Below are 72,089 nucleotides of genomic sequence, written 5' to 3'. Positions count from 1 at the left end.
CTTATGGATTCTTTGTGATATAAAGATAGGAGTATTCGCCAAAGACTTTTACAGCTATGAAAGATTCCCTGTGAAGGGAAGAAAACCAACATAATTGGCATAATACAGTGAAATCAATTCTATTATTTCTTGATCCTGTGGTTTCTTTTTTCTCCTTTTTAATGCATTAAACCATTTTTTGTTTTTTTCTTTTGTCCCTCTCCTCTTTTGACACCTCTGATACATATCTCTCTCGCACATACAAAAATTGTGTGATGCTAATGTGAGTTACAGTAGAAAATAATAATATTTACAGACTGTTAGTTTTATCTATTCCTTTCCTTGTTTCCTCTAACAATCTCTCCATATGCACTACATATATATATATCTCTCTAAGTAAATCAAGTAGCAAAAGCCAACATGACACCCATATGTACGAGTATTAATAATTAGCAGGAACAGTCTGATTGCCATCAGAAGTGGGTAATTTTTCAGCACTAATGGACCATTACAGTGAAGTGGGCATTACAGTCTCAGCACTTCTTTTGCGTAATAATGTCATCCTGAGCTTTTTTTGCTTTTCTTGCTTAAAGTAAAATCTCAGCTAAACCAGGTAATCCACAAGAACCAAATATGCTCACTAAGAAAAAGCAGTTGGGAAAAGGAAGTATTTGGAGTAATGTTAATATTTCAGAAGAATGTTTAAATCATCTAGGGCTTGTATTGTTTTCCACTCTAATCATGCTACTTGTTTTTAAACAAAAGCTTACAGGCATCCATTCAATTCACAGGAGAGCTACTAAACTGTAATGCTTATATTCATTCCTATGAACTGTTTATTGTATTGTTGCAATTCATCTCCCTCTTCAGATATGTGTGTTATACAGTAAACACAACAATCGGAAACATATCTGCAATGCCTATTGCTCAAAATAGATTTCTGGTGGCGGAAAAAAAAAAAAAGTAGATGTTTTGTGTGGAGCTTTATTTGTAAAACGTAGATTCTTGTTTCTTTTCCTCATTCTCTCCTGAGCAGTACGCAGGGACTGGTAGATGCAGCATTGTTATTTATCAATGGGTAAAAAATAACCACCTACTCACTTCTGTCAGCATTTATGCTGTCATTAGGGACTGGGAGACTGAGGTAAGCAGAGAGGGGTTCATGGTCTGCCCCTGGCTTGGCTGTTGTCACGACCCGCCACATGCTGAGCCCCACCCGGCAGCAGCTTCTCCTCCGCCCTCCCAGTGTGGGGCTGGACCCATGCAAGTTATTTTGCAAGGGCTGTGCAAAGTGGCTTCCCATCAGGAATGACTAAACAAATACCCACAAGGTGTGTGTAGGGTTGTTTAAGAAGGGAGAGACTCTTTGATTATATGCTGCAAAGCACATTATACCTGAGGGGGGGGAAAAAAAAAAAAAAGATATTTTTCTCTTTTCTTTTTAGCCTGTCTATGAATCTTAACAAAGTTGGCATGGCGAGAGCATGGAAAGTCTGTTTGGGGAAGGAACATATCAGTTGTCTTGAGATATAAGATGCCAACAGCTATGAGCCTCACTCCTCATTCTACGCCTGCCTTGGGAACAGCACGGCAAAGCGCACCACAGCTGTTGACATGAGAGAGGGCGAAATGCCCGAGCAGAGAGCAGACAGCTGTTCAGAAAGTGAAATGCAGTGAAAATGGGTACGTCTGAATGACTGTGTGATTGCACTGCATTCCTCGCCCAGCCATGGAGGAGCTCTAATGTGGGAAACGTGCGGCCGTGTTTGACGAATTAGCACCAGTGAAGGTTGTCAGAGGCTGCAGCAAGGGGTGGCTGGGCTGGCCGAGGCAGGAGGGATGGGCTTCTCCTCTGCTCACCCAGGAGCAGCTCCTTGTGCCTTCAGCCCAAGTCACTGCAACTGGGCACCCAAATGACTGCGAACTCTACCCCTGAGCCAACCCAGCACGCTAACACAGTGTGTAACAGCTGACATACGGTGTAGGAAACTGCTCATTGCTACCTCTTAGCTAAGTCTAGTTTCTTCATGAACTTCAGGTTATCTTAAATTGGAATGTGTTTGTGCAAATGGTTAGGATATGTAAATCCAGGACCATAGTAAGGGGACAGTATTTGTGATCCGAGCCTCAGCATACTGATAACCATCTGATCTCAGCATCTGTTGTGTGAGATAATTGGTGTGTCTTGGCTTTTTGTCTAGTGTTAGGCTGAGCAGAAAGATTAAGGTTAAACCAAGAACAACATTTCCATGATAGTCGCTGGAACTAAGCATGTCCACAGCATGCATAATCTTGCAATTGTGATGTGTTTCCCCACGAATAGTTTACTCTCTTTCTTCCAGATACTCATAAGTTCTGTGTGGCTTTGTTTCTTTGTGATTTACATGGATAAATATCTGTCGTCACACTATTTGGGTGCTGTTTTTATTTAACATCACTGTCATCTGGGCCATGTGAGGCCACTCCCATTATCACTTGGATGACTGAACTCTTAACATACTTTATTTGATCTGTCTATCTAGAATGTGGCATGAGTAATTTTAACTACGTTGAGTGTGAATAAAGCTATACTCACAATCACAGAGCAGTAGAAGAAACAGCAGGGAAAAAAACAGATGTTAGAGAAAGCAGATAATTGATTGGAAGAAAAGTGAATGGGGCCCACTTTGAATATGAGATTTGGGATTTATAGTGATTTATGATTTAAAACCCATGTGGTTTTGGTGTAACTTACCAGTGAAAAAACTAGTAATTGATATTAAAGACCTCTCTGTGGACTTCGTTTAGGTTGTGCTATGAGTAACAGCAGGAGCATCTCTGTTTATGTGCAAAAGTGATCACAGAAAACATTTTTATAACTGTAAGATTTAATTGTAAGGGATTTTTCTAATATGTCGCTTGCTCTTCTGTGAAGTGTGACTGTCCACGTTGAGACACTTGTGAAGACCAGTCTACTTGGAAAGTAAAGAATAAATTCTCTTTGGGAAAGAGAATTTACCAACATTTTGAAACTGAACATATTGGAGTCTTAGTTAACTTCTTCCTTTTGCCTTGTCACAAGCAGTGAGATAATGGGCATCAATATCTGTGATTTGAACTGAAAATTTTAGCTTCAGATTTCAGCATCTTATAAAAGGAAGAATACCAGCCTTATTGTGATCCTTACAATCGGTAAAGTTGTTCTTGAGACACTTGTGCCTCAGATGCAATTTCTACAGTGGTAACAGAAGTTTTTTGAATTACTTACAAACCTATCTGAAGCTCTTGAACCTTTTTTATTTTCTGCAGTGAGTATTCTCCCTCCTTCCCTCTCTCTTTTTTTTTTAATTTTTATTTTTTTTCCCCTTTACCCTCCAAAGGTATTTTAAAAGGTATTTTAAAGTCAAGTTGTCCCAGCTATGTGTTGAGGAGGATGAATACTAAAATGCTAACTATGAGTAGTTCAAACCTACTCTGCATTTTTAGTGAGGTCACTGCAAAGCCAATATACAACAGAGGAGACTTTGCATCAACTGTAAGAGAATTCAGGTTGAGTAAGTGTAGTATACTTTCCAGCAAAATGCTGTTTCACCCTCCTCCTTTTTTCTCACTCCTAACTCTCTCCATTTATATTGGGTTTTTTAATTTTTTTTGGAAGTCTGAATGCACTTTGTTTCACTTTTTCCCCCATTTTGTTTTCTCCTGAGTGATTCAATCCTAGTAGAGCTGGGGTTCAGGCTGATCTTTTAGAAGCAGAATTTGACGAGGTTACAAATTAACTACAGTAAGTACAGTCATCTCAGATTAAATATTCCCATGTTTAAAGTTAAAATCTTAATTTCACTTTAGAAGATGCTACTAACACTTCTGTAACTTCATTTTTAATAAGAAAACAGAAGAAAAAGACCTAAAAGCTGTTTTTCAGTTGTATAGATCTAAGCAATTTCATACAGTAAAACATACTGCATAATACTACAATTTCACAGTATAAATCTGTAAATTATGAATTATAAATGTAGCCTGTAGCTACGTGACTGCAGTGGTCATATTTTTCTGAGTGTTTCTTGCGATAAGTTGTCTATTAGGCTTTCTCATATTGGTACTACAGATGGTGTTGGCGATGATTTGGTAAAAGGCATTGATCTCTCTGGTTTGATACAACACGGTGCCGCAGTTCGGTGGTCAAAAGCAGAGCTACACAAGTGGGCTGTGCTAGCAGAGGGTGTCTGTGGTGGTCTGTGGCTGATGATAATGGCTTTATCCACTGTCCTGGCAGGATTCGCTTAGTTATTTTATTTTTGCCTTTTACAGGATTTTCAGTTAAAGGATTGCCTATGCCGCTACATAGGAATTGTTAAGTGTTGATCAAGTTAATGAAGTCATGCAACCCCTGTGTGTGGAAGAGCGTGATCTTGGATATCATCAGCAAACAATGTGAGCTTCTCCTCTTTCCAGCCATCAAAATACATGGTTGGTAGTAGAAGAAGGGAACTATAACACAATCACCAAGAATACAGGTGCATTGCAACAAAACCTGAGCAAGCAGACAGGACTCTATTTCAGTTCTGATCCTGATGGCACTCTTAATTTCTCTTCATCTGGCAGAATATACTTGGGACACATCTTTTTAGTTCTAATATTCATCTTTAACCACTTTTAATTAATATTAGATTGGGTCATCACTGATGTAAATAAATCTTCGAGCTCACTGTCCCAGTGAATACAGTGAAGATGCCAAAACTTCTACGAGCTAGAATAAATTCTGGGAGTAGGTGTGCAAATTAATGGTGTAATGGATTAAGATTAACAGCAAGGATTTTTCCTAGTTCATTATGTGTGTATTTTATGAAATCATTAGTTGAAATTATGCTTCCTTTGAAATCAGTAGTTTTGCTTTTAACCTTGGCAGTGGATTTCACCCATTATGTTCTACAGCTTTTGAAATCACAAGGGAAAACAAAGAACACAAATTTGTTCTTAATTTTTATTACAACCGTCCATCAGAAATTGCTAACCAGCATTATATCCTGCATTTATCTCTTGGAAGGATGGTGGATGTATCTGCAGATGCAGGTGCACTGCAGGATTGTGCATCATTTTTAGTGCTCTTTGTGAAAAGTGGTTTCATTTTCCTTTTCTCTGGGGGCTCAACATGCCATTTATTAGACAAGTCTGATCCTTATCTCCTCTTGGCAGGAAACATATTTCTATCACTCATGTAAGACTCTATCTGTAACAACCTCCAGCACGCTCCTGAGACTGTGTCCTCTATTTACAGTTTTTAAAAGAGCTGACTTGAATGCTTTTTTAATTTATTGTTGTGTTGTCAGCAGGTTAATTATCCCATTCTTGTTGTCCATGCCACTGCAGTAATTTATTTTAAACAGCTGAGGTCATTCTGCTAGTTACAAAAAGCTGTTGAAGAAATCACATTACAGTATAAGCAGGGTTTCAGAAGCATTTAATCCTTCCTTTTGCGGTACTTTAGTCTATCTTTTAAATTTTATAATTCACGCCATCGCTTTTGCAAGAGGTTAGTTGCTATTCTAACAGAGTATTTTATTGCACTGTCTTGTCATTGTAAGACTTCATGCTGTCAGAGGCTAATCTTCTTGTCCTGAAAAGCTTCCCACCACCTGCGATATCAACTGCATGTTTTACATCCCAGTTATCTTTACAGTAACTATATGTATTGTTAAAGATCTGGCCAGATGTTTGTCTGGCATCTCTTAAATTCACAGGAAAAATATGCCAAAGGGGAAAGTCTTTCAGTGAGAATGGGTACGTGTTTCTTCTTAAATTGAGTTTTTAGTAATTTGTCTTTATCTGTCTCAGCACATGTAAAACTTCTTCCTAACAGGAAGCCTCCCTAAAGAAGGCTTCCTCACTTTGGTGCAGCCTCAATTCTTGTTCAACACTGGCTGTGACTTCTATATTACACTGCCAAAATGTTCGATAGCAGAAAGGATTTTATTTCAATGTTTTATCTATTTTTGGCAGAAAGCATTCTTCAAGCAGTATCATTTAGCTGTTACAGGAAGCAGTTGTTTCCTCTGTTGCTATCCATGTGAGCTAGTATAATATCAAGTGAACTTGGAATTACCTGAGACAGAAACAGAGGCTGACGTTCGGGGAGAGTTTGCCTGCCAGACATAGGATGCACACTTGGTTGGTGTTGGTTTCATAGCTCCAGTCTCAGAAGACTGAGCAGTCAGTCTCCTGAACTGAAACAAATCATTACAGCACGTTTTACATGACCAGATTTTTTGGATCCTAGACTTCAGTTGTTAATTTCTGTCCCTCTGATTTCCTAGTTAGTGACGAAGATGAAAATCTTAAATTTCTCTCTTAGTCAAGAGACACTCTCCTACATATTATAAATACAGTTAAATTGGGAAATTTCAGTATATACTCAATCAATAACAACCCAATTTTAATCTACTGCGTTGTTTTAATTTGGAGTGCCATGAGTCTCAGGGCTATTTCTTAAGCAAAGACTGAAAGGAATTTAATCTCATTTTGAACTGCGGCTCCACACAATTTAAAACTCTATAGCAGTTCCTCATATTCCTCTCCACAGCCAGAGTTTAATCAGCATTTCATTCTTAAATGAAATTGAAAAAAATTGTGAAATTGGATTTGGAAATACCGTTTATAGGGGTGTATGTAGGCACAGGTGTGTGTATGTATTTCTACATATATTTTATATATATGTATAAAATAATGGTTGGTAGAATGGTCATCTTTGTTTGGAAACCTTTTTTTCCTCTTGCACAAAGTTATTTTCTCTGTATTGATCTTTGGGTTCTTGGAATTTTACTACCATAGACCTAAACACTTTACATAGTTATTATTCCAAGGGCTTTTACTCTTACACTCAACATCTAGACTCACATGGGATTGACTCCTTTTTCTTCTTGATTTGTTAAACAGAATTTTAAACTGCTGATTTTTTAAATGACGATTGATTCCAGAGGAAGATAATAATGTCACAAATACAGAATTACAACTTCATGCCTTAGGCAGTAGAATAAACTGGATTCAAGGGTTTCAAGGGACAGGATGCCACCGGACAAGCTCAAGAAATGGGCCCGTGTTAACCTCATGAGGTTCAACAAGGCCAAGTGCCAGGTACTGCACGTGGGTCAGGGCAACCTCTGGTACCAATACAGGCTGGGGGATGGAGAGATTGAGAGCAGCCCTGCAGAGAAGGACTTTGGGGTACTGACGGATGAAAGATTAGACATGAGCCAGCAATGTGCACTTGCAGCCCAGAAGGCCAGTCACATCTTGGGTTACATCAAAAGGAGTGTGGCCAGGAGGTCGAGGGAAGTGATTCTGCCCCTCTACTCTGCTCTGGTGAGACCCCACCTGGAGTCCCGCATCCAGCTCTGGAGCCCTCAGTACAGGAAAGACATGGGCCTGTTGGAGAGTGTCCAGAGAAGGGCCATCAAGATGATCAGAGGGATGGAACACCTCTGCTGTGAGGACAGACTGAGAAAGTTGGGGTTGTTCAGCCTGAAGAAGGTAAGGCTCCAGGGAGACCTTATTGCGGCCTTTCAGTACTTAAAAGGGGCCTATAAGAAAGATGGGGACAGACTTTTTAGCAGGGCCTGTTACGACAGGACAAGGGTTCATGGTTTTAAACTGAAGGAGAGGACATTCAGGCTAGATATGAGGAAGAAATTTTTTACAATGAGAGTGGTAAAACACTGGCACAGGTTGCCCAGAGAGGTGGTAGATGCCACAACCCTTGAGACATTCAAGGCCAGGCTGAACAGGGCTCTAAGCAACCCGATTTAGTTGAAGATGTCCCTGTTCAGTGCAGGGGAGTTGGACTAGATGAGCTTTGAAGGTCTCTTCCAACCCAAACTATTCTATCATTATATGATTTTATGTGTTTTCATACATGTACAAATATCTAACATTGAACAAAGAAAAAGTGAAGGAGAGAGCTGTCCAAGTTAATTTCTTTTTCTGTAAATGTCATCTTTCCTCTTTGAACCTTGTTGCAGTGAGAATACTCCACTTTAATTATAGTGAGTTATAATATAGTTTCTAATGAGTCTGAAAGGCATAAAGCATCCTAGACACACAGGCTGCCCACAGGAAGCCAAGCAAGTATCAAACTGATGTTCTTCTTTAAGAGTTAAGGAGATTATATGCTGCTATAGAAGCCCACTGTGCAATTATTTCACTCTCATAGTCACAGATTGCTACTGAAATCCTTCTATCTGATAGTATTCGATTAAGCATTTAACATTTTGAATCACAGTGGACTAATACAGTTCAGAATGAATCTTAAATGTTTTAACTGGATGAAATGAATCTGGGAATTTTTTTGTCTCAATATGCCATAGTTTTTCACTTGAAGAAAATCTTGGGCACTTAAAAATATAGTATCAAAAATTCTATATACTGCTAGAGATGCTATAGAATAAATTTTTAAAAATACTTTCCTTGGTGGCTTTGGCTGTTCCTTTCTCGTCATGAAGTATGTATTAGCTCTTCGAGGAAGCCGAGCAGTCCAATTGTCCTGGGCACTGAAAAGCATAAAATCACTGGCAATCACTTTGCCATTGTATATGGGGATTAAAGGACAGGTCCTAAAAAATGAGGCAGGCTTTGAGTCAGAAGATGAGGTAGCATCAGATAATGCAGCTAAACAGTATATCCAGCACAAATTAGCTGTGAATGAATTCTCAGTCAGTCATCCCTTTGTCAACTTGTTTGCCAAGGTAAGGTCTTGATTCGTCTTTCAGATGGTATTGATTTTTATTTTTAATCTTGAGTTATTTTCTGTATTCAGTTTTATTTAAGATTTGCTCTGGTCTTATGTGCTTCCAGGAAAGCATAAAGAGCATACTGTGCACTAGAAAACTCTAGCTGGACACCTACTTTTGTGGTTGTTCTCTTTACTCCCATCCTGCCATCTGAATGATCTGATCCTGGCAGCACATTTTTTTCTTATAAATTTATCAAATTTCTAATGTAAAAAGCAGTGTAAAAGGATTTATGTGAAGGTCTTGAGATGACTCAACTATTGGCTTGCATCTCTGCAGCAGAAGGATGTGGTTTCCATTTCCACCGTCAGGTACTAGGCTCATACCCAATGCTTGGCACTGTATTTCGGTGACAAGGGGTGTTGCGTTGTGGAAGAAGTCATCCTGAAGCTGACATGATGAACTCGGCTGTATTGTTTCTCCATCTGGAAGTGAAAATCCCAAGGAATACTTCAGAAAGAGCAGAAGTTTAGCTTAGGACCTCGCCAAACGTTCCTAAATCCATTGTGCGTATGAGATGCTCAGTACATGACCACCGTGTTTCTGCCTGAAGAGTTTTTGCAGCATCACTGTCTACATTGTTTTCATCAGTGCATTGCATCTGTTGTGCTATTTGTAAAACACACAGATTTCTATTAGCAGAGCAGAAATTTTTCTTCTGTGCGAGTGACAACAATTGTAACAAGTCAGCTTTGCTGCTGCCTCCTCTTCCTACCTCTGGAGAGGTGTATTTTTGCTGTTGCTTCAGCTGCAAGGTGAAAGGGAGTTGTAGAAGTCAGTGTGTGGCATCACTGGAGTATTTAAATGCATCTGCCAAGGGAAATGCTCTTGCTGATTGCATATTTTTCAGTGATATGGAGACAGAAATTCTTTAATTATGGTGCATGCTGGAGGTGGTCACAAGGGGCCAATATTGACAGTATAGAAATGTCTTTTAGTAAAGAAGCTTGATGTATCTAGGCAAAATAGAAGATTTTTAGTTCATTGGGATATTTTGCTTTTAATCTGCACTTTAAAACAATTCTTTTTCTTCCTGAAACCTACATAGTAGGTGTCATTTGTGCCTGTCCATCTAACTCCCTGTTACCTCAGCTTTTCTGTCCCTCTCTGTAATCTTATTACAGATGTCTGCTCTTGTTTCCTTCCTACTTTCTTCAGAGAAGGAAAGAAAGAAGGAAAGAAATCAATCTTTCAAGTCCTTCCTTCTTGTTTCCTGCTTTTTCATTTTGTTTGAGAAACATGGAAGGTGCTTGACCCTACCTATGAAAAATGATAGCCAAGGGCCAGAGTTCAGCCCTTTGTTTTCATGCTCTATGAGAGGGAATACACTGATGAATCTGTACAGATCTAGTCATAGCCCATTAATGAGCTCATTCTCACCCCGTGAACTGATAGTAGATTTCAGATGGATTTGGGCTTAGGTATGCACAAAGAAAATACTTGTTTGTTCTGTTCTCTTTAGGCTGGGTGATTGATATTATACTGTACAATATTTAGTGCAGTACGGTTTCAAGCATTGAGGTCCTTAATCCTGAAATTATTATGTGATCATTCCAAGATAATCTTTTGCCAATGGCTTTCTATATACTTTCTGATAGTCTAAATGCTATTAAGATACCTTATTGCAAAATTTTTCCTTAGATGGCTGTCAGACCTAAAAAAGAAAAAAAAAAAAAATCAAGTTTGGGATTTCTTGCAAGTTGTAAAAGAACAAAAAGAACAAAGCCATTTATGTTTTGATCAGTTTAGGGGCTTGGGGTTGGTTAGCTTATTTTCTTTTTTTAGTTTCCTTTAGAAGTCTCCTTAGGAGCCAAGCCACCAAAGCCCCAAACTCAAATCCATAAAGCCCACAGAGGCAAAAGGATTCTCAGTTTTAAGTAATCTAAGGTAGTGTGGCTTCTCTTCAAAAGTGATTTAAGCACTGAACATGTAAGAACAACTTTAAGTCCAAATTTTTCTTTTCTAAGACACAATTGAGCGTGTTACCTAAAAACAATAGGGCCCTTTATAATTCTTCCGTTGGTGCTTTCTCAGACTGCTTTTATCCTGTAAGTCTTCTTACTAGACTGTTTCTACTTTTAATTTATGTCTAACGGGTAATAACGAACACTTGTCTGTGGATGTGCATAGGTTTTATGTGAACAGCACTAAAATTTCCTTCAATGAGTTCCTACAATCTAGTCTTTCTTGTAAGTTTTTTAATACCTTGGCCTTCGGTGACTATGGAAATAACTAACAAGCAACTATTTTTCTGGTGGTATGACAGATTTTTCTATTAACATTTGAAAGTATATGGGCACAGAAACTCGGAAAATGCTACAAGGAAAATGGGATATCAGGAAGCTCTCAGGTTAAAGCACTGGTTGTCGTCTGGCATGATGAGTAACTAGAGTCATAACTCAAAAGTGTATTGATTTCTGTTACATATATCCAACTATATTTCAAAATATAGAGTTTGACAGTGTTTTGTCATGTTCTGACTGTTCAGCGTTATAGGGTCAGAATTATTACAGGCAGAATTAATTATTACAGGCAGCACAAAGTATTAATAAATAGACAGTCTTATTCCAGCATGTTTAGAAATGTAAGAAAATAACCAGAAATCATGACCAAGAATACTGGGACAGACTTGAGTTTAAATAGCTTAAACAGCTTTGCCAGTGTACAGTTTATGATCCCATTGGACCGAGGCACTAGAGAATGCTGTCTGACCCTTCTTGCAACTGCAGTTTTGCTGCTCTTGCAAGTCGAATATGATCATTGATCCTGTTCAGAAAAATATGTAGGGGTGACATTGGCATTGCATAATGAGAATGGTTTTGAGTGCAAGTGTCAGGCTGTCAGATACTGTCATGGATTTATACCATAGCAAACGCAAATATTCTCAGCAAAGCATTGCATACTTCTAGTATCTACCTAGACAAAACCACAGAGGTGTAATGCTTTCCTGGGACTTAGTCCACAGCTGACCAGTGTGCCAAACTTCTTCAGTTACTCTCTAGGTCTCATAAAACCTCAATTAAAAACTATTTTCTTGGTAAATTAGATGTTAGGCAAAGTTACAGTCAGTAGTGTCACCTCATTATACTACAAATATTCTGTGCAGGTGTTTTTTTGGACCATGGCACCTTTGCTTGTTACAGTGAGTGTTGCCAGTGACCAGGACTAGGGGTGGCACACCGTGAAGTACCAGCCTTGCTGATATCAGTGGAAAACTTGGCTGCTTCACCACAAATCTAATTTTAAAGAGCAATTAAAATGCACTTTAAAGGTGTATTCTGATGGCCTATTATCCCTAGGCTGAGGCTACCAGGATCATACCAAGGATAGCCTCATGTTCTAAACCCCTAGTATTCACAAACTCTTGGTAGTCACTTTGCAGACCTGAATCTCTCCCTGTGTTTGAGCTCAGAAATAATTCTTGATGGAAGTTTGTGGAAAATTAATTGTAATAAGTGCTGGCAAGCCAGAAAAAAATATGCTTACTATCATGTAGAACATCTTTCATCTTTACAGGTAGTATAAATGTTCAAGCAATACCATTTTTGTCCCTGCAATTCTCATTACGCAAAACTCAGTAGAAAACTCTAAATTATCTTACAGTCCACAGAAATAAGAGTATGGGCATCTTCAAAAGAGTCACATGTGTGAGCAAAGTTGCATATAAAATTGGCTTCTGTTAGGGAATTTAAGTAGTTTTCTTCTTTAAGAAAAATATAGCAGATACTCTGCCAAATATTTAGTGGGTTAAAACACAAAGATCTCTACAGAGATCTGGAAAGAAGCCACTTTGGAACATGATTTTCATCAACAGGGATTAGAAGGAATGATCAAAACAATTAGGAGTTTTAATAAATAAACAAGTTTCCATCTTCATTGCCCACATTACTCTTTCCCTCTGTTATGCGGGTATTACTATGTTTCAGGTAGCAGGTGGGATTCTTGTTCTTCATTAGACTTTAATATCACTTCATATATATTTAAAATTTATAACAGGTCTCATGAATTCAAATGAGATGTTACAGTCCACAGATACAACTGCAATAACAGTTATACAGCTTTTAGAAAATAGACAACCGCAGGTGTTGACTCATGAATATTTATACACATCAGTCATCATGGAAACAAAATACAATTTGGACCTGATCCTATTCCCAAGGAAATGGATTTAAAAAATCCCAACACTAGAAATTATCTTTTAAAAGACCTCTGAAAAAAATAACAATTTTTCCCCATCCCCATGTGTTTCCCCAGAAACTGGGATGGGGGAGACGGATCAGAAAATGAAAATATGACATGATATTTTTTTGTTATTGAGAGAATACATGTTTTTCCTAAATTTGGAATATATTCTTATCTTAAGAGAAGTAAACAAACTCTTGTTTACACACAAAATTTTTAAACTTTGTCACGATGTTTGAATGTAAGCAAATATTCTTTACATGCTAAATTTCATGAACTGAAGTAATTTTTAATGACGTCTGTGGAAGTAAAAGAATACAGATTTTTTTTTTAAGTCAGTAAAGATTTTGTTATGGTTTTATATAACTGGAATGCAGTCAAATGGAATTATTTTCATTTAAAAAAACATTCATTCACACTTGGAAAGTTTTGATTCCAAAATACAATTTTTGGAATGTTCTAAAGGGGGGGGGGGGGGGGGGGGGGGGGCGTGGGGGGAGGTCTATAACTGAAATGAGATAAAAATAAATACCTGGTAAAGCATGAACTGTAGGCCACATTATGATCTTATTTATCCCCTTGTAGATACTAGGATATTTCCATAGAGTAGGTAGCATTGTTAGAGATTTATCTTGTGTCACTGAGATCAGTATCATGCACATGATTGCCTGACAGTGCAGAGATGAGATGTAAGAATTTTTATCCATTGAGAAAGCCAGGCGGTTTGACAAATCAGGAAAACAGGACTGAAACCAGACTTTATATGAAACTTACATTTTCACTCTTTCCTCATCTCTACGTTTTATTCCTGAAAACAAAACTCCATGAACCAAGGAGACAGTAGAAAGGGTAGGAGAAAATGCTTGTGGCAATAAAAATGCATGAAACTACGTAAAAATAAATGGGGTACATTTTATATAAATTTAGGATGTAAATTAAAGCTTGAGAAACATGATTAATTGTATAGAAAAATCCATATATGTTTTTTTTTTCTAGTGACCATGGATGATGGGGGAAGTCATGCAGAACTGGTGACTCCGTTCTACTCCTTTTCCCAGTTGTCTGTCATTTTCCTGCATTGGCAGGTAAGATATTAAAGACCTAATTATTAGCTCAGTCGGGGAAGTCTTATCTGTCTCTCTTCAGAGTTAAAGAACCATACTGCGTTACAGAAGACAGTATGCAAGTGCAGTAGCCAGTAAAATCAGAAATGATCTCTTCAATATGATGGTTCTTGAGCAATAGAGAAGAAAAGAGTGGATTTCATGAGGTGATATCCCTATTATTTAGAGGACCAGGATTTCGTATGTGTTCAGTTGTCTTTCGATTTTCTATCTTCTGTCAGCTTTCAAAAGTAACAACAGTTTCAAGAGCATTACTTGAGTAAAACACATAAATGTAGGAAAACCTCTGCTAATATGGCAAAAGTGGTATTTTAGTTCATTGTGACTTGTGTCGAGCATCTATAATTTGAGAGTTTTTGAATAGCCATTATGTATTTGTGATAAAGACTTTGGATCCCTGAAGATTTACAGAAAGCACTTAAGGATGTTATTTCATTATTCTTCCATTTAAACCATTTCACACTTCATTAAGTAACAGAAACAATATCTGACTTTGGTGTTTAAATTTTAAGCTGGATATAGTCAGAGAGAAAAACTAATACTTTGATGGAAGAAGAATTAGCTTGGGATTTCTTTGTAATGTGCAGTAGAGCCAAGAAAGAATTGTTGAAGTTCTGCTTTAAAAGAAATGCAAGAAGACATAAATTAAAATTCTTTCCTATGCATGATCAGAGAAAAACATTAAATGGACTGCTCATCTGGCTATGATATAGGCAATTTCGCATTTTCTCTCATTTGTTTCTGTTAAATATATTTTTAATAAAATATACAGACCTTTTGGAGGAGCATGGTGCTGCATAGGTAGAGGACAATGTCCAGGTGACACGTGGCATTGTCATTACTTTATTCATTGCAAATGTATAAGGAAGGGCAACCAGTTTTCCTCATGCAGTCTTGGGACTGATAATCAGTTACAGGCAAGTTGGGATTGTTTCCACATCTAAGAAGGGATTTATCTCCATGGGAATAAGTGGCATAGAGGAGTGAAAAGGCTGTTTGCAGCCTAAAATCATGACAGAGCCTCATCTGTCTTTGGATATCAAGGTAAAAGTGTAGGTGGTGGCAAAAACAGTGGAGTGTCTTTATATCACCAGGGAATACGTTTTGTATTTACTTTGTAATGACTAACAGAAGTCTGCAATATCTAGAGAAACAGCTTAGTGCCTATTGATTTCTTGGAATTTTTCAAAACAAAGCATAAAGTACATTCAGTTTTCTGTGGACTCAAATAATTAAGGCAAATTTAAATAGGCTAAAAATATTTGTCTGTACTTATGCAGAAAAGGGAGTAGGACTTAGATGTAATAACATAACCTTGATCAACTGTATGTGAGGCAAAGTTTGAAGCTCTGTGCTGCACAGTGATTAGAATTCATACAGAAGTATTGCATAGAGATGAAAGATATTTTAATTTATATATTCTAATTAATTATCAACCAAATATGACATAAAGACACCATAAGAGAAAGAAAGCGTAGGAGACACTAGTTGCTCTGGCGCTTACTTTTTTGCTATAAGGAACATCTTCTTTAGTTACAGTTTCATGACTCTGCATTGCTGGAGTTGATAATTAATAGCACACAAGAGGAATAGGATTGTGTGGAACCTAGTGAAATTTGGATTTTAAAAAGAACTGGGGTAACTGAATGTGTGCCATGTTCAGATTAGCAATTCAGATGTAGGATAGTCCTCCAGAGAGACTGTAATATTCTGTGAGAAAATCTAATTGAAACATACCAGCAGTACATTTCATCAAAACAGCGGTGCTGGAGACTGATGTGTTCTCTAGCCACGGAGCAGAGCTATGCAAATGAAGAAAAGCTTTGCCCTGTCCCCAGCAATGTGCTTTAACTCTGATGCAAAAAGGCCACAAGTGGATCTGGAAAAAAAATGCTTGCAGCAGCAGCATTTGAGGAAACATCAGTGTAGGCAGGATGGCAGTGTGCTTCATTACTTTAGTCTGTATTGTCAAGGCTGGAAATCACTGCATCGTTTGGAGCTGAGAAATCAAAGTATTAGCAAGCTGAGGGAGTGTCCTGGTTTTGCTAAAAATAAGACCAGTTCTCTTTTAGTGAATTTTCCTTTCAGCTAAGTTCTTCTAAGTAACTGCACTTTCCTGAAGTTAGCTGCGCATTTTTCAAGATGCTGTTCACTCTGGGACTGATAAGATGACCAATGGAATGCAGAAGAAGCGCATGTTTAGATTTATTGCTATAACAACCAAGAAGACTGATAAGATTTCACACATTCCATCGTGAGAGGGGCGTATTTGCAAGAAGGGGTGGATAGGACAGGTGACTAAAACTGACCTACTGAGCATTCCATCCCATACACGTCATACACCCTATAAAAGAGGGCAATCACGAGGGTCTCGCTCTCTTCGACCATGGCCGGCATCTGACGAGGACCCTGCCACCCGTGCCTGTGATCCAAGGCCTGAGACCCCGCATCCCTGAATCCGGCTCCCGTTTGCTGTAATGTCCTGCCAAGGACTTTGGGGTCCCTGCCCTGCAGCTGCTGGAGTCATGCCAACTCCATATCGGGCAAAGCTGCTCTACCCCGGCACATTCAAGATTGTTTTTGTATATTTTGTATATTTTCTGTATTTATTAGTGGCATTAGTAAAGCCTTTAAAATTTCCAACTTGCAAGACACTTTCTAACTTGGAGACTCTCTTCCTTATCTTTCTATCACTTTTTATGGTGGAGGGGGATTAACAGATAGCATCTGCCACGGTTTATTGTTGCCTTGCAATTAAACCTTGGACAGGGAGGAATCCCAGTTCCTCTGACTCCTTTACTGAACGTGGCAACATCCAAGATGCAACAGGGATGATAATTCTATATAATGTGATTATACCATTCATCATAGGAAAGCAAATTGCACGTAGACAATAAAGCCATTGTCAGACCAGTTGCTACCGGCCTAGAGCAGTGTGCAATGCTGGCTTCTCCCACTGCTTACACCGCAGCCAGCCAGCTTTTGCAGACTGGGGTTTAAGTCAGCATCACTGCCTGGCGAAGCGTTCGCACAGAAATAGCGGCATCCCGTTCAGCCTCCCTTATGCCCTGCGGAAACAAATAAGGTGGCGGTTTTCTGCCCCAAGAAAGGATTGCTTTTGGCCAAGGTGGTTGCAGGTGGTGGTGAAGCCGGCCCCGAGGAACCGCTGCCGCTTCCCGCCGGGGCTGCGGGAGCTCCGAGCGGGGCCGCCCCGGGCCCGGCCCCGCTGCCCGGGCCGCGAACTCCCGGCTGCGCCGCTCCCCCTCGTGGCTGGAAGACACGCACAGCCTGCCGGAGCCTGCTGCCGGCGGGCTGCCAGCTCCGAGCGTTTTCCCCGTGTTCCAAATGTACCAGAGAAATCTGAACATTTGGTTTCGGTACAGCTTATTCTCCCTTAAGGAACAGCACGTTTATTTTCATCCTCTCTCCCAGCCCTGGTCCTGCCTGATAGCAGCAGCAGGAAGTGTGATGAAAATCAAAACAGTCCTTTGCATTGCTTAAACGCAGTGTTTCACCCCTATTTTATGTGCTGAACAAGCACTCCGCCTGGTCACGTTCGGGGGATGCTTCAGACCGACAGATCGGCGGTGCTTTCCTTATCCTCATCATCATCTGCCACTGAAGGCTCCTACTTTAGGAGTGTGTGTCTGAAAAGTATTTTGATGGTATTTTTCTGTTTCTATAACACCTATGTTAATGTGTTCTTCCAGCACCTTAGCAGCACCTTAGAAGCAATTTCAAACCATCAGCCTTTAGAACCGATTTCAAACCATTACCATGTTGGATTGTGGAAGGATGTAAAAAGTGCAGCAGAGTTAAGAGCATTGCGATCAGTGCATTAGACAAGTTTCTTGTCAAAACTTGCATCTGAAAAAGCAGTCGTTACTTCATGTAGTATTTAAATGTATATTTAAATTCAAAGGGTAGTTAGATGCTTTGGGGGAAAAAAACCCCTCATAAACTAGCATATCAGAAATTCATATTAATTTAGTATGCATTCTTGTCTGTACTTTGGCTTCTCAAGTGGAAACTATGAGATAAATTGATTTGAAGAGCGAAAAGTGACAGATAAGTAATTCTTCTGTTTTATATTAAACGCCAGAGGCGTACCAGGAGAGCATGGCAGCCTGCACAAGCCTATGAGAAGGTAGAAGGGGGAAAATCACAGGAAAATGTTGACAATACCCCAAGAGAGTGTATCTGAAGAAACTATGGAAAATAAAGGCAAGTCAAAGAAAAAAAACACACAAGTTAAAATGTTTTAGGTTTACTGTCAGCAACTGATGTTTATGTTGCTTGATATGTAGAAATTATGAATTTTCCTTATTTATCTGACCATTTATCTGATTTATATCTCAGCGTGTTTTGATATGAACTTTAGATACTACTGGTAAACAAAAGGAGAGTATCAAGATAATAACTTACCTTTGCTTTATCGATTTAATTTTTCTCCCTCTCTCTTCACCATGACCTGGAGCTAGTCCTTTGAATATCCTTGGCTTCAAAATACAAGACAATTTATTTTTATGTCAAGATAGTGAGGGATGTAGACATGAAGTAATACATTCTTGTACCTTACAGTTAATACTGGTTTCCTGCTTTTTCTTGATATCTTGGTATCTCTTCTGCCTGTGATCACCTCTGCATGCCAATTAGAAAATACAAAAGCACCCTAAATATGAGTTTTAAAGAACAATAGTATGTTAGACAAAGAGAAAGCCACAAAACCACCGCCAGGCTCTGAATGTCTCCTCCTGGAGCTGTTCTGTGGTTCTGATTAAACTGATTGAGCCAATTCTAGGTCAGCAGATGAGAGATGCCTTCTGAGCAATATCAGACCCTCTCTCATTTTCACAGCCACCCTATGTTTTCCTGTCCACCATCAATGTATGTTTGTACACACATTTATAGTACTGAACACAAATGAAAGGAGAAATAGTTTCCATACCATTTTAGTTAATGGTCCATAGGAGCAAAAAAGTGAAGTGAGTTTGGATGAATGTGGCGCTGTCCCGTTGTTCCTATCAGAATATTTTTATTCCTTAGTTGTCTTCTGAAACTATACAGAGTGTTCTTGGTGAAAAATCAAGGGTGATTAAGAGAACAGATAAGAGTAAGCATATTTTTCCATAATAAAGTCACCCACAGTCCTTTGATATAGTTTGTTAGTACATGTGTATATGTAATTTTGGAGGCAAAGGCATTCAGATACGCTTCCCTTCAGTTTTATGAGCACATCAATTTTCTAGTTTAATTTATTGCTTTTATTAAATATAATGCACTTAGTATAATAAATGATGTCTTTGTTATCTGAGTGGCTCAAATAATGGATAAAGTTTGGCAGCAGTACCATTTCTTTTCCTGCTTATCCCAAATTCAATTCAAATTCTATTTTTGTGACACAAGTGACGATCTACAGTAACTGAATTATAGTAATTTAAACTACAAGCTCTTTAATTTCATGTAATTTAGATGCATCTAAAGAAGACAGTTTGAGTTACAAATTTTGTTTTTTAATATTGGAAGTAATGTATATAGATACAAACCAAACTTTTATAATTTAGTTTCTATTAGTTTTATGACCGTGTTATGCTCTCTGTTAGATTGGTATTACTTGAACTGTGCTCAGACTTCATAAAATTGCCACTTAGTAAAAGGTTAGCACTGTCATTGTTTGAGTCCTCATAATCTTAGAAACCTGTGTTTAGGTTTTAATTTTGTCTGGCAATAAAAAATAAGAGAACAAATATTAGGGAAAAGACTGCATTTTTGATGAGAGCTAACTAATATTTTTTTATCAGCTTTATTTTCTGCTTAAAAATTTTGGCTAGAAGGTGGGCGTAGAAACTTGGGATAACCTCACAACTTTGTAGCTTTTTTCGTTCTCAGGAACCAGGGAGAATTATGTGCTTTCATTTTGGAGACTACAGTTTCTGAAGTGCTATCTCATTCCACACCAAGGCTAGGAGTAGAATGCAGAAAACAACAGAAAACAAAGAGCCAGTTAAAAACTGAACATATTATTTTTGTGTTTAAATAGGCACAGAATATTAGCAATTGATTAAGGGAATTACTACAAGAAAGGCAGGTAATTTGACCTTTTTGGCTTCTGCGAGATTGCATGCCTTTGGGTAGGATTTGACATAGAACATCAAAGTCCACAAGGGTTCTCCAAGGAGAGTTCAGAGTCCAATGTCTTCCTCAATACAGACACTGGCTACCTTTTAATAGACATAATCATTTTGTCAGCCAGCAAATTCTGCATAACAATAATGTCACAGCAGAGCAGATCTTTTAGATTTGGGTTTCAAGGAATGGATAAAAGTAATTATTTTCCTTAATTAGTTTCCCTACCCCAAGGGTTGGTTCGTTTCTCAGTTTTTGGCAAATGTCATTCTGATCCGTTTGTGTCTCCTTATGTTTGAGCAACTGGAATGCTGATGTGGGGATACAGCAAGGACATTTTTTTGTCTCAGTAGCAGAAAACAGCTCTTGCAGTAGTTACTGCTGGGTAGTTACTGGTCTTCCTTGGGGCATTTGGAGTCTGCAGCAGAGCTGTGAAGAGAGTCAGGGCTCCTTCTGCTTCAGCAGCCTTCTGCTGTGCTCGGGGAGGACCGAGGATGATGCTACCTCATATTTCATCAGTGTTAAGATGAAGCAACCACGCAGCGTTGCTTTAAATACAAGGCGTTCTCTCCTACCTGCGCGGACTGCCTCTCTGATTTATTCCTGATGCTCAGTCCTCTTATTTGGATCCATTCATCCTCCTATACTGAATTTTTTCCCAAGATTTCTTCTGTGGTGTGGTGAAAATTGGACTTCAGAGCACTGTGGAGGTTTGAGCCTAAAATACAGAAAGGGTCCTTTTTGTTTTCTTTTTAGAAAATTGTTTTAATTTTTAAACTATTTACCGTGGGCAAAAGTCATAATTTTTAATACCTAAGAGGGAAAATAATAAACTGATTTGTGTACATAAAATAAATATTTCTGTCTAGTATATCCTGCATGAGGTACACAGCTCAAAAGATTGACTATTCTGCTTTTTCATTAAGAAAAATATGATAAAAAAAGAATCCTACGTAATGCAATCACAGGTGCTTAAGTCAAAATATCTCTGTGCAGTACAATAGGCACAGGAAGAACTTTGCTAATAAGAGAAAACTGTGTTTTTTCCTGCAGAGGTAGATCATTTATATAAAAACACAAAATTTGAGGAGTCCAGTAGTGACTTGTTTCTTTTCTTTGCCTGTCAACTACAAATGCATTTGATTTTAACCTTTTTTTTTTTTTATAATGCAAAATGGCAATCGTGACAAATATTCCAGCATCTCACATTTTTGTAGTAAAGCCCCAATCATTTTGATCTGTTTTTGAAATTAGATTGTAACATGACCTTGCTTCCACTGGAGAAGCCAGGGGCTTCGAGGTTCCCTGCCTTCTGCTCTGCCAGCCGTATCTCAGATAACGTCAGAACCAAAGTCATTGTATTACTTCCTGTGCTAGCCCAGCAATGTGGAAAATGTTCCCCCTAGTTCTCCCCACTTAGTCATGCCTTAATTGGTGAATGTAATGAGTCAGCCTGTATCAATGAGTGACCACCTAATTGCTTATTGAAAAGAATATGGCAACACACCTGAAATAGCTTTGGCTATTTAAATACTACTTGGCTTTTCTGAGGATAAAATGCTGTTGTGATGGTGTGAACCTCAGTCTGGGCTGCATGTGTCTTCCCAGCATTGGCACTGGATGGGTGTACCTTGCTCATCTCTCAGAGCTGCTGTGCTCTTTGTACCAGACTAACTAGGTTAAAACGAGGCTGAGGGTATCTACAACATGACTGCAGTGTGTGTTGCCTAAGGTCAGAGTGGTCCTAGTCTGGTCTGCTCTAACTCCTCACAAGTGCTGCAGCATCCTGCTCTCTTCTTGGGATTCATTCTAGTGGCAGCTGAGTTTTCCTGCATTGCTGTTATTTATACTAAAAATGTAAACACAGGTCTATAGATTTTAGAAGTTATTTCTTTCTCATTTCCCTTTCAGACGTAAATGAAGTGGATAAGTATAAGTAATGTGATAAGGTCATCAGATTCCACATTAAATATTCTTTAGAGAATTGGGTGAGATGCTATTAGTTTTAAGAGATCTAATTCAATAGGTTTCTTCAATAACTTCTAAACAGAAATAGGACCACATCTCCTAAGAAAATGTCTGACTAATTTTTGTGCACTTTTTAACCCAAAATATCGCTTGAAGTTCCAAGGATTGTGCATTTATATGCATTTCATCATAGCTTCTCAGAGGTCAAAATAGTATGCAGGCACTACGCAGCTGAGATACTATCCTTATCTTAAATATTTTGGAAAGAAAACGCTTATTAAGAGTAGCTAGCTCTATCAGTTAAGCATAAAAAGTGGAAAATCCAGGAAAAAATGGAAGTTGAGGCAGTCTGGTTTGGTGTACCTCTTCCACCTGCTAGTGAAAAAATATTTTTAAAATACTTTCACAACTCCAGTGTCTCCTTACGTGATGTTAATTTAAATAAATAATTCTCGAGTATATCCGGCAATTTCCAAAGGCCAGGATGAGCATGGATGAGAACCGATTCTTAATCACATGGAACTTCTTTAAGCCTATCCAAAGTTGAAACAAGGACGCACCTCCATAGTGGTCATCTGGGAGAGCTCATTAATAGAGTGACTGAAAAGGAAGATATTTTAACTTAATAATCTAATAACATTGTGAAGGACACTACAGTAAATTGGAACTTCCCACCTTCTGATTCCATTGAATAAAGAATTTTAATTGAGAAGGCTCATAATACATTGAAGCTCTCCTACTGAAGATGATCACAACTGACACATACCATGCAGTTTTAGGAAAGAGCTGATTACAAAATATTAGAATAGCCTAGTATAAACATCTGGATTTTTTTACACCTGTTCTGCAGGTGTAAAGGGACAGAAGAATCATGGTTCCTTCCTTCACGTGCTGTGTATTCTTAGTGTATAAATGTAGCCTTAGCGTATGTATATCTTTTCATTATCACCACTCATTTATACCATTGGTACCTATTATGCCCTGTATGTTTTTATCCTCTATAATCCTTTCATTCTCTCTGTGACTTTGCAAATGTACTCCATAATGCTTTGAAGATTAATCCCATAATTAAAGGAGATAGTTAAATAATGAATTCTGGCTTGCTTATGCTGAAGTGACATGTACAATCTTCAACCATTAAAGTACATCTAAAAGCATATTTCACTTGAAGTAATGAAGTATGAGGTAATGTTTTCAAAAGAAGGACTTACAGGTGCTTACTTGTGACATACCAGGTAAGCATGAATATCAATATTGTATATTATGCTTTGGCTGGAATATACTTCACTTAAGGTGTAATTTTAATTCATCTCTACTATTGCCACATGACAGTAGAAACACCTTTCCTGTTTATTAAGCAGAAAAGACTTAATTTTAACAGTACACCAGGTTAACAACCCACAATTGATTGAAGAGGCAGTGAGATGTGCTGAATCAAAATCTAAACATCCTACAGCACAAATTACTCCAGTTCCTATAGATAAGCAGGTCATAAGCTCATTCAAGTGAAGTCCTGTTTCTTCATTTGCCAGTTTGTTCTGATAGCTGCCTTCATTCAAGAAAGCTGTCCCAAATCTCCTGCCACAACAAAGTCATCCTGCTGGGAGAGCAATAACAGACTAAGCAATCCTGCCTGCTGCCAGAATGCAGCAAGGCACAGGTGGAAGTTACAGTCATCAGATGTCTGAGCAGCAGAATACCCTGCTTCTAGTTATTTACTGAAGCGTTTCACCTGGAAGATTACTTTATCTGCTTGATCTCTTCAGTTTTAGTTTGAAATGGAACCCTGGTGATTACTTTTTATAGTTAATGGTCCATCAGATATCACTAGGACTTCCCTTAACTTGTAGCCATGGGAAAAACAAAAAACAACAAACAAACAAACAAAAACAACAAAAACCCCCCCACAAATTAACATCAAAATATGAGTTCTTTCCTTTTTTACATAAAAAGCTGCATCTGATAGAGTGTTGGATAAAGTACTAAGTGAAATACTGTCTGTCCTGTGAGTAAAACCCTGAGGCTAGAACAGACTGAATCATAACAAACGTTTCACTAACTGCCAAAATACCTGTAGGAAGCACGACCTTGTTGGGTAACTGAGCACAGGTGATTTTGAATAGTCAGCAACATCATATGTATTACTTGAAAAAAGTTGAACAAAATACTGTAATGTGTCAACTCTGTGCAGGCTATGTAGGGTAAGGGGGGATTTCAGGGAAACATGAGGGGGGGGAAAAGAAACAGTGCAAAGGGTTTTATTGAGTCTGAGGCCTTGATGGAGAGGAGGGGATCAAGAGAGGGTTTGTAAGTGGTGGGAAGTAAAGCTGGTGAATGACTCAAAAAGTATGGGCCCTGCCCAAAAGTTCTCGGCCTCAACACAGTGAGTTATTTCAGTAGCAGGAACTATCATCTATATCCATATCTTTCCGTCATCTATCCGTATCTTTTTCTCTCATTCTCTACCTGGACGTAAGAGCAGCCTTTTGGTTGTCCTATTGTCCTATGTGGTCTTTTTGCTTTTGCCAATCTCTACTGTGAGGGAAAATAAAGAATCGAGAGCAGTGTCCTTTCCATGAACAGGTAGCAACAATCCTGTAATTTGAAATCTCTTGGTAAATGGAAATAGGAATTTAATGGCCTTTCCCTTAGAGTTTAAGAAAAGGTGCTAGACTGCAAAGCTTAGCTCTTGATACTAGTGTTTGTCCCTCTGTGTTCCTTCTGAAATGTATTTTCTGAAAGAATTCCTGTTATGGTAAGCTCAATTTTCTCACTTCCTAATTACTACTCTTAGTAAGGTCAGGTTGTAGGTTGGTTTGCTATTTGGAAAGGTACAGATTTAAGATTACTTAAAGGCTGTTAGAGGCTGTAAAGTAGAGAAACAGTTCCAACAGGGAAATATTTTACCAGAACAGTGTTGAAGTCTGTTCTTAAGGGTCATTCCTTGTGATATCTCAGACTAATGATATTCCGTCAAAGCATAAGCCTTGTAGCAACTATATATACATATATATATATATAGATATATATACATATATATATGCATAATTTTTATCTTTTCTTAATCTTTGTATATCTTTAGAACAGGATGTGAAGGGAAGGAGGGGGGAGGGACAGACGCACTTGGGGAATCCTGCTCGATCCCAGAGTAATCCGTGTTTTACACAGACAGAGGGTAGCAACAAAAGAACTAGTTTAAACGGAGAGCAGCAAAAACACATCTATCAAAGTACATTGTACTGAGGACAACTTTTAGAAGATTCTGTGACCTTTGTAAATAATTGATCTTCATTCCTGAAAAGCCAGGCCTGTATACAGGTGACATAAGGTGAATCATCAAGACAACCCACAGCACATGAAGCAGCAGTAAATTCAGTGCACTTCTTTACTGCGGCAACACTAAACTTTCCATTGTTTGTGATCTCTCTTGTGGTCATAGCTTCAAGTATGGTAGGTGCCATTCCTGCTTACTGTAAACTGGCATAGCTGAGAAACCAAAGCTCCCGTCATTTAATCCATAGTGTATATATATGCATCTATATGTATAAAGTGCCACATTCTAAGTGAAGGATTTATGTTAGGGATCATATAAATGCAATTTCAAAATGATTTATGTCTTTCATGTCTCTCTTGATTATGTTCTTTAAAGAAGAAGCAGTACATCATTTTCCCACATTTTGTTTCTTTAAAGAATTTACATTTTAGATATTAAACGTGGAGATCTTTTTATGCAGCCATTGCAGTATGTGCTCATATCTTATTTTGAATACTAGCGCTGAATTTTAATTCTTCTCCTTTCCTGACAGCAATACAAAGTGCAGCTCTAAATGTATGCTGTTAATACAGAAAACTTGAGACATGAATGACTGTTAAGGCTGGTGCAAAATTATCGATGTGACAAGCATGCAGTTGTGACTGCAGAGCATAAATATTGCAAAAATGGTGGTTTTAAAAACACGTGCATCAGGTTGCAAATACAGTAATTCATTTTCTTAAAAATAGCTGCCTATGTAAAGACTGTGGTTACATATTAGCTCTGTAGCATGGAAATGACAGGATGCAAGTAAGTGTTCAAATTTTAAAATTGTGCAGCCATTTAACTACAAATTATAAATGTCTTACAGGGCAAGTTCAACAAAGTGATTCTTTGCACAGACATAAAGGAAGGAATGCTTAAACATGAGGAAGTGTTCAAACATTTATGATTTAGTGGGACCTGTCTGAAAGACCAAAGAATAAAAATGTCTGTGTGAACACTGGAAATTCTGTTCGTATGTATGCAAATAATTTCTATTGCAGAGGTTTAGCATGCTTTTAGGTTTTTCGTAGTACTGAAACACACGTACCTTACTTTGCATCAGGATACTCTGATTGCAAGTAAACAGCTGAATCATACTGTTACCACCAGTTTCGCATCCCCCTGTCCTGGTACAATCCCTAAATGATAAGTGCCAGCTCTAACCAACTCAGGCTCAAGGAATAAATCATTGCCATTTAGAAGTATGTGGACATGCTCAGCTACAAGACACTGCAGAAGTTCTATTTGTGGCAGACAGCTTTATTAAGTTCTAAAAATATTTTGATTATTCAGCACTGATTGGTTTTGAGCACTGGGCTATAAATCAGTGAAATCATAAAAACTGAGATTCTGACTATGGGGGAAAGATCATGTGTGAAACTGAAAGGAAGCATCATCACTTTTTTTCACTCCCCTACTGTAGACACGGGCACCTATGTGGAATGTCTAATATAATAGCTCATAATCAGATATTCATTTTATATATTATAATAGGTGACAAAATACAGCTGGGAGTGAGGGAAAAAAACTGGAAATTCCACATATGGTCTGAAGAATATGAACTGAGGTGAATATATTGCAGAAGAAGAATTTTTTCTGTTTGTATTTCAGATTTGGGATTTACTGCTAAGTTCAGTGTAATGCAAATTGACAAAGGCATGATGCAGAGTTGTTACTGTCCATGGAAGTATTTTCCTTGCTTTTATTAGACTTTTGATCAGCATTTGGATGGGCTTAAGCAATAGCTTGCAGTAACTTACACAGACATTGTTTCTGCTATTATCCAATACTCTGGAAGCCTGATTATGATATTCATTTGGTCTCTATTATGCCATGAAGTAGACATATCAGTTAATTAGCTATCAGCTGCAATTCCTTTGTTTGTACAATGTAATTTTTTCACATTAAAAAAATAGTTTATTTGTTCAGATTAATTACTTAAATGTACCTAAAATATAGTGGCACAGGGGAGAAACTTGAGATCATTTTGCTAATTGCTTAGCAGGTTAATGGAAGTTTGAACTCCAAAATTACTTTTGCTCAAAACTTCTGCAAAGCAAAAAAACGTACAGAGTAAGTAACTGAGTGTTCTCTCTGGCTCTTGTTTTTATTTTCTCTTTTTTTTTAAATGAAGCTGCATTCAGAAAAGGTGATTGTAAAAAACAAAAAATTCAGTCTGTATTCAGGTAGATGACATTCTGATGACACATCTAGTGTAACAATGCTGAATTTAACATAACATGTGGCACCCGTTAAATGTGTCTAAAGTAATTAATATTTCTGGCTTCCTGTTTTATAGAAGATATGTTGATGTGCATCATCTTATTATTATTGAGAGTTTATAATTCTGGACTTTACTTATATTGGTGTTATTCACACAAAGCAGCTTATCTGTGCGTATCTACCTCTTTTCACGGTTGGGAAGATAAATGTATATTTGATAGATCAGGTCTGTATGATTTTTGGCTGCTGATTACAAAACCATAAGCTTAGTAAATTGGATTTTAGTGCAGTTCTGTTTGAATAAACTCAGGGAATCCAGAGGAACTGTAAGCTCAGATGCGATGGGCATCAGCTATAGCTAAGAAGGAAAACAGCAAAAACAGATATAGAGAGAGAGGATTATAAGGGCTGAATTTTGCTTTCAAGGGGGAAGTTTAACGGCTTAGCAGAAATACCTCCATAATTATCACTTAAAGCCCTCACCAAGCTCATCACCCTAGTCTCAAAGAATAAAGTCTTCCAAGCTTGTTGGACACCTGTCCCATTTCTGAAGTCCTCTTATTTTCAGGAGACATCACAGGCCCTGAACTATGAACAAGGGGAAATGCATCTGGAAGTACTGCTATGCCAAGGCTTTTACAGTATGATGTGATGAAATCTTAGTTTAACACTTTGGGTTTCCAAATTTTAGATGACTTTAAAATTAACTTTTTTTTTAAGGGCTTCTTTCTTAAAGGGCTTATGTAAGAGCTTTCCAGGAATACGCATGCTGTGTATTAAAAAGCAGCAAATCAGAATGAAAAGTGGTAACCAACCCATATTGTTTTAATATAGTTACTTTATGGAGCATGTGCAGCTAAAGAGACTCAACAGCTCTGAGAGTAACTCTGTCATTAACTCTTCCAGACCAGGCGACTGAGCGATGCTGCTACATGCGATGCTGAGCACATCAGCCCCAGGAACCAGTGCTCCTGGTGGCACCTCCACTGCTGCAAACCCAGACCACGCCGTGGCCCCACTCAGAATGGAAAGTCAGGCAAAGACAGCAGAAGTAGAGAAGAAATGGGGGTAAAAAGATATCCATGTATAAAAAAATGTCTTTCTCTAATTTGTCTCCCTGGTAACTGCATTCAACTATTCTTCATTAAAACCGTGTTTAGTACGGTCCTCCTTACCCTGTGGGGCATGGATGGAAGGTTTGTGAGCAGAGATAATCTGAAGGTTTATAAAATCTTCTGATTCCATGTAATTACATGGTGAAAGACTAGATGAACACGAGAGCACCATGCAAACTGTGAGAGCAATATTCCACAAGTATTGTTCCACGGGTCTTTCAATTCTAGGTTACCATATTTAAATCTGCTCAAGTCTGGTGGTGAATTAAACCAGTTTCTGGTGGAGTCGTTTCTGAAATTTTTTAAGAATTCTTCTTCACGCCTTTTTTAAGGAAAATATGAAGTTGTATAATACATAGCCCATCTGGAGATTTTACACTAAAGCTGGAAACGTCTATAAATACATCTTTTTTTTTTTTCCTTTTCCATAATATCCGTGAGTAGGAAAAGAGACCAAAATAAGGGAAATTTTGTAGACCTAAGTACTCTCTTCAATATGAGTTGTTGCTAATAATGAGGAACTCATTAGCTGTTCAGGAATGCTCAGCCGACATCCTTACCAAGCATGATCAAAATCACTTGAGGAATTCTTCTTCATTATTAAGGCAATTAAAACGATTATGTTAAAACTAAAAGCAGTTAATATGAAAAGCTGAAGCTGTCTGAACCCATTGGAAGCATCATTCTGACTCCTGTTAGATTCTGCAGAAATCTCATGTTTCTAGGGGGCTAAAGGAAAGAAATTTAACTTTAACTTCAGAGGTCTGAGGCAAAAAAAAAAATAACTTTAATGCCATTGTATATGTCATAAGAGATTCGGTGCCCATAAAATGAAGCTGCTTGCAAGAAAATACTACTAAGGCATTAAACCAATGAAAAAAAAAAAAGCAGTATAGAAGAGAGGGCTGCTGAAGGTTGTGAAAGGTCACGTAATCCATCTCTGCCTGAAGGAAGGATGGAATAGTGCCTTTAGAGGAAACCTTAAGGCAGTATGTTCAACATCTTCACTAAAACTAGTTAGGCAGAAAAATGTAAACCTCTCTGATTCAAGCAAGAAAGACTTTCCACCCCTTCCTCAGCTTTTAGTCACTGATGGTGGCTTATTTGCTCACCCGTGCTAGCAGGCAGCTGAAGAGGACAACACGGAAGATAAGGGACCCACAGGATCTGGTCACAGACAAGCAGCCTTGTGCATGACCACTGTAGCTTCAAGCGGCAGAAGAGGAGGCAGGTTTGCCTCTTCTCCTAACAAATCATTCACTGCATTAGTCTTCTCCAAAAGAGTCTTCTGTAATTGTATACTCTACCTCAGTTCTTACAAAACTTTTTATCATCGTGTCTGAATATTATCAGGGTCTTCTCCAGTTATTTTCCAATACACTTGGCTACTGGATATCCAGAGTGTCTCTGTGGCTTTGCACGGGTATTTCTTGTGGTTTCCCTGTAAGGGGCCTGGAGAAGATGGCAGAAGTGTCTCTCAAATATGCCGTACTTACACAAAATTCTTATCTTGCAATTGTCCTCTCAGGATACGTATTTGGGTAACATCTTTTTCTCTTGCTTTCCACATTCCCCTCTTTAGAAATGTCATTGCCAACAGCACCTAATGACATTCTATGCAAATATAAGGAGAAAGGAAATAAAATTTTGCACTTTTTCTCCTTGCAGAATTCCTGAGAGTAGCAGAGATGATGAGGAGGATACTGAAGAAAGACAAGCAGACCAAGATAAATCAACAGCCATTTTCCAGCCAGAGGAGCCTCCCAGCTTAGTTAGTAACAGAGACTGAAGTCCAGACATGCTTCTAATAAGGCCAGTATTAACTCACCATAATTACTTTACTTTACGGTAATGTTACTTCATCATCATGGCACGGCTATAAATTACAATATTGTAACTACACGTTTTCCAATAGATTCAATACATTCTGAAATTAAGTAAGGTAGCAAAATTCGTGATGCCACACAGTGACACATAGCAATTGCTGTTTGCCACAGAAACCCCTCTTAATGAATGCAGTATTAGAGATTAGTGTTGATTTTAATTTCAAAAGAGTGACAGAATTTTCTTTTGAAAGATTTTCTATATTCCACTGTATCTAGGTCAGTGTAGTTGTTTAGTGCATGTGGAAAAGAGACTATAGTGTACGCGGAAAATAGACTATAGTGTACATTATACTATGATGAAAGAACAAATCCACTGTGTAGCACTGACATTTCTTCACTATTATATCTCCTCCCATCAGGTAACTTTACAAAGCCTGATTGGGCACGCACTTGCACAGAAACCAATGCCTCTTTTCCACTTAAACAATTTTACTAAGGCCAAAAAGAAGGCTTAACAAGCTATTTCCCAGGCAATTATAGGAATTCATTCCAGAAGGATATAAATGCAAACATTTGATCTTTTTGAAATATATTCAATTCTGCAATTCTAGCTAAGGTTCATAAGGATCAGATCTTGTACTTTGCATTTGTTATAAAAGATCAGGGTTTCCTTTTAGTTGTTACAGCCTGTGTGTAGTGGTTTTAAGAGCAATCTGAAAATGTTTACAAAGCTATGAGACTAAAGTAATTATTTGCTTTATTTGCACTGTTTTTCTTCAGCTCATTCTCTTCAGCTTCTCTGATTCAACTCACTGGATCATGAAATATTGAGGATCTTCTTGGACAAAAATAGTCTGTGTGGACCAAAAAGGATAATGTTGAAAGACATTAGAAGACATGGGTGATGTAGTTCAGCCTTTTCCTAAAGGAAACAAAAGACACATAAAAAGAGTAGTCTACCATTATAGACAGAAGCCTGGTAAGGTAAACAAACATGTTATAAAAGCAGGGGAAAAAAGGTCCAATTCCTCTTTTCAAGGTGAGATAAGGTCCTTGTTTTTAGATAGGAGAAGCTGGTGTAGCATAGGTACAGCAGCTTCTGTTAGTCACTACCCTCATACAGATACATTTTGAAAGGTGAATTGGGTTGAGAATGGGTTTGTAAGTGATTTGAACACCTGTGGGGTTTGCAGGTTTTGTTTTGTCCTCAGCTGAGACATACAGCCAAGCTGTTGCACGGCTGGTGGTGATACACTCATGGCATAAACAACGGCAAATTAATGTGTACAAGAAATACAGTATTCCTCCAAGAAAAAAAAAAAAATCATTTCTCAGAGTTACTGCAGCTTCCTCAGAGATCTGGCTGAAGCAATTCACCAGGATCTTATAATAGTAACACCAGCATGACGTAAAAGCCGTCTCTGAATGTTTCTTGTTCCAGGACCTCTTTGATCCTGAACCTCCCAGATCTTTCAGAGAACTACAGAGCTGGAAACCCATCTAAACTTTTCATTTGGAATAGCAGTACTCAGCTGAACTGACATCAAAGTAAACTGGCAAACGAGCTACGCATTTGCATGCAGTTCTCTCACACGTGGGTCACTCAGGGAAATAATGTAGCCTTGCTCAGCAGGCTCCTAGAAACTGCCACTCAGCTATGCTGTGCTGAAAGTAATTTAGATGTATTGTGCTTCTGGGTCCTCCTTATTCTCCTGTTCCCAAAAGACACGATTGCCGGTGGAAAAATATTCAAAACTGATATTTTTGAAGGTGACTTGAGACTTCAAAAGCTCTTCATTGCCAAGTTGCTGAGCGATTTACTTCTCTAGGTCAGCAGAGAGCAGTGCTATAAGATAAACAGCAGCTATGCATAACCATTACCTGAAATAGATGGTATACAGACAGGAGAAATGCTTAGGCATGTAGGTAATAAAATCCTACAACTGAAACTGGAAATCAATAGAAACAAATAGAGTGGTAAAAAGAGAACAATGGACAAATGTGTAAGTGAAAAGATGTATCCTGTTAGCAATTTCTGACTCTTTAATCTACCTGTTCCTGGGTTATTTGTTACTTGATATAAATGTGCACGTTGTTTTATACGTTGTCAGTGCATCACATTTAAGTAACATTTTGGACTATACTGCATAAATGGTGTCCCCATTATTATTGTACTGTATCATAGTAACAAATTCAATATTTTATAATTCCTGCTTGGATTCCACATTGAACTTTGTCAGACATATGACTTTCTTCTTCATTTGTTTTGCCTTTAGTGAAAATTTTCTCATGTTCTGCCGTTCTTATCACTTTTAGACAAAGAGAAACTGTCTGCTAGGTAGTGACTCACTAAAAGGAAATTAACACTTCTTTTACTGAAAGGTAATATTAGCAACAACAAATCCTCCTGTGTCCTTATTTATCTATCACTTACTAGTTAATTCACAGTTCCGTGAGAAGAGCTGTGATGTATCCTATGATTATCTAAGAGCAAGTTACAAAACATTTGGAGAAAAAGACGATTTTTTTTTAGGGCTGCTCCTGTAAATATGAAAGCTGTTGGGCATCTATTTCGTATTTTTCAGAATTATTTAAATCAGTATGTTACATTAAGCTTCTTTACAAAACAACTGGGTAGGTTTCCAAAAATTCTAGAAACCCACAGCTCTCATTGAGGTTAATAAAAACTTCGGGATACCAGACTTTTCAAAAAGATGACAAGTGTCTTTGGGCTGTGGTGAAAAGGGGCTCTAGAGACTTTAACAAGTGGTGCCAAACTCATTTTCACCGGGGGCCACATCAACCTCACGGTTGCCTTCAAAAGGCCGAATTTAATTTTAGGACTGTACAAATGTAGGAGTAGTTACATTTATACAGTCCTAAAATTACATTCAGCCCTTTGAAGGCAACTGCGAGGCTGATGTGGCCCCCCGTGAAAATGAGTTTGACACCCCCGATGTAAATATTGTCCATCTATTGGAGCAATTACTAACAGAAAACAGTCTGTGCCAGCAGATCGTGTTCTATCATATACCTCACTTTGCATTAAAGATTATATTCAAGCTACTAGTCATATAAAAATTACTCAGACTATACCAGAGAAGTGACTAACAGAATAACAATTGCTCTTACTGCACTGGGCTGAAAACTTCTTGTTGGGTGGGATATAACTGAGAGGTATTTGAGAGCTAAAAGGTGCTGTCAGAACACATTAACAAACCTGGTTTTGAATTTCTGTCATCATGTCAAGATGTCTTTGGCTCACTCTCTTTGGAAAGACCTAGTGTTTCAAAATCCTGGATCTGAAAAGTCCTGAAAACATCCATATTTTTGGCAACTACCTTCTAAGAGCAGTTAGGATTCATTCCCTAATATTTTTTAAATGCCAAGACACATTTTGTGGAAAGATACTGTACAAATGCAACAGCTTTGATTTCTAATGAGTAGTAATGCTGTCAAAGATCAAGGACAACAGCTAGTTGTTTGGTTGGTGCCATAAGTGGGGAGGGATTTTAAACCAAACGAATTTTAAAAAGAGAAACCATGCTGAATTTAGCCTATAATGTGGGGAAATTGTGTATGACATTTACAAAAGGAAAAACTTCATCTCTGTCGTCTTTGTATTCAAGAGAGTTAGATGCAGAGGAGGCACTGGGGAGAAGCAGCTTGTTCTGCTTTACTGTCCATCCTCTACGTAACAGCCTGTGAACGGCTCTCAAAGAAGCAAGGAAAGCTCGGAGCATTTCTCTACACAGTCTCAATCTGCAAAATGGCATCTGCCCCATGACTGAGCTGTGAAACTACTTCAAAACTGCTTAGAACCTTAAAGGTGTGTTTGAAATAAAGAAGGTAAGTCAAAGCACAATAAAAGTTATTTGTACAATTCATCTTTAGGCGTGGCAAAGTGAATACAGAGAACTGATAAAATGCTAGTGGAAAGTAGGTGATACAAGCTGCTGTACTGGAGTAGTTATTGCAAGTCATTTCTATGAGAGAGAAAAAAAAAAGTCAGTCTTTAGCTATCAGATTTTTTTTGTTTGTTTAGTTCAACATTATCTCTGATATGTGCTTAATCAAAGTCAATGAAAAACTTCACAGTGTCTCAACTGTTGGTCAAGCCACATATATACTTTAATTTAAATCAGTTTAGAAAGTCAGCTAACTGTTGAAGTCAGACTAGTTCTCTCCTCTGCGTGGGTAATAATTTTTGGGGGGTGATAATTGAAGGTGTTCATTTATAGACATTCCCCATTATCTCCAACAGTTCTAAAGCACCTGGCATACTAAGGCTTCTATAATTCTATATAATATCAGAAATTACAGAATAGATAACAAGAGTTAACTTGTAGGACTCCAGCAAATAATGAGGGAGACATTACTGGAAGGGCATGGAAATAAACATATTTGAAATCTACCTTAAATTCTTTAAGGATCAGGCAATTTAAACTCAGTCACACAAAACTGAGAGTGATGCTAGCTATGGTTTTGTGGTACTGTTTTTATTCAAGAGACATAAATGCGTATCATTTATTCATTAAATAAATCTCATGTTCCTTTGATATTGCTTCAGCATAATATACATGTTTAGTGTGGAGTTAGTACAGTGCAGTTAGTGCAAATCAAGCCTGATCTTTACGCTTTTCTGTAGCCAGCACTGAGTTCAGTGCAGCTGTGGACTGAGAGACACACACAGTCACTCAGGCGCCCGGCCGTGTGAGTGTGCTTTTCTGTGCCCATCTTGGAGAGGTTTTGCCAGCAGAGAAAGGAAGGAGGAGGAGTTGAGGGAAAGGAGATTCCAGGTATTTTTAAAAAAAAAAAAAGTCTTTCTTGAGGTTATACTTATTGTTTGCACATCTGACTGGTAATAATGAGTAACTGTTCTTGTTTGAAATATTTGCTATAGAAAATTTCACAGCTCTGACAGAGCACATAGGAAAAGTTTTTGAGGCAGCTGACTAAAAGGCATCTGAAATCCGAATTTCCCAATTGCTTATAGTTACTAAAAAATGCAATAATACTGCCAGTATGGTACATTAATTCAGACTGTGCAGATGTACCACATTGTGTTGCAGTACTTCTTAGTCTGAGATGTTCATTGCTAAATGTGATGCCTAAAGGAGTGCAGCAATGGACAGTGGAAGTGCTTTAGTAGAGGTGAAAAAGTGCATTTTTCCTTCTTTTCATTTGTTTAATAAAAATGCTGAAGATATTGATCCCAGAGAAGAAATGTAGCTGTTTGGCATAAACAGACTATTGGTTCACGTTGCCGTCGAACCTTATATACTTAAAGAACATTTCCGAAACAATTGTTTCTCCCTGCTTACCTCAAACCAGTCCGGTTTAGCAAGATCTTGATCAGGCCTGAGCTGTTTGTCGCTGTCCCAATGTTACAGGGCTCAGCTACTGACAGAAGTGTGGGAATATTTGCTAAAGGAAACACAGGGCTTTGCAAATCAGGGAGGAATTTATTTAGTAATAGAATTTTATTTAGAGATTGCTCATTAATTCTTTAGATCAGCTTTTGGTTACATGTATTTGCTTAAGTTTATGCAACATAAAATGCATACAACTACAGCTCAAATTATTCCGTATGAATAATGTATTTGAACAAATATAGACCTTTAATGTGTTTGTAGTTGATTTGTAGTCAGTTCATAATTTTTATGTCTGAGCTCATTTTTCAAGTTGTTTACTTGTTTAGGTTAGAAGCAGGATTTTACATATCTCCCGGTATTTACTATGCAATTTTCAGGGTGTATGATTTATTGCTTGAGGTGTGTTTTGCCTCTCTTTTAAAGTCTGTTGGAGTCTACCTGCTTCCTGAAACATTTACTGTGTTTGAGTTTACGGTGCAGGTAATGGAAAGGGAAGTGTAAACCAATCAAAGACATTTTTCTGTTGCTTATGCAAATATTAATTCATGCAATGGTTGTGCTATCATCTAATAAACTCCTTGGCATTTCTCCTAAATGGCAATGCATGTGCCCAAATATTCATGACTAAATAAATAAGTGTGCACAGACTGGCATCATTCATATCAAAGAAGCAGAATAAATAATGAGAAGTATTGCAGGAAGAAATAATTTTATTGAAAATGTATGTTTTCTGAAACAGGAATGTTTCTTCCGGGTCAGTTCCTGAGGAAATTGCTGGAAACCCTGCTGCTTCGGGATGTGGATGTTCTGGTGCAGCCCTGCTCACCCTCATGCTGGCCCTTTTGAGCGCAGACAGACTCTGGTACTTCTCTTGTTTCTTCTGATTGGTTTGAAATTGTGGTAGCTTAAGTTTCAGCTCTCTACTCAACCCCTTGCCTCTTATTCAGCTGCCCAGGGTCTCCTGTCACACATCTCCTTTGAGAGAGACAGCTCAGGACTAATAATCCCATGAAAATGAAAGGGCTGGTTTCTGTTTTGGAGCTTTGCCCAGGTAGCAGGGTCTGGGAAGGAGAGTTGCCATCCCTGCAGCCTGGTGCGGGAGCCCCATGGCTGTGACCCAACGAGGTTCACCCTGTGGGAGACGTCAGACTTTTCCAGGAGGTGTTGAGACAAACTGTGCTTGGCAAGGAGAAAAGGGAACAGTAAGCTTTGGCTGGGAAGTGAGGCTGTGTATGTTGTGTTCTTACACCTGGTGAGCATGTGCCAATGGTGCTGTAAAGGAGGTGGTTTTACTTTTGTGTTTCTGTCCATTGCAATCAATGAGTGTGAGGCATATGCTGTGCAGGAGAAGGAGCAGCAATTACTGTAGCATGTGCTTTGTCCCAAAGTGATGTTAACTTGCAGTAATGCCACTTCAGCAGAAAGAGTAATCAAGCTATAACAGTCAGTCAGGGAGAGTTAAATATGGGAACCCTGTCCAAGGCAAAAGACTGTCATTCGAGCTCCTTGTTACAAGCCTTAGGCTTCATTTAGGCTCAGGTCTGAGGCTGTGCAGTTAGAGGTGCAGCACAGCTCTCTGGGAGCAGTGCTAGACCTAATGAGTGCCTGTGTCATTCTCCATGTAAGATATGAAATCAAAAGCTGTACAGCTCTTCAAAGCTTTCACACTGTCCCCTGAAAAACTACTTAGACAGAAGTGTGCTCTGCCATTTTTATCTGTGTTCTGCTTAGTACTGTCACGGCTGTGTTGACTTACATTCTGATGTGATTTTTTCAGTGCAATTTTCCTTTTCTGGCAGACAGTTAAGCCAGTCTCTAATGTGACTAACTAAAGAAAACCAAAACCAAAACCAAAAAAACTGCCTTGAAGGATGCTGCCTATTGATATGCCTTGTAATTAATACATCCTGGATTGGTACATTTGAGAGGCAGGATTTCAGTTAACGTCCCTGGCTGGTGGGAGTTCCCTCTTGATGCAAGGGAAGGGGGAAAGCCTAATGATGGGGGCTCTGCAACTCTATCCCTTCGCCCCTCTGGTCTCTGAGAAGAATGACTCACAGATTGGTTTCCACAGATCAGTGGCCATCATCCTCTGCGAGGAGACTTAGTTGCCATGGCAACTGTTGCCAAGACAGACTGGTTTTCCTTGGGAACAATTTCAGTGTGTTATTTCTGTACAGTGAACCATCTCCTGTGTCTATTCTTAGAACCATGCAAGAAGATATTGGAGTTTTAGCTCCAGGTGGAAATAAGGAAACAGCAGGAAGGGAAAGCAAGTCTAATCACCAAAAGGGAGCTTGTGGTCCTTCACGGATCTGCACAAAGTTTGTGGTCTCTCAGACTGTACATGCATTCTGCAAATGCGGGCCCCAAAACCAACACTGGAAGCCTCTTCAAGCTATGAGATCAAAATTAATTCTCAGTTCTGTTTAAAAATAGTTAGTGGGGAGAAGGATAAGGTCCCTAGGGATATTCTGTATTGTAGTATGTAGCTATAAAAGTTCTTCTGATTGAGTACAGTGGCTATGATCAACAGTTTGCATGTGCTGGAAGCAACAGATTCTGCCACCTCACTTGACCTGAGAAACACTGCTGGTTTTTGGAATTGCCTGTGAGTTTCATATCACCTGAAAGATTGCTTTTGATTCACTTTGTTAATGATACAGTATTAATGGCATATATGCAACAATCAAGAGTCTCTCTTGTTACAGAGGCTTTTAAAGTTCATGATTCAAAATGTTACCGTTCCTGTATTAGTTTCCAATTTTCTACATAAAATAATAATTTTGGTTCAAGTGGAAAATGTCTTTGATTATTGTATAATATTAGATAATATTCAACTGAATGGATGTAAGCTAGTTAAATGGATAAGCTTCTCTCCTGAGAAATACACAGCGAACAAATTTAACACTGTTTGTCTTGTCCACCAGAGGTCACTTAGAAGCCACTTTATTCATTATTGGCTGTACTTACCTCATTAGCATCTCTTGTTTCCCCTCTTAAGTACTACTGGATCAGCTGTGCTGAGGACCCTACTACTGACTTTGAATCTTTTCTAGAACCATTAACACATAGAAAGGCAAAATCCTGCTGAAACGTAAGAAAAATCATGAAAAATTGTAGGGACTTCATTGATCCCATAATCTCAGTAGGTAATCTCAGTAACTACACCATGCTTCACAAGCTTTGCTGTGCATGTTAAAGACTTTTCAGTGTGAACAGATTCTACCCTGTGTTACTAAATCTACGTGAGATTCTTACCTGTATTCTTATCTGCTCGATCTTCACAAAATATTTCTCAATGTGCATTTAAATTGGGAAGCAAAATGTGTTTACAGCATGTGATATTTCAACTCTATGTGAATCGGGGCTGTCATGTGCTTGTGGAGGTCTTGACTTCACAAATTTTTATTGCAACATGAGGAAAATGAGAAGTCTTTACCTGACCAATCACTTCTCAAATGTGAACAACTCATCCAACTCCGGCAAAAGTGCCATTCTGTATCTTCTGTTGTGGCTAGAGTGAAAAGCTGGAAATCAGACACGATATTTTATGAGCCCTTAAGCATCAAGAAAAGGCCTATGTCTGAAACAGTCTGAACAGAAAATAACCCCATCCTGTTCATGTTTCATTTACAGGGGACAAAAAAATAGCAAAGGAAAAGAGTGAGAAGGTTCCTGTTCTTCAAGATGAATGAAGGGCAGAATTTCCTCATTAGTCTATACACTCCATTAGCCCAATAGTTAGATTATGAGCTCTGAACTTTGTATGAATGGCATTTATTTTTGTTTTGTAACTTTCTGATGGCAAGATTTAAGCACTTCTTGCACAGAGCAATATAGCACTGAATAGTTTGGCATCATACACCAATGTAAGAATTGGCATATTTTTGTTTGATTCAGTTGAGTAAATATCAAGGTGTAAACTGTGGTTTTATTGTGGTGCACTTTAATTTATCTTTGTATGTGGGTATGCTGGTGCAGGGGAAAACAAACAAACAAAAACCAACCGAACAAAAAAACCCAACACCACCACAAAAACGAAACCAAACCAAACAAAAAACAAAAACAAAAAAAATCCACAACCTGAAATCCTCTGTCTCTCTAGCTCCCTAATTCTGATATTGGGACAAGATTGTAGCTGCTTTCAAATATAAAGGTGTAAATATGTCACGATTTTACCCTGTGCTTAGTTTTCCAGTTGCACTAAGCAATGCGTTCTTTGCAGAAGTCAAACAGCAAGCTGGGTGAAAAGTGGCCTGGTGGCTGGATAAAACCTCTCCTTGAGTGAAAAAGGTCACATACACAGATATATTACAAACATATAAAAGGTAAGTTCTCTTAAATCTCCTGAAGATGAAGACAGAGGTTGTTTGACTTTATAATCAAACTTCGACAATGTAGGTAAAGCAGAACAGCTGACTAGGGATGGTAAGAATAGCATCTTGATATTAACTTATTTCAGAATCTCATGCTCTTAAAGCTCGTCTGTTTTACCTCTGGTGACAGGAAGCTCAGTCAGCAAATTTTCAAAAAAGGAGGAGACAGTACATGCATTCTTAATAGTACCGAGTGAGGGATCCTGTGTGAATTGTGAACTTTGAATCTCAGACTTCCTCTGAGTTAAGAAGGTTGTTTGGAATTTTTTTGGTCTGGTCTTCTTCAGAACTGTCTCTCTTACAGCTTCTGTAAAGATTATATGCTCAGTCTTGCAAACTCCAAAGTACAGACTCAGCACCTCTGCAAAGTCTGTATTTATAATAAGAAACAGGAATAATTTTTGCTTTATAAGCTTGGGTACAGACTAGTATGCAGTCATATAAAGTCTGAGGGAGGGGAAGGTGCTACAAAATTCCACTTTTTTCCTAGTTTGTCAGCGATCTGGCCCAGGACAGAAAAATTAATTAGAGAATATCTGGCTCTCATTAATGTTCACTGGAAACTTGCTGGGATCTCTTTGTTTAGGTCTTTATTTTTATACATAGGTCTTTATTTTTATACGTAGACATGTACTCAGAGTGTTGCACATGCTGATGCTTATGCTGGCTAATTTCTACCATGAACAAAGAATGACACTCTGTAATAATAATAATTACAGTATTATTCCTACTTATCCGTGTTACTAGCACGGCGTTATTCCTAGTGTGTCTGGCTATATAAATTACCTCCTCTCTCACAAGCAGTTGATAGTTTTGCCTTGCTCTTAATATAAAGAGTGGACATAGGACATCTGAAGATTTGATCATTAATGAGGGTTGGCTTAGGATACAAGCCCAAACCAGGAAGCAACTGTTCATCTACGGAGTCCCTGTGGCAGGCTGACAAGTGAAAAGAAATAGATGAAGAGCTTCAGCTCTGCTCCATCCTACTTACAGTGCAGAAGAACAGGTGTGTGGTAGGTTACACAGGCACTACTCATTCAGAAGAAAAAGATCCTGCACAGGATAGCTTTCACTTTGTCTTTCTAAGAGCTCTAATTAAACTCACTGTGCGAGCACCTATTAAGAATGGTGCTCCATAATGCCTGATCTGAGGTTTTTCTGAAACAAGGTTGTTCCCAGGGTTTTGTTCTTCAAAACTCTTTAATCCTGACTCTAGTTTTCTCAATGAAAAGTTTGTGAAATACTTTGTTAGCTCCTGGTTTGGGGATAACAGCACTCTGTTGGTCTGACATCAAAGTGAATCGACGAACTAGCTGTGCATTTCTATCCGCTGCTTTAGCCATCTATTCTTTTGCAAGTGTCTAGAAGCTGTCACCCTGCTATGCTGTGATGAAAATAATTGGATGTAGTTCCCACTGCTGTTATTCCCATATGATATTCCTGCCGGTGAAGAATACTCAAAACTAATGGCAAGTTTCAAACTTCAAAAGCCAAGTGTTGTCACGTGCTGAGCTGCTTGCTTCTCCAAGGATATCTGCAGAGAGCTGCACCATATATCAAAGAGCAGCCAGACATCAGACCATTCCCCCAAATGAATGATATGCAGAAAGAAGGTACATTCAAGGATCTACATAGTGAGGAACTTAGTACTCAAACTGGGAATCAAGAGAACCAAATAATTCTGGTGGAAGGGAAGGCTGTATAGAATTAGGGAGATAGAAAATGAAATTACAAATCCAGTGTAAAAAGACATTTAATAATTTGTGAACACTAAGCCACCTGCCCTTATGATTGTTGTTTGTCACTTGGTGCAGGAATTTACAGTAGTCCTGTAGGTTTGGATACCACATATATACATGCTGGGTTTGCCACAGCTTAGTACAATTTCTACTATGTGATAAAGTATGTTTCACCAAGATGGTGTCCTGACCAGGTGACAACCTAAGGGTGGGGAAATTGCTGAGAATCCTATCTGCTTCATGCTGCTTCTTTTGCAGGCAAGCAACCTTCAGGGGAGTTCAACAGCCGTTCAATAGCCATTCAACACACCAGACATTTTTGTGGGTTACAAGGTTACAAGATGAGCCCTGAATGCCATGTGTTGACAGTGTATAGATATCACATTTTGTTCTTGGCCAAAATAGCACAGGTCAGTGTGGAAATTTCAGCTTCCTCTTTTAAAAAACCCTTCTAATTCCAAATCTCTGATTAATGGTGTTGGTTCTACAGTGTTTTTATCAAAATATGGCTGACGAATAGCACTGCTCTGAGCTGATGCTTTCATTTTATTTTTATTGAGACTAAATTTATCCTAACTCCTGAACAGGAAAAATACAAGGCAGCTTGACAGCCTACAACATCTCTATCTGATGCCACCATATCAGAGAAAAACAGCCCCAGAAATGGGATCTTGAGGATAAAGTCATCCCTGACACTACTGAAGAGATGAAGACTTTGAATCAGTTTTTGCAGCTGGAGAAGTCTAACAGCCATTCCTCTGGGTAAGGAAATTTTCTGCAAGTAAGCGTTAAATTGCCCAAAACATCTCTTCCTCAGAATTCTATTTTAATTAATTAATTAAGTATTCATTAATTGGTTGTTAATTAATTAATTTTGCAGAGCTATCCATGGCAATATCCTGCACACTATTCTTGCTCCTGTACTATTCATGTCCACACAATGGTACCACGCTGGACAGTGCAAACCCTATTGAAAGGTTTATTCTAATCACTAACTCTATCACTAGCATTATAGGAAGACAAGTAGTAAGTGATTTACTTAAAAGTTTAAACATATATTTCTTCACCCCATATTGTTTTTCCAAATTCCACATCCCATTTTTAAACATAAATGGATATGCTTGAGTTGGCCAAGTCTTTCCCAGGAATGATTCAGAGTACATTGCAGGAAAGGCAGCCACTGCAGCCAAACAAGCCTCAAATATCCTTCCCTGTCCTAGGTTATTAAAAAATGAATTCATTGGCTGAATAAAGGGGAAAAACCTTACAGGCAAAACTTTCAGTGCCTGCAGTTGTTCTGATTTTTCGGTTGTTCATTTGTACTGTAGCACAGCCAATGTCTGTCCAAGGCCAGGCAAAGAGCAAAAGGCTCATTTCCAGAATGTCATGTGCAGTACCTGTAAATAGGGGTGGTAAGATTGAGGTAGGCAGTCATTAGGATTGGGCAAGACAGAGATAAGCCAGCAAGCAATCTCTTCACAAAATAAAGTACAAAATGTCAGCTCTTAGTAGAAATGTAGGGGATTTTTTTTTCTCTCTCAGAAGGCTCATCCTCATGGTAAAAATCCAGCAGGTTTCTGTTCCATTTCTTCTCTACTACATTCTGTTGTGCTGGCTCTCAGGGAAGCCAGGGATGCGGTAAGAGTTTTCACTGTGTACAGATCAAGTAAAGATCTCTTTTGCTGTGATAAGTATCTGACCGTACTGAGGCTATGCAACCTTTGCAGGTGCAAACATGCCAGTCAGAAAGGACTCTTGTAGGCTGCCCCACTAGAGCATGGCAAGCTGATGAAGGACTGCTAGCAGGCTGTAATCTGTCAGTTTAATAGCATTTTTTCCCTGAATATTCTTTGTATAAAAGTAATATCTGCTTTTGAGGAGCATTTTCCCTAGTATTTGACTCTATCAGGGCTGTCCTGTGCTGTCAGACTCTTAGGTGTCAAGCTAATGACTCAGAGCTGTCACCTTCAAGACTAGGTCTGGAACAAGGACTCCCTGCTGCTTCTTCCACGTTCCCTTCCCTGCTGTTACCTGCACTAGGTGACTCATATCCTAACACACGTTTTATGGAGGAAGAAAATAATTTCCTGAGATGTGTGTTTTAAATAGGACCTCGAGAACCAGCTGCCTCCTAAATATGAAAGTTTTGTGGCCTCTTTCAAGGTAGAGTTCTGATCTCTCTGCTCAGCAAGTCTACAGCTGTATAAGCCTTGGGACCTGAGGACTGTCATTGCATCCACGCTTGGTGTGATTCTCCATGTGGCATTCTCCATCTTACCTAAATATAAATATGGATTGCAAAACCTGTTTTTTTCTATTTCAGCTCCTCAAGATTTACTCCATTTTTGTGAGAAATTTGGAAAATTTTGCTTTTTTGTCTAAACCATTGTTGGTGCAAATTATGATCAGTCTCCTAGGGAAGTGATTTCCTTGGAAACCCTGCCACCAGTTTACCAAAGATAAACAGGCACTTTGGCTCTCCTAGAATAAAAGACTGGAGTGGTCAACTTTGAAAACTTTGAAGGTAAATATATCTTAGCTCCTAGCAGGCAAAACCAACAAAGATTTGTGTGAAGTTGAATCTCTGTAGGGAGAGGCCTTAACATTTTATTTTCAAGTTTTCTTTTATTGTGGCATTATTCTGAGCTTTGTCTTGCTGCTTTCATGGGAGGCAGCAGCGATGTCAACTTTGCTGGTACTGGTAATTAACATAGTAAAAAAATTCAGCAGAAGGAAATCCTTAGAGGTCTGTTAAGAACTCGCTTGAATCCATGAAGCTGGATAAGAAATATAAACCAGGATTCACGTTTTGTTATAATAGTTAGCTACATATTTTATTTTGGTGTATGCCATTGCCCCAGATTTCGATGTGAGTCTAATGGAGGAAGCACAAAGGGGTATATAGAAAAGTGGTGGTGCTTAAACTCTGCTTTTTATCCTAAGGAGAATGTTCTCACAGTAATATGCTAGTGATTATACTTTATATTGTACTCTATCAGATGAAATATGACAGGGGAAGCTGCTCTCTGTGGGTGATCTCTTCTGAAGCTTAAAATAAAGAGAAATAATTGAGCTGACTAGCAAAATTCATGCTGGATTTGATTTTTCTCTCCTCATCCCAACCTGACAACCAAAAGGTGCTTTATTAGGCTCATTTTCTATTTTAACTGGTGGAACTGGGAGAAAATAAGGCAAATTGACATTACTATGTGGTTTATTTACTACAAAAGTTTGTCAGTTCATGTTTGTGGTAGTTTCTTTTTTTTTTTCTTTTTTTTTTTTCCTCCTGTTAATCACAGGATACATGAGACATGATTGCCTCAAATTTGACCCTCATTAACATCAAGGACAATTACTGTGGTGCGGTTTGTCGGAACATCGTGCAGTGCTTTATCTGATGAAGTTACTGCCTGTAACTGTTCTGCTCAGAGAGAGCAGCAAAGTATTGCAGATCTGGGATCCAAGAGGACTTCAGCTCTGAGGGTGTAATACTGAGGAAGAAATGTTCTCTTTTCAGACCTTATATACTAATAAGATAAACTGAGAGGCAGTCAGATCATTACTACTTAAACACACTTAAGCTTTTTGTCCTTTAAGCTATGCATGTTTGCTAATAGTGGAGATGCTATCAAGAGGAGTCCCAGCAGAAATGCAACAGCTGGAGGGCTCAGGATTCATCCCAAGTTGGAATACTGTATGACTCATTTGGCATGATGAGAAATACTTTTAATTTAGACATACAATGAACAAAACATAGAAATGGATTTGAAGCATGGTGAGATTGGTGACTGTTGCTATATTAGATTTTTTTCATTACACCTTGAGATTTTCAGATTCTTATATTCTTCCATACATGAAGATACAATTAGAGGCTACATGAAATGGTTCAGACACTATCCCTTGTTCTTCATCTTTTAGGCTGAAGACAGGAGTGTATTACCTAGGCAATGTAGGCAACTCTTTCCTAGGCAACCCTTTAAAATTATGTAAAGGGAGAAACTTATGGCTCTGTTTGATTTGTCACAGATGTGTGGACTTAGCCAGGACTCTTCTTCAGCCTTTCAATGCCTTGGTACTTTGGCTTTGACTGTTGATGGCAACAAGTTCATCTAACACAGATAAACCTAAAGAGAAAATGTATTAATTCCTGCCCAGTAATTCGGTGAAGTGCTCCTGCAGTCAATGGCTTACCAGGCAGAGATGGAAGAGATGATCCCAAAGGTGAAAAGGGAGAACGAGGTACAGAGCTATGACCATTTAGCAATATTGTATATTTGCCAGTCCTTATCATCCATTTAGTCTTGTTTCATGCCTCCTTCAGTCTTTCATTTTGTCTTTTTACTTCTTTTCTTCTGCTCCATTAACCTTCCATAGGCTCTGCACTATTTCAGGAAACTGAAAATGCTTTCTGCATTTATAATGCTAGTCTAGATACTTGGCTTTTAATAAAAAAATACAATACATTTTCACAGCAGCCCATAAACCAGAGATGTAATAAGATTTTAATCTGATTGTACCATTTGTACTCTGAATTACTTACAGCGTTTTCTACAATACCCTACTAAATGATTATTTCTTTTTCTTTCCAGAGGCCAGCTCTCAAAACCAGAAATCATGTTGGCTGCTAATCTGATGGTCATAAGTTGATAACTTCATACTCACCAAGTCGCAACAAAATTCCCCCAAGGTATGATTTGTCAGGTAGGTTACTTTTTTCATGCACTGCTTCAAACAGCAAATAGATCAGGTGGTGCTTTCTGTCATGTGGTAGAACCAAGTCACCTGCTCTCCCTAGTTGCCGAATCATAGTTTCTGTCCAAACACTTAGTAAATGCATATGGAATCATATACTTTCTTACCATATTCTGCCTGTGTTATCATGTGTACACCACACATCCTGGAATTAGATAATTGCTTTTCGACCTCTAAGCAAACTCCCCTCATTATCAATACCGCTTGACATGAACTATGACATAAAATTTCAGTGGCATATATTGATATTCTGCAAAGGTGTTTTCTGGTCCACATACCCTCTAAGTATGCCCTCTACAATTTCATGATTGAAATTAGTAAAGCCAGCACTATCTGTTTCAACAAACTGCTTCAAAGGTATCCTTAATCTTCTGATCTAGAAAATGAGCTAAGTCATATAGTGTCATGTGTGATTGGATTACAGCTGAAGTATATTGGCTTTCTGGTGTCAGAGCATGTGTACCTCTGCAATAACATAAGACAGCATTTATTTCATAGGATTTTCAGTGCCATAAGTAGGTGTAGTAAAGAATTTTTCATCAAAGTAATGCATTTCTTAGCAAATGAATCTTTCCACAGGAACAAGGCAATTTTCCTGAGATGTTTTTATTTTCCTGGGGAAAATAAAAAAGTTGTCAGTGTTTGGTACTGTCTCTAAGCACTAAGAAAACACAGTGGGAGAAAATCTTGGGAAACATTTAAACATGTTTATTTTAAATCAAACTCTAGGAGAAAGATCGAGAGGTTTATGGGATTCCCTGGAAAAGCAGGACCTCCAGGAATAAAAGGAGACTGAGGACCAGAAGGAGAGAAAGGAGAATGTAGAAGTAAGAAATAAATTTCTCATGTTTCTATAATCCGGTTCTCAACATTTTAGTATATTTTCCAAAAAGTACTTATGTTAATGTCCAGTATTCTTATAACATCATGTGAAAAAAAGGTGTGATTTCCAGAAGCGTGAGGAGCATAAACATAAACCATCTGTTACATAGGAGATGAGTTGACCAACATAACTGGGGAGAAAAACTGTTTAGAATGAGTCACTAGTTTATGTTGTCTGTGAGTGAAATAACAAACCCTCTATCTCATATTATAAACAGCATTTTTTCTTTTGTTCTTTCCCTGTTCATGTGTTTTCTGCTTCAACTTAATTTAAAAATGTTTACATGTGTGTTTTGCCTTTGAGAACTGGGCTTTTCCCTCTGAATAGAAGATGACTTTGGCAGCCCTAAGAATTCAAAGCCCACCCAAAGTATTCAACCGAGTCAGGGACAAGGCTGTCACAGTGGGACAAATTCACGTGGAACAAATTTGCAACATGGCCTGTGGTTTCTGCTCTGGAAACCAAATAGCTCTCTCACATGGCATCAGGTTATAGGAGAGCTAAATGCATCTCAGACACAATTGTTGTGTAGTCATTTTAATACAAATTACTAAATAACACCATTAACTGCTAGTTGTAGTAACAAACGACCTGCTGAGACAAGTAACTGCTTTGGAAACAAAAGTATAAGTTTTGAAGGCTGAACTAAATAGATACAGAAAAGGTAAAGTTCAATTGTTGATTAGTTTTCTTTTTGGCTGGTAAAATGACGGACCTGCTAGTGCTGGAGAAAGAACTGAAAACCGTAGGTTGAAATAAATATTACAAATTTCTCTTGCGTTGCTAATGGGAGATAGTCATTAATTAAATGCTGTCTCACTGAATATGTCCTTCCCGAACTGACTTGCCAAACTTTAAGGATCACTTTGTGAACGTGCAGAGTGGGGGCTTTGTTACTTGGACTGTTCTCTAGGTGCTTGTGCTTTAAGCATTGTTCTCTTACTGCCCCAGTTCTAGATAATTTTCTAAGAGTAGACACAGATTGCAATGCTGTCTTCCTGGGTTGGGCTGCAAGTAATTTCTCAAGAGATGCTCTGTGAAAACTTTCAAAGAATGTCTCATCAGTGCTCTACTAACCCTGGTACTAAAGCTGCATTAGGAAAAAGAAGAAGTCCATCATTGTTCTTAAATTAACTTAGGAGGAAATGACAGAGGCTGCAATTTACCACATCACAAGAATCAGCAGAATAGTCATATAGCTCCACACCACCTGCTGGCCATCCTTCCAAGGGAATGTCTTCCCTAGAGAAAGCACAACTTTGAAGCTCTAGTTGTGTGCAAAGCCTGAAATTTAACCTCAAATTGGGGCAAGAAATTGAGGAGCGTGAAGAGGTCGAACAGCCGGTACCAGGAATCTCTTAAGCCATCTCCCTTTTGTCTTCCTGTACCTTCATGTATCAGCAGCCTGGAAAAGGGTGTCTGAAAGGCTTGTGGAGGTTGTACCTGGTGCAGGAGCACAGCGGAAGAGCATTGTGCTGGTACCATTCCCACAACATCAGGGGAAAATTTAGCTATGCATATGTCCCAGTTTTTGTGTCGTCGTAATAAGGTGGTAGACTCTCTTCACACTAATCCCAGAAACATGTTAAAGACAGTAAGATAAAATAACTTGCCCATTAAAGATAGAAACTGTGTTTCAAAAGAATTGCTGCTAGCAGTTTTATCTGCTAAATGAACAAGAGCTTAACTTTCCACTGGCTTTTCATGAAAGCCTGTCAAGGATGTGAGCTATATATTCCAACTTCTCCTAAAATAATTTGTATTTTCAGGGGAAATACTCAGTTTCCCAGACTTGCTAAAGCTGTCCCTATATCTCTCTGCTCTGCTTCTTTAAACCCTGAATTTTGTTACTGGTTTCTGTGATAAAGCTGATGAGTACAGAAGATCTAATCGCAAGCTCAGTTGCTTTGTATGGTTTCAATTGATCTGTGATTTTTACATTGAAACTTGGCAAGCTATCTTGTCGTGCTTGCAATTTGAGTGTGAATTTCTTCAAATCTTAATTCAAGAACTGTAATACTATATGAACTGGAAATGAAAAACTGTGATACAGTTTTCTTGAAATGTGGGGTTGATATTTCCAGGTGTTTATTTTGTTTGACTCTTATTGGATTCTGCCTACTACTTCAACAATAATGTGTTTATAGCTGGTATTAGCTACTTCTGAAGTACAATTGTGATATGGATAAATAACTATAGCATGATCAATTTTGGTATAATACAATTATGTTCACTTTTGTTTCCAGCTTTGATTTTATAGAACATCAAGAGTATTGCTAAGAAAATATTTGTCTCAACTGGAAAAAAAGATATTTTTGACAATGGAAAAATCCCTCTGTGCAAAAGCTGAAAGTGCACTTGCCTGTCCTAGGAAAGAGGCTGAGAATAAAGCTTTAAAAGACTTCATAAGACCTTCAGAACAGGCTTATATGGGGATATCTGATGAATAGACTGAAGGCAGGTTCATGTGTCTGAATGAAGGGGCTGTAACTTACACAAACAGGAATGTTGGAGTACCAAATAATCTAAAAAATGAAGATTCTTCAGTAATACATGACTATGAAAAATGGACTTACATTAATAGTTCAAATTCACTTGTCTTAATTATTTGTGAATTCTTGAGCTTATGAATCTAAGAAAACCCAAAGTTTTTGCCCTCAATTATGTAGTTCATATACAAGTTTGTTCCCATAAAGGTAACCTGTAGTAACCAGAAGCAGAGCGTATTTATAATTGTTTTCTCTCTCACATACAGTTTTGAATCTCCTAATAAAATGCAGATTTAGTTTTTTCAATCATTATGAATTTACATGGTGTTTATCGTAGTGGTAGCAAGGCTAATAAGGTATGGCATGCTCAGCGGGCTAGTAGTTATACCTTCCTATGAGTTGCTCATAAATGCAGAATGAGGGAAGCATTTTTTAAGAATCTTGAAACTAATGAAAAAATGTTATATATTCTGTCTTCGAGATGAGCTGTAAGTAGGAAAGATTACTCTCCACATGTTGTTTTTGATACTTTTTTTTTTTTCTTGTAAATAGTGGACAGTGCACACAGTCCTATATTATTTCAGTATTTCAGATGGCTTTGCTCAGTGCGCTTTTACTCTAATTCTAAAGTTGATAACGATCACTTAGAGCCTAAAGTGGTATTTGTCATCTGGGTATAGAGGTCCATTGCACGCAAGTGATTACTGACATGCAAATAATTTCCCTTATGAAGTTTCAGCTATTTGCATGCTGTTTTTTCCATGTGGTAGGAAAATGAAATGTGCTGTAACTACACAGAGGAATAAAACAGTACAATGCCCAGCCAGGTTGCTTTTTGTGCAGTAGAACAATCACAAGAGAAGTTGATGGTCTTTTTTGGCAATCTATAGGCATCATTTGAAGTACAGGAGATATAGATCAAGATTTAAATGCAGTGGAAAGCAGAAATTTTTTGTCATAAATCGAACACAAGGGCCTACTGGTGAAATGTTCTCCAAGTGGAATTCAGCTCGTGCAGAAAACCAGCAAAAGGCCTTATTTACATGAATAATGTGAGAGAAGTGATACCATAGGCTGCTATGATTTTCTTGATGGAAGTTTCTTTCACCTCAAGTGAACTACAAAAAGGTGAACCACAGACTGGATTCACTAGGAATAGGTGAATATCATGACAACAAAGCCCGATAATAAATGTTTGACAATTAAGAAAAATATTTACATGTAGGCTTTGAGTTTTTGACTGTGGAAGAACAGATGATTTTCAGTTCCTTTTCCACTTAAAGACATGTGAGGTAAGTGACTCTGTGGAGAGAAGGACTGTATCTACACTGGCAAGGTATGTGGATCCATGGGAACATAAGAGCATATCTGTACCAAGGAGCATTTGGTGCCCAGCTCATCTGTTTTATAGCTGTTATTTTAATTGCCAAATTCTGTGTTTACCTTTGTAAGTAATTACATTTACTTTCTCTGCACCAGGTTATACAGGTACAGCAAAAAAGCCATTACTGAAATTGGTGAAGGGTATGAATTTTCTAGAGTATGATTTTTCTGTTGATCTGCATCATAGTTTCCTTGTCCTTACTGGCAATGTATCTTTGCATTCTCAAGTGAACTGCATTGCTTTTCTTCATTAATTGGCGTCCTGCAGCTATGAAAACAGGAACTTTTAAAATTTTGCCTGGGAGATTTTTAATCAATATTTATTATATGAAAATGCAGAATATGGTGCAATATTTACAAGACAGATTTGGTTTAATTTAAGATAAGAAAAAGATGTTCTAGAGAGTAGGTACAATCCTTTTGTGCTTCCAGATTTAGATATCGGTGGTAATTCAGTCTCCAATGCATTTATTTGGAATGATCATGTGAGTCTACTTTGAGATTGTATCCAAAAAACACTGTGGTATGTTTTGTGACCATTTCATTTGGAGCTGGACTGAGAGCAATGATGTATTATGCCCCAAATGCGTCAGCCAGCAGATTACAATGACTAAACCACTGATTTGAAAAAGGTTTGGAGTGGTATGATGTGAATGGCTGTGTTCTTTCAACTGTTTTTTTTTTTTTTTTTTTTTTTTGAAATACTATTCCTGATTACCATGTCAGTCGCTCTGTCAGGAGTTCAGCTCTGAACTGTAATTTAGACTAATTTTTTACATTATTTTGCCCAGCAAATCTCCAATACAGTTGTTAGAAATTTGTGAAGCTTCTTGTAACCTTGTGTTAAGATTGTGTTCAGGAAGCACTACACATTGTTCCAATGGGATCTATACAAACTGCAAAACTGTTTGCAGGTAAGTGCAAACACATTCTAATGATAAAAACACTCGGAGTTAAGAAAAGCAGAATGAGGAGAACATTCACATTGTATGCTCGGTGTCATATAGTCCAAAGGTATCAGATAACTTTTTTACCAGGCTGTGTACATGAAAGTGTATTTGGCCACAGCAAGGATGGTGTAAATAGCAAATTTGAGCTGCATTTCTTGAAGTAAATGTCCAGTCAGTTCATCTCTTGGGTACTTAAGCCCTAAGGCTTCAGTCTGTTATCATTTCCCTTGTTCCCAGCATTCCCATGTCGTATAGGTCTACCCCGGTGTAAACCACCTCAAGGGAAATGGTTCCCCAGCTAAAATACCTCCTGTGCAGAAAGGAAACTGTGAGCTTCCCTTGCTCTCTAGAAAACCGAACTCTGCTCCATATCACACTGATGAAAATCCATCTCTGGTGGAGTTGCCCTAGAAATGCATCTGTATAAGTGAAAGTATAACTCTATTAGTCTGGGCTTACCTGGTAAGCTGGCCTGTCCTGAGCTGCTGCTTGGAGGAGCAGAATAGCAGTGCTGAGAACTGTGAGCTCTGGCAGGCCATTCATGGGAGCAGGCTGACCTTCTGAGACTGGGCAAAAGTCCACAGGGCAGGAACGGGACCTGGAAATAGAAAATTAGCTTTTATTAATTCATTTTCCTTGAAGCTTTTAAATGCAATAAGGTACTATCATATGTGCCTTAAGTTCTAACCTTTCTCACCATGCATCTAGGGACATCTTTCTTTAGGAACAGCTTTCTTTCAGTAGGTGCTGAAAAGAGAGAAAAAGTTTGAAATTGTGTTCTATTATCTTCCAAGAGGCTTAAATCAGCATCCCTGCTGACCACTTAATTTTGCATTAATTATGAACTAAACTGTATTTGCTGTTATAGCCCTGATTAGAACCATCTTATTTGGTGCTAATATGACCTACACAGAGCTTCCGAGTAATTCAGGATGAGAGCAGCATTTGTTAATCAGCTGCTGGGTTTATCTTTCTAAAACATAGCACAATTTCAGGCTAGGTACAGGCTTACGAAGAGCTATTCTGTCACATATGAAAAAACCACAATCTCTGAAAAGCTCTTTTCCTTCTTTGTGTTTTCAAGTGGCAATTTTCAGTGGGAAGTAAAAGTTGGAAACAGGAAGCAATTTCAATCAGTAGCAGCTTGTACTTACTGACTTATTTTTTGATTATAACATGAAAAAACGGGGGAAGGGGTGGTTAACCTATGCTCAGAGCAGAGGAGAAACGTGCCCTTTGCTGTGGCTTGTTTCTGGTTATGGAAGACGGCATCACCTTCTTGTGTGAAACACACAGAGAACTGTTACATGGGGAAGTCTGTGGCTTTAGCGCTACTGAAGTGGCTCTACCCTTTGGCTTAGCACCTAGACACCTAAGGAAAGAAAAATAATTTCTGGATTGTAATTTGCCCAATAATGCACAGAAGAAGAAATAATGCAGGAGAGCCTGGAAACCTAGGTGCAGTCTCATTTCACTTTTAAGCTCTCTGCCAAACCTCTCAGCACTAGCAACATGACTGGATCTTCTGTTATCTCTAGGGAATGAATTTATCCTGAGGCTCCTACAGTTAACATCTCTTTTTATGGTCTGTGACCCTAGTGATGTTTCAGACATTGGTAGCTTAAGCTGTTTAGATCAGTGCTTCAGGGTAGACAGTTGTGAGAGCTTTTTCCTGGCTGGCTGTGGGCTCTGGTTTGTTTATGCCTTCAACTAGCAGGACAGCTTGTCCTACAGAGCTCAGCTTGTGCATTAATCTTGCAAGAACCTTCTGGCAACTTTGCAGTGGGAGGAAGATTCTATAGTGTCTAACTGATAGGCATCCTCTGCCAGGGTATTTAAACACAGATAAAACTTCAAGCAGCAGAACTAAGTACTCAGAATGCGAGAGCAGTAGTCAACCCACGTTTAGGTCTCTGATCTCAGAGAATCTGAGGGTGCAAATGCTGGGCTTCATGGAAATGAACCTGCATCATCTCAGCCGTGCAGGAGACTGAATTTCAGCGTTTCGTTGCAGCCTTAATGGAAAATGTTACTGCAGAGCTGCAAAAAATATGTATGTATACTGTCTCACAATATTCAAAATGCCAAAGCTGCCTTCTGTTCCTGTGTTGCTTTGCCTTGGTTTAGTCTCTTCTTTACCCCATTGTTTGGATGCTTATGGCAACTGTATCATCATGAGTCCTAGTTGTTTAGATCCCTATCTGTCCTACTCCATCTCACAGTTTGTACTTGAACACATTTCAGAGATGCGCTGAAGGCAGAGAAGGGGAAGGAGGGATTAAACCATCTGGTCCTGCTGCCTTGTTGCAGCTTTCCCCATCAGGCTTGCTGCTGTCTCTTGGGAGAGCTCTAGACAGCATCTCTCCCCCGTCCTCCCATCTGCACTGTTGGGCTGCACCTCTTGGCCACCTTTTCCTTGTACTTGAGAGATGTACAGAAAAAAGGCTCTGTGCAGCCTTCCCCAAGAATTATTCCCAAGCGTGGTTTTGATTCAAACTTTCATTTTTGATACGAGGGAAGCTGAGCTACTACAAGCTGCTTTAGCTGAGTTGGGCCAAGTACTTCACCAAATTTAGTTGGAAATCCTGAAACCTCTTAAGCAACATCATGATCATTGGTTACTCTCTTATCTCCTACCTTACACTTTATGAATCCAATGACACCAGTGCAAGGGTGTCCCACTCTGAAGTGGTTTGATCAATGCTCCTTTGCTTACAGATCACAACCTTTTAACCCATCTATCCCCTTATGCCCTCTCCACCCTGCTTAAGCAGCTATATGCATTCACAGAAGAAAGGCAAAGAGGGTAAAGAGTAAAGATAGGAACAAAGAAAGGAAAGGGGAAGAAGTGATGCATTTTTAAACCTTTTATCTCTTTACCTTTTATTATGGAGAGCTACAGCTAAATGGAAACAAGGAGGTTATTAGTGGTACTTCCTAAGCCTGCTAAGTAGATCTTTTATTTGTGCAGCAAAAACAAGTAAAGCAAATATCTTGAAGCCTCAGATTGCCCTCTATGTGCTGTCATTTTCCGGCACCCAGTATTTAGCTTAAAGCAGCAATTGCCAGTATCTGGAGTATCTCGGCTTTCATTTACAAGACTCAAGTGCATTTCTAGCTTTCATGACTAACGGTGAAAAAAGCTTAAAAGCCTTTCAGTTGGAAAGTTCTACAAACAAAGCGAAAGTGTTTGTTTCCTTTTCATGTCATGTTTTAAAGCCTGTCTTAAAGCAGAACCTGTTTTTTTACCAAATGGGGATTGAGTGTCAGGAATAGTACAGCAGGACTCTCTATGGCAAGAAAAACTCCCAGCTCATCCCACAATAGCAGTGGTAAAAGCTATTTAAGGAATATTTCAAATGTTGTCTACAATGCTTAAGTGTATTTTGTATCACTTCACTGAAAATTGTATACTACACTCTGTCTTAAGTTATTGGGAGCTCTCCAGTGATTTTGAATGTAGCAGCCCTGAAGTGTATATTTGTCAAATGCTCTCAGAATAGTTCTGAATTTGCCCCTTATTCTGGCAGTTTGTGTGAGTCCTTGGAAAGCATAATAGTTTACTGTGTCATTGTAACAGATAAGTGATGTATATTACTCCAAAAAGGTAAAATAACACAAAAGATGGAAGTTATTAGACAGCTGAGCCACATTTGTGTGGAAACATAGCTGGGGAAATAGGTGCTAGAGAAATGCAATGTACCATTTGCGTGGTAACACTGGTACTGCAACAGTCAGCAGTTTTGAAAACTAATTTTTAGCAGTTAGTACTTAAAATTCACTTCCTCTTTAGATGATTGCCCACGACAACAGTGGATATGGACTGACCTTGTGAAAGGGACATTCCATGTACTCAGCAGGCTGGGTTCTGCACAGGCCTGAACACACATCTGAAAAGGCACGGTTAGGAAAAACCTATGCTATGCTTTTCTTCTAGCTTGAATCGCTGAGAGAGTCTGGTAAGACAGATAAGCAATGAGACTACTTTAAAAATAAGCATATTTGAAGCGGTCTTGTGTAGATTCCCAGTCCTGACAAACCAGCATATTCCTGCCTGCCAGCTGCTGCTGTTGCTGGTGTGTCTCTGTCCTAGTCCCTAGTCCCTTCCCATACAAACTAGAGTTTACAAGATACCACAACCTGCTTCCCTCTCATGAATGTAGGCAAGAATATTCAGAGAACAAGCAAGTATATGACTGGTGAAAGATGTAGGAAGCCACGAAGTGTTTCAGGAGATTATAGAAAGGCAGGAAAAGGCAAAATCATTGAAAATACTATGAGCAGGACAACAGCTGCTCCAGTGATTTGGCATACCTATCTGAGGCTATTGGTGTAGACTTTTAGGTAAACCTCACTGTACTTGTGGCATGTGAACTACATCAATGTGATAATAGATTAAAAACAATTTGAAAACAATTTAAGGCAATGAACTAATTGTTTTAGTTCAGTACTTGTTTGGAAGTTCATGTCTCTGCTAAAATGAATGGAAAACAGCAGTCAACAAAAAGGGTACCCGCGATTGTGCTGCTATTTATATTTCCAGAACAGCACAGATAGACCATCAATCTGTAACATCTTTGATAGTCACTGCTGTGAAGATAATATTTGAACAAAATAACGGCTATGTAGGTGGATGGTATGTACATACATTGTGATCTGAGAGAAAATTAACAGAAGTTGTTGTTTGTGCTTTTGCACTGAGGGTGGAAAAGGTATGGAGATACACATAGTTCACTGTATGGGTACACATGTATTTGCCATGCTTAGCAGAATGGATCCGAAAGCTCCAGGCCAGGCTGTGATTCAGATTGCCTCGCTAAGAACAGGACAACTGCTCCTTAACCAGGCAAGGAGCTGCTGGAGCATACAGGGGCTGGATTTCTGCACGCCAGCGTCCAAGAATGATTCCACAAATTAGAGCAGTGAATGCCAAACCAAACTTAAACCTAAATAAATACATTTTAACAGGTGGCCGAAATGGTTATTGATAATTTTGTAGTTTCTCTTGTCTTACTAAGAAAAATAATGTTTACGCTTCAAAACTGCACGTAAAGCTGCTGTAGAGGCTGTAAGGAGTGACCCCCATGGAATAACAAAATTATATTTCATTAGTTAAGTAGTTGACATCCATGGTTATTACATTTCTCAGGGTTATTAAACGTTCTCTCTGATTTGCCATGCAAGCTAAGTCTGCTGTGGTTTAATAGCCTACTAAACAGTTTGTTTGAATCGTTCTGGCCTCAAGCAATAGTCAAGATCTCTCAGTCTCTCCAGAGAGACTCCAATGTTGTAGGATTCTGTTCATTGCCTTTTGTTTTCTTTCTTTTTCTCTGGGTCTTCATCTGTTCCTTGTTTTTATCTACTAGATGAACTCCAATGTGCTTTAATTAGCTAGCTAAAAAAGAAAATGCACTCCAGAATGAAAAGAAAACAGATGGGACTGTGCTTCTTGATGCAACTTGCACTACAGGTTGCAGCGGGTTATGTCTTGGCATAAAGAAGATGCTAACACAATGCTGTTATCCTAACCAACGATGGAACAGCCTGCCTTTTTCCTTCTCAATATCTGATTAGAGAGAAGAATTTCCTCCTAGGGATTTTTCAGACCTTCCTTTTCCAAGTCTTCCCATTCTTTTTTTCACCTTTCTCCTTAACATTTTATGTGCCTAAGGAAGTTTCTGAAGGGCAACCGAGTACAAAATTCCCTTTGAAAGTCACTGGTAAGTAGATTTTAGAAGTGCAGCTGTTATGTTTTAAACTCAAAGTGAATTGCATATTCCTACCTTATTTAGTGTTCCCTGAATCATTCTGTTCAGTACAAAAATACTCTTTACTGGTTAAAAAGTAAATAAATCAAGAACTTGCTACTGTTCTATTCTGCTCCGTGTGGCTATTTTACTGAAATCTTTAAAGAAACAAACAAGAAAAAAATATTATTGGGTATTGCAATGCTTTTTGAAATGCCATAGATTCAGCTGCTTGAATTTCAGTTACATTGCAGCAGTCTTCTAACCCTCACAAATGAATGTTTATGGTTCATCTTGCTAATCTTTCCAGTTCTGGGTATCATTTTCACATTTTATAATCAGAACAAAAGACTCTCAGTATAGCCCAGACTGTAATAATAACAAGTAAAATGGTATAACAAGAGTGTAGTTTTAGCAACAATGATCTGAGGATATAAACAATATAAACATGGCACATGTTTGCAGGGAGAGGTCATACTTTTTATTAGGGTGCCAGACATAGGCCTTAAGGTATTCTTTTGGGTGTGAAGAATTTCCATGCTCAAATCTTGCCATTTTGACCTTGTCAAGATGGTGAACATGAGTCCTCATTCTCCAGGGAGCATCTCAAAACATATGCTGAACCAATGCAACGAGTGTTGCAAACAAAGCCACTTTGGTTTGAAATAAGCCATACTTCTATTGAATTTATCCTCAATTTTATCCTATTTACTTAGCCAATTGGTAATAAGAAGTAAACTTTTCCTCCAAATACATCATCTGTATTATCTACGTTAGTAGATGAGTGGTTTTGGTCATACCTCAATATATAGGAAAATCCAAACAATTTCATCCAGGTGTGTTTATTTTCTTTAAGGGTTTAGCTTGCAAAGTCTTTTAAGGAACTCAGCAAGTTAACTGGTTTGTAGTGAAAGAGTAAAACTATAAGCATCTTTCAAAATATCAATAACCTTTTTAGTCTAAGATTTTTGAAAACTTAGTAACAAACAATATTACTGCAGAAAACTACAAAATAACTCTCTTTACTATTTGGGTTCTAGAGTTTTCTGTTCCAGACCCCCAGCTAGAGTCAGGGAAATGCTCAGGGTGAAAGGAAAATGTATGTGTATACATATAAAATGTATGTATATATATGTATGTATATATGTAGCTGAGCCTTTCTTTTCTCTTAGTCCCTTACAGGAGTCTTCCAAGGATATTTCTACACTGAAGCCTCTGCAACAACTGCACCTTACATAGTTTCAAGTCAGTTTGGGTACCAACAAAAAGTAAGGAGATTAATCTACTTTCTCGACCACTCCAGTCTATGCCCTTTCCTTGGCACCTCAGCACTGTAGCTCTCCCGCCAGCAGTGCCCGGTGTGGCAGGTTTGAAGCTGCCGGGGATCTGCAGGCAGAAGCTGCCATGGCTGTTCATCTATGCCTTTGCGCTAATTAGGATGTAAAAAGGTGCCATTACAAAAGAAACAGGTTCAGTATATTAAATACTATGCGCTTCAAACCACACTATCAGCTAAAACAGAATTTTGTGTTCAATGTCCTGTAAAGTTCTGTGCAAAATGAAATTCAGTAATACCTATTGTCTTAATTTGCAGCTCATAACAGCAATAACAACCATGAGAAGTGGCGTGCTCTGGGAATTCGTTACCAGTTGGGGTCCCTTCAGTAAGATGCCAAACAGCTTCATTTACTGTGACCATCAGACCTTAACAGCAGCTTGGTGAGTTTATTATTTTCATTCGTAACTCTGTATTTTCTGCCGTGTGTTTTCAATAATAAGTTTCTCCCAACAACTTTGAATTTCAATTGCAAATAAAATGTTGACAGTGCTTTTGAATATATATGTTGTTACACTTATCAGTGAGACATTAGATGGGCCATTTCCCAGCAATAACAATTTAATAACAGCTTAGCAGGATTTTTTGCTATCTGCAGGCTAGATTATCTTTATTTTAGACTGATAACAAGGGCCAGGTGGTTGTTTATAAGGGCAAGATATGAATTGCAAGCGTATGTTTCCAAGGCAATGTTGGACAGTGACTGTTCAATCACAAATTGTTTTCTATTATATTACCACTTTTGAGAGGAGGGACATGGCACAGTTCATCTCCATGGGAATACAATATGGCAGGACACCTCTACGATTACTCTTTGCACTATTTCCAGTGAAAAAAAAAGGCAATATTTACTCTTATCACGACACTGCTAATTGATATTGAAGCGGGTAATTTTGCTGTGTTGTTAACCAAGAATTAGCAATCATCTCCCACACTATCATGTAGTATTCCCATAGAGGGCTACATGCTCAGCATGAAAAATAAAAGGATGAATTCTAGAGTCGGTAATATGGCCTACAGGATAGAAAAGTGAATTGATGCTTTTGGAAAAAAATTGACTTCCTCAATGATGCTCAATGATAGCCCGTCTCTCAACTTCAGTTTCCCTAGCTGTGAAATAGGTAAAATACAGACCTTCTGGAAATCATTATTAGGTGGTGAGTTAGAATGAGATTATTCTGTTTGTTTCTAAAAGGACAAGACAGAAGCTGGTTACAATATGGTTACATTTTTACTAAGCCTGGAGAGACAATATGAGAAGGGAGAAGGGGAGAGTACTTGTCCTGCCTGAAGGAATGAAGACAGCTGCGTCTGAAAATCTGCCGTGTTACATCAAAGTAGGAGCTGCTTACTGCCTTTGTTTTAATATGCACTAGTTGATTTTCTCTCTTTTTTTTTCAATGCATAGGAGCAGTGGTTCAGTCAAATGACTTGTCTGGCCACTTGCCTACCATTTCCATATCATTCAAAAGGCCGCTTTGCTGGTATCCTGTAGTATGCTGACTATGAATCTGTAGTCTAAATCAGTTATATGAGAAAGAAGGAATTGGATATAATCTGAGAATAAAGGACAAGTAAGTTCTTCTGTTAACATTGTTTTAAGATTATAAGGTTTTGCTAGGAGAGGGCTATACCTGTTTTTTTAATAAAAGCTCTGAAAAACCTGGTCACTCCTTTTGTTGATCGTATGGTTTCAATTTGTCTTTCCTAGAAAAATAGATTTTTCCTAGAAAATAGATTGAAAGGTATGTGCTTTTTTTAAAATTTAATTTCTTGAAGGCTTTTTTTTCTTCTTTTTTTTCTTCTTTTTTTTTTTTTTGTCTTAAGCTTATGTTTCCTGTACTTTACAAAACAATGCTATGCAAGGGCTGTTCAGTACAGTCTGGTAGAACCAGCTCTTTAAAATCCGCTACTCCAAGTTCTGTTCCCCATCTGTGCTGTCCTCTGTTTAGGAACTTTATCATCTGTATTCAGCATTATTCTCTTCCACCTACCTGCTTACACTGAAACCTAGAAATCTCTGTGCTGGGATCCATTCTCCAAAATAACAGTGTATTATTAAGTTGATGGCATGCCACTGATACCATGTTTGTTCATAAATATGTCTCATCAGAAATTACATTCTTCCTGCAAGATGCTTATCCTCAAGTTAAAGTGGCACGAGTCTAGAGTACATACAGCAATAATACAGATTTTAAGATGTACGCACAGCAGAACTTGTATTCTTTCTCTGTTAGCAGTGTAGTAAGGTACCATACTCTCTACATTTTTCATCCTATTCCTGCATCAATGCACTGTAAACTAGCAAAAAAATAATTTTATCAGTGTTCCTTATTTTCCAGAGGCAGGGGGACTTGTTGACCTTCCTATGGTTTTTGTTTGGATTTGTCTCAATAAAATTAAACTGTAAGTAGGGAGGAGGCAGCACTTTACCCATTGGATTGTTTCATGATGTAATAGGTGACATAGGTTTAGTTCCCTGTATTTCTGATGAGAGTTTAAGCTGATGCTAATGAGTCTTCTTAAAACTGACTATAGGCACCTAAGTCTACATGATTCTAAGATCTGTAGCAGCAGAGCAGATAGATTACAGTGGAAATGCTAGACAAATATTAAAAAAAAAAAAAAAAAAGACTGTTGTTTTGAAGGAGGTAAAGATGGAGAATTGACCACACCTGTTTACCACGTAGATGCTGTGCGGAGGATAAGCTCAGAGAGCTGCCATCAGGAACTTGCAGCGCAGCGACACATTTGAGATTAATGTCTCACAGATTGCTAAAATAAACCAGCGTGACTGTACAGCACTGCATTAAGCATTAAAGAGTGCAGCGTAGGTTTATGCAGATTGGCCTATGATAACGTTGTGAGCAATCAGCTCATTTCAAAACAGTGTACTGAGCAAAATAGAGAGTTTGTCTTGTTTTCTGAAAATTAGAGGTTTGAAGGCTACGTAAAATTGGTTCTGGTTTTGAAACCACCTTGGCAGTTTTCAAATTACTTTTTTGAGAGTAAGTTTTTCTGGGTATGTGGTGTATTTGAAAACAAAATTCCTTTTTTTGCCAAGTACTCCGTTGCTAATAGTTGAGCAGGCCGTTGTGGGGTTTGGGTTGAATTCACTGGCGTTAACACCACAGTATATTTAACACATTAGGAGACATCAGAAGGAATGTTATTGCTCTACTTAATGAGAGAAAGAAGGGTGCAGTAGCTGGGGCTCCCTGAAACCATTAGAGTTCCCTGGCTGGGTTTTGTGCATTGTTACCCAGCTAAAAATCTTCAGCCATTTTCACACAGGTTTACCTGTGAATTTCAGAATACTGAGCCTCCTGGCTATTCTACAGGGGTGCTAGGTTGCAGAAAAAAAATATTTACTTTCTTTCTTCCTTATTCTAGTATATTTGTTTTCCCAAATTCTCTGCTGCATAACTAAGGAAAGTAAATCTAATGATTAAGTAATTTCTCACATTGGACTATGTTTCAGATTTCTTATCAGCTTCCATTGTGTAAGTATTATATGACTCATGGGAGAAGAATTGTTATCAAATGTATGTTTCTTTAAAAGTTTTGGCAAAAGATAATAATTTATAAAGTTTTTCTGCATCTTAAACCATTATAAGCCATGTTTTGCTCATGCCACAGTTTCTTGACTGGACAGAAATAGCGGGGCTCTACTGACTTCCCTGCTTAATGCTTCCAATATTTCTAAGTATAAGCTGTGTTAGGTGGAAGAAATAATACAAATCTGGAAAGATTTTTCATGTTGTTCATGTGTTAAAGTTGCGTATATATGCATGGGGAGGATGTATATGGGCAGTGATATCACAGAACAGTATTAACCATTCCAGCTGTTGCAGAGTTGCCTAGAAACTGGATCTGCATGAGGTTATATTCTGGTAAGTTAGATTCCCAAGAACTTCGGCATTTAATCATTTAAAATATTACTTCCCCAAATCCGCATCCATAAATTCCGTCCTATCTTTGAACTGCAGAAATTTCTGAGAGCTGTGGGTACCCCAGAGGTCTGCTGCCGTTCACAAACAGGATTAGCCATGTCTTGACTGCGTTGAGTTGCCTGGTACCTGTGCTATTCCCAAATTGCTGTGGGATTCAGAAACAAGGTATTTTACCTACTGGGTACTTTCTAATCCACACTTAATACCAGTGCTTTTAAACTGCCTCATTTAACTATAGAAGGAAATAGTTTCAACTGGTGAGCTTAGAGGCAAAAGAGACCAGATGCTCACAGAAACATTGAAGGTACACACAGCTAGAAAATGATATTACGGTAAGGTAGGTAAATCACATAAAGAGAGGGGAAGCAAAGATTAGAATTCTGATTATCAGGACAGACTATGTGGAAGGTAACATGCTTCCCTAATTAACAAGAGCACCTTTCCTTCTACAAAAGGCACTGGTGGGTCATATGCCTTTTTTGCTTTAAAACAAGAAAAAAAATATTGGTACAATAACACTTAGAATCACTAAAAGTTATTGATTTTTAAATTTTTTTTAATTTTTTAAAATTTTTATACATGATTTTTAATTTTTATACATTTTGTATGTGTCTACAAATCTGGAGTTATTTGTTGGTTCTAGATTGTTTTTTCTCCAACTTGGGCTTTCTATTCTTATAAAAGAAAAAGAAATTTCTCAACCCTTAAAATTGTTCTCAGTATTTGCATAACAGGTGTGTAAGCAAAACTAAGAAGACTCATTCGTGCCCTCATTATTCAGTCTCTGCTTCAGTGGTGTCATTTAACAAACACAACACTATATAAAGGGGACTTGTGTGAATTGCTCTTTCATTTCACTTTGAAGCAGAAGGGTAAGTTGAATTTCATTTAATAAATCACAAGGAACTTCAGCTAGAAGGCAAACCTGTTCCTTTTAATTTCCATGGTCATATTTACATTTTAAAATTAAATTTTCCTTTATTAGTATTTTTTTTACTTTGCTCATATTAGCAATTTTAATAGATGAGGAGATGCCTGAAGGACACCAGATTGTAATGACTGATGGAGGTCATTAAAATGGGATTAAAACTGAAGAGCTGTTTTTTCCATTCTGCTATATAACGGATCAGGACTCTGACTCTGCATTGTAATCCAATTATGAGCTGGATGCAGTAGTCCATTCAAATTTAATTCCCTGAATGATCAGCACCAGACGAAGAATACCTCTTGTAATTGCATTTCCTTATCTCGGGATGTAAGTATTCCTGGCCACGTAAGGTAGGTTTCTGTCAGAGACTGTATTAATCTGCTCTCTGAGTCACTGGTCAGCATTGTCAGAGGTGTCTGTTAGCCTTCCATATAGCAAAGGGTAAACAACTTGAGACACTTGAGATTCAACACGTGAAATTCAACAACAATTTTAATACAGTACATGTGTTGTCAGGAGGATTTGAAATTTCCACTCATTAAAGTGGAAATTCTTGACCAGGTGGAACAGGCAGACACTGCTGTTATTTAAACAGATTCTATATGCAGCAAAACGCTGACATTTATGACATACCCTGGACATAAGAATATTCAGTTATGTCACGCCAAATTGTTTTTTATGAGACTTTCTTATAGAAAAACAAGTGAACTTTGCCCTTAAAAACAGTTGATATTGATGCAGATTTGGAATAATGTCAAAAGCCTTCTATAGTAGAGTCAGCCCAGAAGATGTGAACAATACTTTCTTTTTAAAAAGCTTGGTCCAGTTTTAGTGTATCCATTTAATAAATGGTGATAATGGTAAACTGGTATTTTCATTCTGCTTGGCATATATGCTTTGAAAAAAATTCCTTGTTTTAGTTGATGAGCTCAGGTGTTGATAACTGTGCTGCATTCAAACCAGCCAAGATTTTATTCTCAATTTTAAGAGAAGATGGATTTAGAACATACTATGTGCCAATCAAAATTATCTTGTTGGTTCTGACTTTTTTTAAAGATGGAAGTTTTTAAGAGAGTGTAGTACATGATCCTCCCTAATTCGTGCCAAAAGAAAAGTGAAGTCACGGGTATTAAATTATATGCTTTGTATGCGATTCAGCCCATCGTGGTCATCTCATTAGAAAGGGATACCCATCCTGACATCTTGAACAACCTTTCGTTATCTCTCTTAACTGAATGGTGCCAATAACTGGACATCTCCATGCCACAGTGTCTTATAGTCCATTGGTTCAGGTTTTATAACTGCACAGCGTTACCAATGCTGAATACCCACTAGTTGCATTGTAAAACCATGATCTGTAGTTTCAGAGTGCTTTTTAGTCATGATATCTTGGCACTGAGATTATAACCCTACTTAATGTTATACCTGAAAGGATAAAATGAGACAAGCCTATTGCCAACCAGCAAAAATGCGTTTTCTGCAAGACTAACTCTGACATTTTCAAGCTTGTGGAATTTTGTTCAAAACAGGATCAGAATGTCAATTGAGCTATAAAATTTTGCACATGCATAAAACTCTCTATCAATCTGCTTATGTCAAATAAATGTGCTGAAATAGTACTGTGTTTAAAGAGATTGCTAACTAGCTCCAAACCATCACAACCACCGCTGTAACAGATTGTGTCCCTTTCAGGTTGGTAGCATATGCATCTATGTTTCACTGAGCGATTACAGCCCTTACAGACAACTAATGGCTTAAGAACGATCAGTTACAACTGAACCCGTCATTTCTCAAGGATTAATCCAACAAATAGTCAGTGAGAGCAAAAAGGGTGATTTGTCTTGCCTGCTCCCAAGTGTGTAGCTGTCATTCTGTAATGAGCATACCAATCTGTATCAGTCCAGAAAAAGGTTTGTGTACAGGCTATGCAATTGTAGCCAAATAAATCTGGGAAATCTCTTATGCCTAAACCATAGACTTTGTTTGAACAAGGAAAGAACGTATATTTCAAGAAGGCATGCGGGACACAGAGAAATAAGTGTTCATATACAGAAGCCAATGCCTACAATTTCTTACAGAATCATTGCCTGATGTGGGTTTTCTTACAGCTGGCCTGAGCAACCATGTTGTCTTACTCGTCTTACATGCTCACAGCAGTAGCTGCTTTGCTAGTGAGTTGCCACGCACTGCGGAAATTTCCAGAAGTTCCCAGGCTAGCTGGTATCTTTGGACTGCCTGGAAGGGATGGTCTGAGAGGGCAGTCACCTCTACCAGGTAAGTAAACTTCCATTTTTTTTGCAACAAACCCTTATCATGAAGGCTGCGTGGATAAAAACGGTTAGCACAGAAGGACATGTGCCCTTGACAAAGCAGCTGCATTAAACAGAGGAGGGAAATCTGAATGGAGCAAATGGTCAGTTTAATTTTTTTTTAGTCCTAAAAGATACACCCCCTCTCTCTTCTGGGAGAAGAGGGGAAATGAACAGACTATTTATACTCAAACATGTAATATATTAAATATATATATATCTCTTTGTCATCGTTTTCCATTGATTCTCCGAAGGGAATTGCTTCTTTCACAGCAGAAGATTTTTCTAGGGTTTTTTGTTGTTGTTTTATTGTTTTGTTTTTAGTATGAAAAAAAAAAAGTTATTTCGATATATAGAAGTGTAATTAAAAGACTCATGTCACGTTTCTCTAGTGTTCAAAGATGGTGTCTGCAAAAGTAGTCTGGTAAGAAACACACTTGGCAGAGTAATTTTCTTTCTATGTAGAAATACTTTCTCCAGGTCAATTACCAAGGCTAAAGCACTGTCAAAATTACTCATAGACGGAACACATTTCAGTTTGAGGTGAAGTTCTTTTTCATCCTGAAGTTCCTAGAATATACATCAATTGGAAAGAAAATTATGCTTCTCTTTTCCAGGTCTCACAGGACCCTCTGGAAACGGTGGTCTTCCTTGTGTACAAGGTGAGAAAGGAGAAAAAGGGGGTGTTGGACCACCATGTCAAAAAGGCTGGTGTCCCTGTAGTGTTCTGTCAGTCTAACGGACTCTCTTTATTGGGCCAAATATGTTGGTTTTTTACTGACTGTAAAATGCAGTGAGAGTTGCAACATTGCAACTCAGAGAGAGAGATATGCAGTAATATTATGTGCTTCTACATTGCTCTTTGTTTTATCTGTGAATAATGGGAACAAGGTCATGGGAGCACACTAGTAACTTTATTCCACATGTAGAACCTTCGTTACCCATGGAAATTTGTATTAAAAAGTACCTACATTTACAGCGAGTTCCCATCTTTAGCAAGCAGTGCTGGATGGACCGCATTTCACACAACCTATGCAGAAACTCTCCTACACCCGTATTTATGGTTTCCATTGAAATAAGAAACCACTGTACAAACACAAAGCATCCATCCAGCAGATTAAAGAGAAAATGGTGTCGTGCCGTAGGAGCTGTTCCTTCTCCAGTCTCCCTTGTGCCTGTTCACTAACTGTTATTATAACGAAAAAAATTCTCTTTGGCAAAGCCACGTTCACAGACATGACAAACATAAGGCTTCAACCTAGAAAAAATCATTTTCTTCTGTGCGGATGGGATTTATCAGCATTTCAGCGGGTTGGAGGGGTTTTTTCGTTTGTTTGCTTTCATATAGGTTAACAACAGCACGGAAAAATACTGGGAAAATATTTATTTTATACCAAATGATGTTAAAAAAAATACATTGTGTGCTCGTTAGGTTTTCAAAATTATTAGTTTTGTCCAATAAATTGTTCCTATCAGCAGAGTCTAGTTTTGCTTGATTGTATAACTTTTACTTTTATCTGTGTAGGTCTGCGTAATTCTCTGGACACCGAGCTCTACAATATTTTAGTAAATTTGGGAAAACGACTCTCCAGACTTGAAGGCGGTAATTTTTCACATTTTTACTTAAGCTCACAATCAGTTTTAAGTGCAATAGGCAAAAATAATTATAAAATCATGACTTGCAGGAAAGAAATTGTACTTGAAAATCATACTGCGTCACAAAACTCCATTTTCTTATCCAAAGCAGGGGGATATCAGGACTAATTTTCCCTGGAGAAGCATATTTGTTCAGGAACACTAATGTTCATTTATTCAAATTTGATTCATTAAAAAAAAAATTCCAACTGATGTTGCACTTTCCACATGGATTCATGGGAACTCCTCAGCCTTGTAACACTTTGCTAGTATTTTTATCTGTCAGCAACTGGATTGTTGAAGGTGGTAAATTGTTTTTTCCTGAGAAGGAATTCACAAAAATGATCATTTCTCTGTTTCGCTTGTTCAAATTTGAAGCAAGTTGATCCTCTTTAGAGAGTACACAGGCTAATAGTGGGCTAAAAGTGTATGTAGCATGTGTTAGTGGGGCGTCCTTGTCTTGGAGAAAACAATGACAAATGGTCACAAGCAGCATAACAATATACTTATTGAACAACTAGTCAATCGGTAAAATTTTGAAAACTTTTATTCCTATTCATCCTTTCTATTCCCTCCTCTGTTCTTCTTATTACTTTTAATTTTCTCTTGATTTCTCTCTGTTTTCTCATCAATATGCCATAGGAGCTTAAAAAAGCTAACTAGGTTTTTTCTTTTCCTGTTTTAGTGCTTGCTTTGAATGGGGAAATAACAGAAGTAGGAGAGAAAATATTTGCCAGCAATGGGAAGGAAGCTGATTTTGCATCTGCACTAGAATCCTGTGAAAAGGCTGGAGGAACTCTTGCGACTCCCATGAATGAGGAGGAAAATAATGCTATTTTGAGTATTGTGAAACAGTATAAGCGATATGCCTACTTGGGCATTAAAGGAGGTGACACTTCAGGTCAATTTAGGTATATAGATGGCACACCTCTGAATTATACCAAGTGGCACAAATATGAGCCTAATGGCAAAGGGACAGAAAAATGTGTAGAGATGTACAATGATGGGAGCTGGAATGACAAAAAATGCAACCTGTATCGTCTCACAATCTGTGAATTTTAAAAAATGGCCTTTCAACCACCTTAGAGTAGACAACAATGAAATATCCTGTGTTGCAGATTTATGCATTTTCTGCAATTAGTCTATGTCAGAAAATCTAGAATTAATCATATTATGGTATTCTATGATTCTGTGATTCTATTTTTTATCCTTAAGAAAACACCAAATGTGGTAGGTGATTAACTTAATTAAAATATGCTTAATCTGATGTGTTTCTCTCTTTTTGGAGGGTTGGGAATAGTTCAGAATTAATTTCTCATGGCAGACTGTCTCTGTGCACTGTGCTTTTGTGAAGATTAGAGGAAAATTCCGAGTTTTGACTTGGAATATTGGAGAAGTCTGAAGTTAAAATTGTCTGTGGTTTCATAGTGGAAGTATTTACGAGTATTTAGTAGTGTCAGCCTTAAAAGAGATGAACAGAGGTTGACTTCACTGGAGCAATTATGGTCTCAGATTTTGTATGTCTCTTTGCATTATAGGGCTTGTATAGTGTCATAATGAAGCACGCACCGATTCATTAAGCATCCGTATTTAACTTTTGTTTTATAAAAATATTAATGGTACCAGTTAAAATTAATTTTCTTAGTTTCAGAAGCTAGTTTCCATAAAACACTACGATAAACCTTGCATTAGATCCATGTAGACATAGAAATACCAAAGACTTCATACTGTTTCTAAAAGATCTCATTCCCTCATAGAACTATGACCACTGCAGTGTTAGAAGATCACCTGTCTTCTCCCAAACCCCTGAACAACCACGTACTATTTGGGGCGAGTAGGTAAGATTGGTTCAATCAATTCAAACACAAGCTATTTCTCTGCTGGTGCCAAGAAACCACACGGTCAGATCGTGACTCAATCTGCTAGGATCAAGAAGCGACTTTTCAGAAAATATTTTCACTGCTACTCCGTTTGGGTAGCTGGAACAGTAGAAGCTCAGTAAAGCACCACAAGTAGCAAATTCTCACATGCTTACCTTGCAGTGAGGAAGTCCTGGGCCCATCCATTAACATTTTCACACCACCTAAGGAATCTGGAATTAGAAAACATGCATAAACACTTTTGCTTCATTCTCTCCTTCTCCTGACATTTGACTCTGTGCAAACACCCCATAGGAACCTAGATTTGACCCTGGGCTGTGTTGTCCCTTGCCCCTAGCCTGCATTAAGGAAGAGACGGAATCGGTTCACATGGTCACTTCAAGCCCTGTCAAGTAGGAAAGTTTTAGCATCTTCAGATGCAGGAATTAAAGGGATGGTTTTGGCAGTGGAGGATTTGTGTCCAGCATTGCAAACAGCGCTCCAGCTGATCTGGGGGTGGGCAGGGACTTTGAAATGGGAAAAGTGCACACAGTACCACGTTGAATAGATTTCAAGATGTGAACCTGCTTTACAAAACATCTTCCTTTGAGTCTTGTGACCATGATACAATTTTGGACAATAATTTTGAATGGGAAGGAAATAGATCATGCCGTGACAAAAATTCTGACTCTCCGGTAACTTTAAGAAAAGATAAGGCTAAATTAATACGTTTTCATTTTCCTAGGCTTAGCTCTGAACAGCTACACTAAATGTGCTAGAAAGAGTTGAAGGTTTACTTAAAACTACCTCCACCTCTTGCATTTTACTTATTAGTATCTTAATGAGTAAACCTTGTTAGTAATTTTTGAGTCTTTCAATCAGACAGATTCTTTGTTAGAACAAGATGATTGCCTGGAAAAAGAAGGTATCATGTTGGGGACACACACACACAAAATCACTCTACTAACATGATCTTATTATCTGAACCAAACTCATGTATTCATTTATATAGATCTCCAACTAGGTTTGGAGTATCCTATTCCTTTAGTTCATCAATGATTTTTTTCCATCACATTTGGGTTTACAAAACGCCTATACAAATCTCTGGTTTTAAAATCCTTAATGTGTAAAATCTTACAAATGGCTTAACACGAGATAATACCTATCTCTAACTGATTTAGACTTCAAAACATTTGGGTGGTTTTTATCCAGTTAGGAAAAATAAGATTATTTTTTGAGTCAAAAGTTAATCTTTATTACAACAATAAGAAAAGCATCTAGGCTACATCTCAGAGTTCATTTTTTTTCTCCTTAGGCATTACTATTAGGAAAAAAAAAAAACACCAAAACAAAAACCACACAAACAAACACACACGAAAAAACCCACAAAACAAAAAAAAGACCAAAAAAAACCCCACAACAACCGCACACAGGCTTCTCAAAATCTCATCAGATCCAGTCAAAGAATTGCTAGGCAGCACTTTCCTCTCTGTGGTTCACACTGAGATCTGTAATATTTCAGGTAATTGAACTAAACTCCTCAGTTATTTTCATAAAATATCTCCATATAACATCATACTCAGCTCTTCTCTTGCTATGCCCTAGCCTTCCCCTCATATCATTCTGAAGCAGCCCTCCTTGTTCTGTGTCCAAAGCTTCACCATGCCTCATATACAAAACCGAAGACATTATTATCAAGGCGACATCTGCCAGTTTCCTGCCTTCTTGATAAAAACTGTGTTTACATTCTTCTGCATGGACTCTTA

General features: G+C 38.2%; 1 protein-coding gene and 1 pseudogene across 1 annotated transcript; both read left to right on the top strand.

Annotated features, from left to right (window-relative positions):
* The first annotated feature begins 40,229 nt into the window (after nt 1–40,229).
* LOC135991183 (mannose-binding protein-like) lies at nt 40,230–50,364 on the top strand (annotated as a pseudogene).
* A 16,279-nt stretch (nt 50,365–66,643) lies between these two features.
* Nucleotides 66,644–69,574, top strand: LOC135991020 (pulmonary surfactant-associated protein A-like). Its single transcript, XM_065639253.1, has 4 exons — nt 66,644–66,794; nt 67,447–67,491; nt 68,355–68,432; nt 69,150–69,574. The coding sequence occupies exons 1-4, from the start codon at nt 66,644–66,646 to the stop codon at nt 69,524–69,526; spliced, it is 651 nt and encodes a 216-aa protein (XP_065495325.1). The 3' UTR covers nt 69,527–69,574.
* Nucleotides 69,575–72,089: the final 2,515 nt, after the last annotated feature.

Source organism: Caloenas nicobarica, chromosome 7, assembly GCF_036013445.1.
Source record: "Caloenas nicobarica isolate bCalNic1 chromosome 7, bCalNic1.hap1, whole genome shotgun sequence".
NCBI lineage: Eukaryota > Metazoa > Chordata > Aves > Columbiformes > Columbidae > Caloenas > Caloenas nicobarica.
Note: the sequence above shows the minus strand (reverse complement) of the source record. Positions and strands in the feature narration are given on the sequence as shown.

Excerpts from the sequence above, each read along its gene's own strand:
- LOC135991020 (XM_065639253.1), top strand. The coding sequence starts at position 66,644 with ATGTTGTCTTACTCGTCTTACATGCTCACAGCAGTAGCTGCTTTGCTA. Across the intron at positions 66,795-67,446 it reads AGGGCAGTCACCTCTACCAG|GTCTCACAGGACCCTCTGGA; the intron begins GTAAGTAAACTT and ends TCTCTTTTCCAG. Across the intron at positions 67,492-68,354 it reads TGGTCTTCCTTGTGTACAAG|GTCTGCGTAATTCTCTGGAC; the intron begins GTGAGAAAGGAG and ends TTATCTGTGTAG.